The 72,089-nt window shown below is 38.8% G+C and overlaps 2 protein-coding genes, 1 non-coding gene and 1 pseudogene across 7 annotated transcripts; 1 reads left to right on the top strand and 3 right to left on the bottom strand.

The window, feature by feature from the left end:
* The first annotated feature begins 13,679 nt into the window (after positions 1–13,679).
* Positions 13,680–14,441, top strand: LOC142172536 (zinc finger BED domain-containing protein RICESLEEPER 2-like). The gene is made up of 2 exons (XM_075236180.1): positions 13,680–14,304; positions 14,398–14,441. The coding sequence occupies exons 1-2, from the start codon at positions 13,680–13,682 to the stop codon at positions 14,439–14,441; spliced, it is 669 nt and encodes a 222-aa protein (XP_075092281.1).
* An 11,058-nt stretch (positions 14,442–25,499) lies between these two features.
* Positions 25,500–25,571, bottom strand: TRNAH-GUG (transfer RNA histidin (anticodon GUG)). The gene has a single exon. It is a non-coding gene; the product is annotated as a tRNA-His (tRNA).
* Positions 25,572–28,456: 2,885 nt separating this feature from the next.
* LOC107811530 (uncharacterized) lies at positions 28,457–34,530 on the bottom strand. 5 transcript variants are annotated; one of them, XR_001653932.2, is made up of 6 exons: positions 34,186–34,530; positions 31,460–31,624; positions 30,305–30,387; positions 30,101–30,160; positions 28,843–29,160; positions 28,457–28,743 (listed from the first exon to the last, which is right to left on the bottom strand). XR_001653932.2 is itself a non-coding variant. In XM_016636487.2 (6 exons), exons 1-5 carry the CDS (start codon positions 34,409–34,411, stop codon positions 28,858–28,860), a joined length of 615 nt encoding a protein of 204 aa, XP_016491973.1. In that variant the 5' UTR covers positions 34,412–34,529; the 3' UTR covers positions 28,457–28,727; positions 28,843–28,857. The 5 variants fall into 5 exon arrangements, 3 of the variants coding, with proteins under 3 accessions (XP_016491973.1, XP_016491972.1, XP_016491974.1); XR_012702120.1 differs by having other exon boundaries at positions 28,457–28,727; XM_016636487.2 differs by having other exon boundaries at positions 28,457–28,727; positions 28,843–28,938; positions 34,186–34,529.
* LOC142173166 (U6atac minor spliceosomal RNA) lies at positions 33,059–33,164 on the bottom strand (annotated as a pseudogene).
* Positions 34,531–72,089: the final 37,559 nt, after the last annotated feature.

Below are 72,089 nucleotides of genomic sequence, written 5' to 3'. Positions count from 1 at the left end.
GCGGGCTAGAGTTTGGACCGGATAGAGGTAAGTAATGATTGTAAATGTTGTCCTGAGGGTTTGAAACCCCGGACTTCACATCGTTGTACTACTTTGAGGTGACACACACGCTAGATGACGAGCGTGGAGTCGTGCACCGTTGGGGATTGTGACTTGGTCCATCCCGTACGACTGCTAAGTCACGTATTTGATTTGAAATCTTATGATATTCCATGTTTTAGAGATTGATATTATATTTTGGGTTGTATGCCATGTTTGGGACCTTGTGCCGACCTGTGAAGACCCTTAGGGGCATTTTTACTATTTTTCCTCACTATATTTGTTTGAAAGCATATCCTCAGTCATGTTTTACCTGTTTATTGTTTAAATCTGGTTTTATCACTTTACTTCTTAAAATGTGAAAACTGTTTGGGCTGAGTTCCCTGTTTTACTGATGGTTCGAGTGATTGTGAGATTGACGACTGAGATAGACCAAGGGCCTGGTTGTGAGGATTATATATTTATGGATCGGACTGCACATCGCAACAATATATATATATACATATATGGACCGGGTTGCACACTGCTATATATATGGATCAGGCTGCACGTCGCAACAGTTACTATATAGTACCTATTGAGTGTGAATGCTGAGTGTGAGCGCTGATTGGAAAGAGTTGAGTCATGAGTGACTGAGAGGCTTGCCCGAGGGGCTATATATATATACATTTACATGAGTGATGCTTTGCCTGAGGGGCCAGTTTAGGAACTTACTGTTTTTCACTCCTCTTTAAAGTGAGTTTCTATTAAACATGTTGATTTAATTACTGCTTTCGCTCATCTTTAGACCGAGCCTCTATTAAAATGTTGAACAAATATTTTAAATAACTTTCATTTAAACTGAAGTTTTTAAGTTATGAAATGGTTGTGAATTTCTATTATGCCGAGGGGCTGTATACGAACTATGCTTTGCTCGAGGGGCCGATTATGATTTTCATCACTTTCACGATATATATATTTCATTAAACCTCTATGGGAAAGGTTAGAAAGATATTTTCCAAAGGATTTTACTGAAGATGGAAGTTTAACGATGTGATTTGATTTGTATCCTTTTTCTTTTTTTTGGAAACATGTGGTATCCTCTGTGGTGCCATAATGTGATATACGTGATTTCTTATTGCTCAGACTTTATTTACTTTTATTACTTACTGGGTTGGAGTAATCACATTACTCCCTGCACTTTGTGTGCAGATTCAGGTATTTTTGAGCTTGGTGGCAGTTTCATCGAGTTAGCAAGGTAGACGCCTGGCGATCGTGGCTCTGCTTTCTCCCTCTTTATTCTTCCTTATGTATTCTTGTAACTTTTCCCGACCATATTGGTCTTGACGTGGTTAGACAGTTGTAGTAGCTGCTCATAATTAGTGACACCCCGATGTCGGGCTTGTATGTTATTTCCGCATTGTTCATTTAGACTTATATTATGAAATATTTGTTTAATTAAAGGCTTTAAAATGACTCTTAATAATTAAAAGGTTAATATGGGTATTTTGTCGGCTGACCTTGTCTTCACGAGAGGCGCCATCATGACCAGGTCTGAGTTTAGGGTCGTGACAGGGAGGATGTAAGATTATTTCCCATTTGTATGATTTTGGTATTTATTATTCTTAGCTCCCTTCATTATATATGTTCTTATATTCCGTGAATTGGTCTTTGAAGTCTATAGTATAAATAATATACATTGGTTGGAGATTTGTTGCAAATTTTTATGCGTGAGAGTCCTTCAGCGTTAGCAACCTATGATATGGGTAGAAGTATTGGAAGCCTGAATTTAACAGTCCATTTGGACATAAGAATTTTTCATATTTTTTTTTAAATTTTTTCATTTTTTTCGAAATCAGTATTTGGCCATAAAATTTTCAATTTTCATTTGAAGATAATTTTGGAAGTTTTCGAAAATTTTAAAAACTCCAAAAAGCTGATTTTCAAAATTTTCACTCAGATCTCTCACAAACTTCAAAAACAACCTAAAATTATATTCATGTCCAAACACAATTCTAATTTTCAAATATCATTTTCACTTTTAAATTTTTTTTAACTTTTTTTTAGAATTTTACAATTCTTATGTCCAAAAGCCCACTAAGTAAAACACCAAATTTCCTTCACTTTTCACGAACGGACATTGTTATTTTCCCCCCTCATTAAAACAAAAGATCATCTGCTTTTAAACAATCACTTTTTGTTCACCCTTTTAAGGTTTGTTGGAAATGAAGGAAGGGGCGGAGCGAGTGCTCCGTTACGGTTTTGGTTCAATCTAGTAATTTTGATTCAAATCCTGATTGAATATGTATAAATTATTAATTTAAAACTCGATAATTTAATAACTATAACCAGAATATATAAATTTCAAATCCTAAATCCACCTCTAAACTAAGGAGATGAAACTTTTGTCACAGGACTCATGGCCAAGTCCAGACCATATCACAAGATCAAATTAATTAATTACATTAAGTAAACATACAGTCAGTTGATTGTAGACATAACAAAAAATTGGGAATTTGGAATTTAAAGACGAAGTCTTTCAATCAAAAGTACTACTATTGTTTTTACATGGTTAAAGAGGTTGAAAACGAGGTTGAGAACTGATTACCAATTCACAAAGCCTCCAACAGATATAGTACAGAGGCGGAGCCAGAATTTGAAGGTTATGGGTTCGGAGTTCTAATCATATTAGGTTATTGGGTTCTAAATTAATAATTAATATTAATAATTAATATATATTTAATGAATTTCATAAGACAAACATAAAGTTTGATCAAAACTACTGAGTTCGACTGAACCCGTAGCTGATGGCTAGCTCTGCCCCGGATATAGTAGACAATATTACTACCCTCAATGTTCTAAATCATATTACCTTGAAGCTTGTTTATTGTTCCACAACCAAAAAACTCTCAATCTTGTGTGCTAGCTTCTTGATGGTTGACGTCGGCAGAGATTTGGAGAATAAATCTGTGATAACCCGAAATGTCATCACTTGTTTTAGAAATAAATTCTATGTTCCGAGGCCTTAATGCCTCCTTTTTACCTCACCTTGATTTGCGTGCGTGGTCCGGACCTATATCCGGAAAGCCTTTTATGTGAATATGAGAAATAGAAATTTCTAGAGTTAAAATTTGATTTTGGTTGACTTTTGTCAACATTTTGAGCAAATAGACTCAGATCCGTGTTCCGATGATCCCGGGAGGTCCGCAGTAAAATATGGGACTTGGGCGTATGCCCGGAAATGAATTCCGAGGTCCCAAACCATAGAAATCAATTTTTGAAAGAAATTGTTTTGCTGAATTATCTATGAAATAAAGAAAAGAATAAATGTTTGAAACCATTGATATTGAGCCCGTATTTTGGTTCCGGAGCCCGGTACAAACTTATTATAGTATTTAAAGGATAACGGTGAAATTTGGTGAAAAACGGAGTTTATTTGACGAGATTTGGACTTCCGGTTGAAGAGTTATGAACTTTAAGTGTTCTTGATAAAAATGATGAGTTTTGAAGTTTAATTCATGGTTTTACATGTTATTTTCATAATTTGATTGCACGAGCAAGTCCGTATGATATTTTTAGGTGGGCATGCATGTTGGGTTTAGAGCCCAAAGGGCTCGGGTGAGTTTTGGATAGGCCACGGAGTGAAATTTGGACTTAGGAAGTTGCAGGTTTTTTTTAACTGGTATTATGCAGGCCTGCAGGCTTCGCATTTGTGAAGTCTCGCTCGCAAATGCGAGAATTATGCCGCAAATGCGAAAGGTCCAGGGCCTGCATTACCTCGCAAATGCGAGGTACACTTCGCAAATGCGATGTCTTCAGTAGGTGCCAGTTGTCGCAAATGCAACACCTCCTTCGCAAATGCGAAGGTAGCAGGTTCCTTAAGGGTTCGCAATTGCGAACCCTGATCGCAATTGCGACATCTGCGACCTGCAAATTCATAACTTAGCCGAAAATCTTTCATTTTTCAAACCCTTTCAAAACCAAAACACTCTTGGGCGATTTTTCAAAGACAAGTACTCTTCCTAATCGATTGTAAGTCATTTCTAACTTGTTTTTATTAATCTTTAACATCTTTTCTCATGATTTCAACTCAAAATCAAAGGTTTTCACAGGGGAAAATGGGTGTTTTGGGTAGAACCTAGGTTTTTCAAATTTTAGGGATTTGGACCTCGATTTGAGGTCCGATTTCAAAACAAATTACATATTTGGGTTCGTTGGGGAATGGGTAATCGGGTTTTGGTTCAAATCTGGGGTTTTGGTTCGAGTGGGCCCGGGGTCGATTTTTGACTTTTTGGGGAAAATATTGAAAAACTTATTTTCATGCATTAGAATGGATTCATTTAGCATTTATTGATATAATTAAGTAACTTGTGGCTAGATACAAGTGAATTGGTGGTGGAATCAAGAGGTAAAGCAATAGTTGAAGCTTGAATTGTGTTCGTGGCATCGTGGTAAGTGTTTGGTCTAACCTTAGCTTGAGGGATTAGGAGTTGTGTCTTATTTTCTATGTGCTAATTGTGGAGTACGATCTATAGGTATGGTGACGAGTATCTATACGTCGGTGTCAAGCATGCATGTGAGTCTTGTGTAGTAATTGTTGTGACTCCGTTGTGATTTATTGTGCTTCATATGAGGATTATCATTATTGTTCCCTTGCTGGGATGTTGTTGTCATATTATTGTTTCCTTACCGGGATGTTGTTGTTATATTATTATTCCCTTGCCGGGATGTTGTTACATTATTGTTCTCTTGCCGGAATTCTTTTATGATTGGTGGTGATAAATGAAAAGGGAGCGGGTTGCACGCCTGCAACGATAATATATGAAATGGGAGCGGGTTGCATGTCTGCAACGATAATATATGAAATGGGAGCGGGTCGCACGCCTGCAATGGTAATATATGAAATGGGAGCGGGTTGCAGGCCTGCGTGGTAATATATGAAATGGGAGCGAGTTGCATGCCTGCAACGGTAATATATGAAAAGGGAGCAGGTTGCACGCCTGCAACAGTAATATATGAAAAGGGAGCAGGTTGCACGCCTGCAACGGTACTATATGAAATGGGAGCGGGTTGCACGCCTGCAACGATATTATATGAAATGGGATTGGGTTGCACGCCTGCAACGGTATTACATGTGTACTTGTTTCTTATTTCCTTATCATTGCTGGTAATTTATTTATGGCGTTCCTTACATTTCTCTAATGTTATTTTGTTGTTATCAGTTACTCCCCGCAGCATGTTCCCCCGCCCAACTTTAGCTGTAATTATTTGCTTTTATTTTCCGTTGTATATGATTTAACTGCACAGGTTTATTTGGTAGTCTGGTCCTAGCCTCGTCACTATTTCGCCGAGGTTACAGCACATGGGGTCGGTTGTGCTAATACTACACTCTGCACTGTGTGCAGATCCCTGAGCAGCAGCATTCAGACCTTAGCTTGGGTGGCTGCCTTCAGTCCAGTCGGAGATTCCGAGGTAGTTCTGCCGGCGTCCGCAGGCCTTGGCGTCTTCTCCTATCCTCTTAGTCTGTTTCTTTACATATTTTAGAGACAGTATTGTAATAATTCTTTCAGACTTTTATTTGTAGTATTCCTAGATAGTCTGTGGAATTGTGACACTAGTCTTGGGTAGTTTGTTTGTATGGATTGGTATTGGCATCTTTCTTAAATTATTACATTTCAGTCTTCCGCTTGTTAGATTTCCGCTGTTTATCACTTGTTGGTTATTAATTGTAAAAGGACTAAAATGGGAAAAGGGTAAATAATTGAAATGGTTGGCTTGCCTAGCTTTCATTATTAAGCGCCATCACGACTCCCGGGGTGGGAAATCCGGGTCGTGATAAGTTGGTATCAGAGCACTAGGGTATATAGGTATCACAATTCACGGACAAGCTTAATAGAGTCTGTGGGATCGGTACGGAGACGTCGGTATTTATCCCCCAGAGGCTACAGAGTTAGGAAAAACTTCACATCTATTCTTTCCTGTCATGCGGTTTGGTTTCTCAATGCTAATTGAATTTCTACTATATTCTTTCACAGATGGCGAGAACACACGCTTCCTCATCCACTGATCAACAGCCCGAGCCCCCAGCACCAGCTCCCACGAGGGGCAGAGGGCGAGGTCGAGTTCGTTCTAGAGGCCAAGGTAGGGGCAGAGCTCAGCCTAGGACAGAAGCACCAACGGTGGAGCCTCAGGTTGAGATTGATGATGAGGTTCCGGCCCAACTCAGGTCCTAGAGGGGTTCATTGCTACCCCAGTACTCCAGGATGTTTTGGTCCGTCTAGTGGGCCTTATGGGGAGTGTTACCAAGGTAGACTTGCTTCCTGTAGCACCAGCCGTCTCTCAGGCTGGAGGAGGAGCCCAGACTCCTGCTACTCGCACTCCGGAGCAGATGTCTCCCCAGTTTTAGACTTCAGCAGCTCAGCTATTTAGAGCAGTTCAGTCGGGTATGGTAGCTCAGACCGGTGATGGAGTAGCTATGTTTGCAGATGCCTTGTAGAGATTGGACAGGTTTACCAAGCTCATCACTACCACTTTCAGCGGTGCATCTTCTGAGGATCCCCAGGATTATCTGGATAGATGTCATGTGATTCTCAGGAACATGGGGATAGTGGAGATCAATGGGGTCGACTTTGCTACTTTTCGCTTATCTGGATCCGCCAAGACTTGGTGGAGGGATTATTGCTTGGTCAGACCAGTTGGGTCACTAGCTTTGACTTGGGATCAGTTTTCTCACCTGTTTTTGGAGAAGTTTCTTCCTATCACTCAGAGGGAGATCTATCGGAGGCAGTTTGAGTATCTCCAGCAGGGTTCTATGACTGTTACTCAATACGAGACTAGGTTTATTGATTTGACCCGTCATGTTCTACTTATACTCCCAACTGAGAGAGAGAGAGAGAGAGAGAGAGAGAGAGAGGAGGTTCATTGAGGTACTCATTCAACCTATTCGACTTCAGATGGCTAAAGAGATGGGGAGTGAGATTTCTTTACAGTAGGCGGCCAATGTGGCCAGGAGAGTTGAGATGGTTCTATCGCAAGGAGGTGGTCAGGGGTCTGACAAGAGGCCTCGTCATTTAGCCAGAATCAGTGGTGCTTCATCTAGAGGCAGGGATTCGTATGGTAGAGGCCATCCTCCTAGGTTTTTTCAGTCAGCATTTCAGGTTTCTCATGGTGCTTCAGGTGGTCGTTGTCCTCATATGCAGAATTCTGATTAGCAGTCCTACAGTGTACAACCAGCTCCTATCAGTGCACCTCCGCTTTAGAGTTTTCAGGGTCGTCAGTCCTAGCAGTCGAGGGTTTGTTTTACTTATGGCGACATGAGGCATATTGCTAGATATTGCCCTCAAGCACCGAGTAGTTCTCAGCACCAGGGTTCCCGTACCATGGTTCAAGCATCTAGTGTTCCACCGCCCACCCAGCCAGCTAGAGGTGGGGATAAAGGTGCTAAAGGTTAAGGTAGAGGTAGTAGAGGTGGAGCTCAGGCCGCTAGAGGTGGAGGCCAGCCAGCAGCAGGACTTCCCAGAGATTTAGTTCAGAGTGGTGGGGCCCAACCCCGATGTTATGCTCTTCCAGCCATACCTGAGGCTGAGGCTTCCGATGCAGTTATCACAGGTATTGTTTTGGTTTGTAGTAGAGATGCTTCAGTTCTATTTGATCTAGGATCTACGTACTTCTATGTGTCATCTTATTTTGCACCGTATCTGGTCATGCCTATTGATTCTTTGAGTGCTCATGTATATGTGACTACACCGGTGGGTGATTCTATTGTGGTAGATCGAGTCCATCGTTCATGTATAGTTGTGATCGGGGTCATGAGACTCGTGTAGATTTGTTACTTCTAGACATGGTTGATTTTGATGTCATATTGGGAATGGACTGTTATCACATTACTACGCTATCTTGGACAGTCATGCCAAGACTGTGACCTTAGCCTTGCTGGGTGTACCTCGTTTAGAGTGGAGAGGGACTCTTGGTCATTCTACCCGTAGTGTTATCTCATATTTGAAGGCTCGGCGTATGGTCGATAAGGGGCGTTTGGCCTATTTGGCATATGTTCGCGATTCTAGTGCCGAGGTTCCTTCTATTGATTCTGTGCCTCTTGTTCGTGAGTTTCCTGAGGCATTTCCTTCATACCTGCCGGGTATGCCACCCGACAGGGATATCGACTTCTGCATTGATTTGGCTTCGGGCACTCAGCCCATTTCTATTTTGCCATATCGTAGGCCCAGCCTGAGTTGAAAGAGTTGAAGGAGCAGTTGTTAGACTTGCTTGAAAAAGGTTTCATCAGAACCAGTGTTTCGCCTTGGGGTACGCCGGTGTTGTTTGTTAAGAAGAAGCACATATCAATGAGAATGTGTATAGATTACCGGCAGTTGATCAAGGTTACAATCAAGAATAAGTATCCATTGCTGAGGATTGATGGTTTGTTTGATCAGCTTCAGGATGCCAAGGTATTTTCGAAGATTGACTTGAGATCTGGCTACCATTAGTTGAGGATTAGGACATCCGATGTCCCTAAGACAACTTTTCGCACTCAGTACGGGCATTATGAGTTCTTGGTGATGTCATTCAGGTTGACAAATGCCCCAGCAGCTTTTATGGATTTGATAAACCGAGTGTTCAGGACTTACTTGGATTCGTTCGTGATCGTCTTCATTGATGATTTTTTTATCTATTTCCGCAGTCGGGAGGAGCATGAGCAGCATCTGAGAGTGGTCCTCCAGACTTTGAGAGATAGTCAGTTGTATGCTAAGTTTTCGAAGTGTGAGTTTTGGTTGAGTTCAGTTGCATTCTTGGGTCATGTTGTATCAGCCGAGGGTATTCAGGTAGATCTGAAGAAGATTGAGGCAGTCAAGAACTAGCCTAGACCAACATCATCTACAAAGATCCAGAGTTTCTTAGGTTTGGCAGGCTACTATCGTCAGTTTGTGGAGGGGTTTTCATCTATTGCAGCCCCGATGACCAGGTTGACCCAAAATGGTGCCCAGTTTAGGTGGTCGAACGAGTGTGAGGCGAGCTTCAGAAGCTCAAGACAGCTTTAACTACGGCACCAGTGTTGGTTTTTCCCACAGGTTTAGGGCCATATACAGTTTATTGTGATGCATCTCGTATTGGACTTGGTGCAGTGTTGATGCAGAATGGCAAGGTCATTGCTTATGCTTCGCGGCAGTTGAAGATTCATGAAAAGAACTATCCGGTCCATGATTTGGAGTTAGCAGCCATTGTTCACGCGTTGAAGATTTGGAGGCATTATCTATATGGCATGTCATGTGAGGTGTTCACGGATCACAAGAGTCTGCAGTACTTTTTCAAGAAGAAGGAGCTAAATTTGAGGCAGAGAAGGTGGTTGGAGTTGTTGAAAGACTATGATATCACCATCTTATATCATCCGGGAAAGTCCAATATGGTGGTCGATGCTTTGAGTAGGAAGTCAGCTAGTATGGGCAGTCTTGCATATATTCCGGTCGGCGAGAGACCGCTTGCTTTAGATGTTCAGGCTTTGTCCAATCAGTTCGTGAGGTTGGACGTTTCTGAGCCTAGCCGTATATTAGCTTGCACAGTTGCTCTTTCTTTATTATTGGAGCGTATCCGAAATTGGCAGTATGATGATCCTCATTTGTGTGTCCTTAGAGACACGGTGCAACATGGAGGTGTCAAGCAGGTTACATTAGGAGATGATGGAGTTTTGAGGCTGCAGAGTCGAGTTTGTGTGCCTAATGTGAATGGGCTCTGGGAGTTGATTTTAGAGGAGGCCTACAGTTCCTGCTACTCAATTCATCCGGGCGTCGCTAAGATGTATCAGGATTTGCGGTAGCATTATTGGTGGAGGAGGATGAAAAAGGACATTGTTGCATATGTGGCTCGGTGATTGAATTGTCAGCAGGTTAAGTACGAGCAACAGAGGCCTGGTGGTCTATTCCAGAAGATTGAGATTCCTGAGTGGAAGTGGGAGCGTATCACTATGGACTTCGTTGTTGGACTCCCACGGATTCAGAGGAAGTTCGATGCAGTATGGTTTATGGTTGATAGGCTGACCAGATCAGCACATTTCATTCCTGTGGTAGTCTCCTATTCTTCCGGGAGGTTAACTGAGATCTATATTCGGGAGATTGTTCGTCTTCATGTTGTGCCCGTGTCTATCATTTCGGACCGAGGTACGCGGTTTACCTTGCATTTCTGGAGAGCAGTTCAGCGAGAGTTGGGAACACGGGTTGAGTTGAACATAGTGTTTCATCCTCAGACGGATGGGTAGTCCGAGCGGACTATTCAGATTTTTGAGTATATACTCCGAGCTTGTGTCATTGACTTAGGAGGCTCGTGGGATCAATTTTTCCCTTTAGTAGAGATTGCCTACAACAATAGCTACCAGTCGAGTATCCGGATGGCTCCTTATGAGGCTTTATATGGTAGGCGGTGTCGGTCGCCGGTTGGATGGTTCGAGCCGAGAGAGGCTCGGTTGTTGGGTACAGATCTAGTACAGGATGCCTCAGACAAGGTCAGGATAGGCTTCATACAGCTCAGTCCAGGCAAAAGAGTTATGCCGACCGTAAGGTTCGTGATTTGGCTTTCATGGTCGGTGATCGGGTATTGCTTCGGGTATCGCCTATGAAGGGTGTGATGAAATTTTGGAAGAAGGGTCAAGCTTAGCCCTAGATTCATTGGCCCGTTTAAGATTCTTGATCGAGTGGGAGAGGTACAGACTTGCGTTGCCGCCGAGCTTGTCAGCCGTGCATCCAATGTTTCATGTGTCCATGCTTCGGAAGTATCAAGGTGATCCATCCCATGTGTTAGATTTCAGCATTGTCCAGTTGGACAAGGACTTGTCCTATGAGGAGGAGCCGGTAGCTATTCTAGACCGGCAGGTTCGTCAGTTGAGATCGAAGAGTTTCCCTTCTGTTCGTGTTCAGTAGAGAGGTCAGCCTGCTGAGGCATCGACCTGGGAGTCCGAGTCCGATATGCGGAGCCGTTATCCCCATCTTTTTCCTGAGTCAAATACTTCCTTCTTATGTCCGTTCGAGGACGAACGATTGTTTTAGAGGTGGAGGATGTGATGACCCGAAAGGTCATCACTTGTTTTAGAAACAAATCCTGTGTTCCGAGTAGGGGTGTTCAAAACCGATCCGAAACTGAAAACCGAACCGAACTGAAGCTTAATGGCTTACTAGTAACTGTTTAACGGACGGGGAACAAATTGAAATTTTTTATTAACGGCTTATCGGTTTGGGGGCGGATTATTTTATTTTTTAATGAATAATCCGTTAAGAATATGTATATATATATATATATATATATATAAAATTTATTTTTATTTATATATATTAAATATAAAAAAACAAAAACCCTTGAATAAATAATCAAAAACAAACCTGTCTCTGTCTCTATAGTCTATAGTCTATTCTCTAAGACTAAAACTAACGCATTCCTAATTCCTAAATAATCAAAAGACAAAATCATAGAAACCCTAACGCCTAAACCAGCAGCCACCGCCCACGACCACCAGTCCTCGTCGTCGTCGACTTCCACCAGGCACCGGTCTCCCTCTCGCTGTCTCGTCTCTCCCTCTCGCGGTTTCTTATCTTCTTATCCAGGAACTCTTACTTATGATTCCCATCAAAATCAACATTATTAGAAGTTTGCTAGTCATTTTTTTCTTTTAAATTTACATATTTTTCTCACTATTTGTTGTTGAATTTGCCAATTTTGTTAAACGGATATGTTTACAGTAGGAAGAAGACAATAGTAAATTGTGACATTTTCCAATTTTTAATTTTCTGCTTCTGACGAGATTCAGCTAGATTGTCATAAAAATGCCATTTTCTAACATCATGAATAAGTTTTTTGGTTTTTGTTGGGACTTTAAAGAGGAGTATTTCTCACAAATTTTAACTACACCTTGTTAGAGATTCTTATGCTAGTATAAGAGATATCGAGAAGTAGTATTTTTTATTTCTATTTTTATTTTATAAAATGTTTGCTTGATATGGTTTTGAATGGAGAACATGGTTAGTTATCAATCAAACATGACAGTAGAGGTGCAATCTGAGGCAACTCAAGTAGTTGAAGATGTTTGTTGTTGATTTTGTACTGTACCCTTTCTGTCTCAATTTCAATTCAAGAAACTCAGGGCTAGTGAGTTACAAACGAAGCGCTAGTATTGATGTTTATTCTCATTCCTTTTCCTTTCTTATTGCAGTGACTCATACATGGATGAAAATATACAAAGTGAGAAGGTGATGATGGGTGAAAGTGGTGCTTCTAATTCAAATGCAACAAGTCAAGCTCAAATAACGGAGTCAAATATAACCAAAAAAGGAGAAAAAGGTCTTTCATGTGGGATCATTTTACAGAAATTATTATTTCTGAAGGGAGTACAAAAGCAAAATGTGACTATTGCTTTATTGAGTATGTATTTAAAACCAAAGACGGTACGTCGACACTTCTTTCTCATATGCTTAAGTGTCCTAAACGCCCTGATATTGTTGATAAAAAACAATCAAATTTAGGCTTTCAATATGCTCGGGGGGGTAGTCAGGGTGATGTAGTTGTTGTTACTTGAAAATTTGAATAAGAAGAATGTAGGAAGACATTATGTCGTATGGTAATAGTTTATGAGATTCCTTTTAGCTTTGTTGAGAAAGAAGGTTTTAGAGACTTTATGAAAGTGGAGAAACCTTATTTTTGGATCTCTTCCCATAGTACTGTAACTAGGGATTGTTTTGATATTTTTAATGAAGAAAAGCAAAAGTTAAAGAGGGTTTTTTATAGAAACAAAACAAAGAGTATGTATTACTACTGATACCTGGACTTTTATACAAAGAATCAATTACATGTGTAACACTATGCCCATTGCATTGATAGTGAATGGAATATACATAAGAGAATAATTAATTTTTTTCCTATTGTTAGTCACAAAGGCGAAGATATGGCAAATGGTATTGGTAGGTGCTTACGTGAGTGGGGGATAAATAAGATCTTCACTGTCATAGTTGATAATGCAAGCTCAAATGATATGACAGTAAAAGAATTATCTATGCAATTAACAAAAATGGGAACTAATTTGATGAATGGTACTCACCTTCACGTGAGATGTATGGCTCACATCATGAATCTTGTGGTTCAGGATGGTTTAAAAGAATTTTCAGTGTCTATTGAACGTGTTAGGCATGCAGTGAGATATGTTAGGCAGTCTCCTGCGAGGTTGAAGAGGTTTCAAGAATGTTTTGATGCTGAACAACTCAATTCTAAGAAAACTTTATGCTTAGATGTTCCAACTAGATGGAATTCCACCTACTTGATGTTGCGCAGGGCTGTTGAATCTGAAAGTGCATTTTCACATTATGCTTCTAGTGAAATTGGCTTGAGGCATTATCTTGAGCATTCTTATATTGATGTTAGAATTCCTAAAGGTGAACTTTTGAGTAGTGATTGGGAGAATGTAAAAAGAATTACAAAGTTTCTTGAAATCTTCTTACTTTGAAGATATCTCGATCACGTTATGTTACATCGAATATTCATTTTCTTGAAATTTGTGCAGTTGCTATCTATTTGAAGCAATTGATAACAAATGAAGATATAGTTTTAAGTGAAATGACAAAGAATATGAAAGAAAAGTTTGATAAGTATTAGGGTGATCCAGGAAAAATGAAAGAGATAATTTTTATCTCATGTATGTTGATCCACGTTACAAGATCGAATCAGTTGGCTTTGCACCTGTAAAGATGTTTGGTGTAGATCCGGGGGCAACTATACAAGCAAAAGTAACGAAGTACATGACTTCATTATTCAGTGAGTATGTAAAGTCCAGCTCAAAATGTGTTGTGCTTGCTTCATCTTCAGATTGTTCTTCATTGGACACTTCGACTTCTCTTTCTGGCAGTCAAGCAAGCACCCAAAATATAGGACTTCTAGAATCACTCATGCAAGATTTAAAAAATTATAAAAGTGGGAGTGGAAGTGTTGATACTAGAACAGAGTTAGATAAATATTTAGGTGAAGAAATTGAGGATGACACTAAAGAATTTGATGTTCTTCTTTGGTGGAAATTGAACTCAGTTAGATTTCCTATTCTTGCGGAGATGGCTCGTGATGTATTAGTTGTTCCGGTTTCAAGTGTGGCATCTGAATGCGCGTTTAGTACGGGAGGACGTCTTCTTGATTCATTTAGGAGTTCATTAACTCCTAAATTGGTGCAAGCTCTAGTGTGTCTTCAAGATTGGCTTCGAAATGAAAAATTAAAACAACCCATTAGTGTTGAGGAAGATCTTGATAAAATCGAGCAGCTTGAACAAGGTAATAATATTGTTACTATATTTGTTGTATATAAGTGTTGTTGATATGCTTATATTTATCGCACGACTCATTATTTTAATTTTTTTTCTTCAGATTTAGCCAGCAATGGAAAAGACCCTTCCGTAATTGTCGTGTAGTGTTAATATATTTGGTAAGATTATTCATCAGCTACTCTGCCTATTCCCTATTTTATTTGGAATTAGAGGTGCATAGAAACAATGCTGCTCTTTCAAACAATTTGTTTTGTGACTGCCCATTTTAACTGCTGATCATGAACATACATACATACATACATGCATGCATGCATGCATACATACATGCATGCATGCATGCATACACACATGCATACATACATACATACATATACATACATACATACATATATATATATATACATATATATATATATATACATACATATATATATATATACATACATATATATACATACATGCATACATACATGCATGCATACATGCATACATACATGCATGCATACATACATACATACATGCATGCATACATACATACATACATGCATACATACATACATACATATATATACATACATACATACATACATACATATATATATATATATATATATATATATATATATATATATATATATATATATATATATATATATATATATATGTATTTCCTTGACTACCCATTTTAACTGCTTATCTATTGCTAAGTAGGTGAAGTTTTTTTGCATATATTTGCACATTCTATCATAGTCTAGTCATTTAGTTCGCTTGGTTTTAGCTCATAAGCACATTACTGTATTATTTCTCCTTCCACCGATTGGAATATTATTTCTTTTTAAACTAACTACATCCCTTGAAATGAAGAAACACCCAACAGAAGGTATTTAGATGTAGGCATACTATTCATTCTTTCTCTAAGTTGGAGTGAAATTGGAGTACCATAATTGGCTTGAATTGGTGGAGATTGTTGTTATGTTTGATCTGAAGTTGGCATTGTGGGAACTTCTGGGAAAAGGGGTTGGTCCGGGAAGGGTAAAATAGGGTCAATAGGTGGAGATATTTCTAAATTTGGTGGTGGAGATGAAGTAACTGGAAAGAGTGGTTGGTGCAAAATTCTACTGATTTTTTCATTGCCATTGAAATCTTGAATTTGGGTGTCTGCTCCTCTAATGACTAATTGAGCTGTAAAAGATAATAGTATCAAGAAGTTGTTCTAGAAATGAACTTTCATTGTGTTTATTTTGGTTTCTCTCTAATTAATGTTTGATTTTGTAACCAATTATGGTACTCCAATTATATATGAAGTAGAGGTGGAACTGGAGAGCAGCTTTGGTCTTGTTGATCAGCAGCTTTTTGGTCTTGTTGAGCAGCAGCTTTTGGTCTTGTAAAACTTAATTTTCTTTTTCAGATGCTTTAAGATAATGAATTGCTGAAATCATTCTACAGCTTCTCAAGTTAAATGTTTTTCTTGCATTTGTTGTATACAGTTCATGTTTTATAAAATGATGAAACATGAATGTTCTCAGTTTCAACCTTTTAGAAGTAAGTTGCTGTAATGTGAACCAAAAGATGAAAATCACTGGATAAACATTTGAGATTTGAATGACTTCAGTACGGCAGTACCTAGTTGAGGATAATTTCGATTTGTGAATACGTATGCTAGGCCGATAAAACGCCCGATAAGAGCTAAACCGATATCAATCCGCCCGATATCTTATCGGGTGGCTAACAGATTAATACATTTAAAAGCCGATAACCGTTAAGCCAAATCGTTAAGAGTAAATAATTGCCTAATCCGCCCGATAAGCAGTCCTAGTTCTGAGGCCTTAAAACCTCCTTTTTTACCTCACCTCAATTTGCGTGTGTGGTCCAGAACTATATCCGAAAAATCTTTTATGTGAAAATATGAGAAATAGAAATATCTAAAGTTAAAATTTGATTTTGGTTGACTTTAGTCAATATTTTGAGCAAATGAACCCGGATCCGTGTTCCAATGATCCCGGGAGGTTCGCAGTAAAATATGGCACTTGGGTGTATGCCCGGAAATGAATTCCGAGGTCCCAAGCTTTAGAAATTAATTTTTGAAAGAAATTATTTTGCTGAATTATCTATGAAATAAAGAAAAGAATTAATGTTTGAAACCATCGGTATCGGGCCCGTATATTGGTTTCGGAGCTCGGTACAAACTTGTTATAGTATTTAAAGGATAACTGTGAAATTTGGTGAAAAGCGGAGTTTATTTGACGTGATTTGGACTTCTGGTTGAAGAGTTATGAACTTTAAGTGTTCTTGATAAAAATGATGAGTTTTGAGGTTTAATTCATGGTTTTACATGTTATTTTCATGATTTAATTTCACAAGCAAGTCCGTATGATATTTTTAGGTAGGTATGCATGTTGGGTTTGGAGTCCTGAGGGCTCGGGTGAGTTTTGGATAGGACACGGAGTGAAATTTGGACTTAGAAAGTTGCAGGGTTTTTTTAACTGGTATGTTGCAGGCCTGCAGGCTTCGCTTTGTGAAGCCTGGCTCGCAAATGCGTGAATTATGTTGCAAATACGAAAAGTCCAGGGCCAGTATTACCTCGCAAATGCGAGATACACTTCGCAAATGTGACGTCTTCAGTAGGTGCCAGTTGTCGCAAATGCGACACCCCCTTCGCAAATGTGTATTCGCAATTGCGAACATATGATCGCAAATGCGGAGGTAGCAGGTTCCTTAAGGGTTCGCAATTCAATTGCGACGTCTACGACCTGCAAATTCATAACTTAGCCGAAAATCTTTCGTTTTTCAAACCCTTTCAATATCAAAACACTCTTGGGCGAATTTTCAAAGACAAGTACTCTTTCAAATTGATTGTAAGTCATTTCTAACTTGTTTTTATTAATCTTTAACATCTTTTCTCATGATTTCAACTCAAAATCAAAGATTTTCATGGGAAAAATGAGTGTTTTGGGTAGAACCTCGGTTTTTCAAATTTTAGGGATTTGGACCTTGATTTGATGTTCGATTTCAAAACAAATTACATATTTGGGTTCGTAGGGGAGTGTGTAATCAGGTTTGGTTCGAACCTCGGGTTTTGACCAGGGGTCGATTTTTGACTTTTTTGGGAAAACATTGAAAAACTTATTTTCATGCATTATAATGGATTAATTTAGAATTTATTGATATAATTATGTAACTTGTAGCTAGATACGAGCGAATTAGCGGTAGAATCAAGAGGTAAAGCGATAGTTGAGGCTGGAATTGTGTTCGTGGCATCAAGGTAAGTGTTTGGTCTAACCTTAGCTTGAGGGATTAGGAGTTGTGTCTAATTTGCTATGTGCTAATTTTGGAGTACGACATATAGGCATGGTGACGAGTATCTATACGTCGGTATCAAGCATGCCCATGAGTCTTGTGTATTAATTGTTGTGACTACGTTGTGGTTTATTGTGCTTCATATCAGGATTATCATTATTGTTCCCTTGCCGAGATGTTGTTGTCATTATTGTTCCCTTGTCGGAATGTTATTGTGATATTATTGTTCTCTTGCCGGGATGTTGTTGTCATATTATTGTTCCCTTACCGGGATATTGTTGCTATATTATTGTTCCTTTGCCGGGATGTTGTTGTTACGTTATTGTTTCCTTGCCAGAATTATTTTATGATTGGTGTTGATAAATGAAAAGGGAGCGAGTTGTGCGCCTGCAATGGTAATATATGAAATGGGAGCGGGTTGCACGCCTGCAACGGTAATATATGAAATGAGAGCGGGTTGCACGCTTGCAACGGTAATATATGAAATGGGAGCGGGTTGCACGCCTGCAACGGTAATATATGAAATGGGAGCGGGTTGCACGCCTGCAATGGTAATATATGAAATAGGAGCGGGTTGCACACCTGCAACGGTACTATATGAAATGGGAGTGGGTTGCACGCCTGCAACGGTATTATATGAAATGGGATCGGGTTGCACGCCTGCAACGGTATTACATGTGTACTTGTTTCTTATTTCCTTATCTTTGCTGGTAATTTATTTATGGCATTCCTTACATTTCTCTACTATTATTTTGTTGTTATCAGTTATTCCTCGCAGCATGTTCCCTCGCCCAACTTTAGCTGTAATTATCTGCTTTTATTTTCCGCGGTATATGATTTAACTGCACAGGTTTATTTGGTAGTTTGGTCCTAGCATCGTCACTACTTCGCCAAAATTACCAGCACATGGGGTCGGTTGTACTGATATTATACTCTGCGTTGTGTGTAGATCCCGGAGCAGCAGCATTCGGACCTTAGCTTTGGTGGCTACCTTCAGTCCAGTCGGAGATTCTGAGGTGTCCGCAGGCCTTGGCGTCTTCTCCTATCCTCTTAGTCTGTTTCTTTACATATTTCAGAGACAGTATTGTAATAAATCTTTCAGACTTTTATTTGTAGTATTCCTAGACAGTCTGTGGAATTGTGACACCAGTCTTGGGTAATTTGTTTGTATGGATTGGTATTGGCATCTTTCTTAAATTATTACATTTCAGTCTTTCGCTTGTTAGATTTCCGCTGTTTATCACGTGTTGGTTATTAATTGTAAAGGGACTAAAATGGAAAAAGGGTAAATAATTCAAATGGTTGGCTTGCCTAGCTTTCATTAGTAGGCATCATCATGACTCCCGAGGGTGGAAAATCCGGGTCGTGACAAAATCACCCATATTAACTCCAATGAATATGTTGCACCTTAAAAATTCTCGCTATCACATTATCATACTTATAGTTATAGCAAGATACAAATGTGCACAAATTGCACTGAGGAAGTGGTATTTCAAGATCAAGAATTGTATATACTTCAAGTAATTTAAATCATTTAGGAGTTGCCACATAAGTATAGTCAAATAAGTCATATAAATGGACTTTAATTAGATGCATATCAAGTTTTCATGTCATGCTAGACAAATAAAATATTTAAAACTGATATCGAAAACTGATTGCACATATCATTGAATTTATACTTTCAAGTGTTTGTATTACATGTCCAAAACTGCATCTCTTTCATATGAAACCAATTCTATTTGAATTGTATCTCTTCTATTTGGCCAATATTTTTGTGTCTGTATTCGACAGACTTGAGGTCCTCATCTATACTTAGCGCTATGATAGATGTCATCGACGAATATTTTATATTGGTTCCAACCTCCTTATTTTTCACAAAGACATAACATAGAGATCTCTTCATTTATATTTTCAGGTACCTGAACCTCTCTTGAGATTTTATGAAGTGTTATGTCGTGTGATCTTCTAGATCACTTGCCTCCTTATTATGATATATCATTTTGATCATTTGCTCATCTTCTTTATCAAGAAGTTTATTTGAAACTGATTTGTCTATACGCTTAAATGTATCATAAACTTTGTCCTTCTGGGACTTATTCTAATAGGAGTGTTTGTAGTGAGAATATAGTTACTTTCTTTGGGTCAGCAAATGCGTCTGACATGCTTTGCAATATATTGCAGATGAATTATCTTTTTATGAACTTCAAGTTCATATTATCTTATTCGAGGATATAGATGTAGAAATAATAATTCATTCCACGTAACTTTTTCTCAACTTTTATCATGTCTCCCCCTCATGTTAGAAAAACTAACTTACTTTCTCAACTTTGAGAATCTATCTTTTTGTATTATGGTGTTAATCAAAATATACACTGCACATAATAATAATAATAAGATGGAATTATTTGGTTCCTGAACCTGAACTACTTGTGAGGGGAGAATTAAACATACTTTGGTATATCACGTATATCAAACTGATATAGATAACTTTGTTCTTATAAGAAATATTTTAGCTATTAAGTGGAGGCACTCAATAAATTCTTTTGCTAAACCAGTTGTAATGTAAACCAACTTATCAAGATAAACTATCTTGAATAGAAAATCTGAAAATATTGAGCAAGTTACCTCGCAAACACCATGTTGTGGGTTAATAATAGTCGCACATGTAACCATCTCATAGATGCATCTTATGAGGTATACATGGCAGGTGAATGAGCCCATATTCACCTTTGATATTTCCAGAATTCATGGGATTCAATCCCAATTTTAATTGGTTTATTAATTAATGAGAACAACATAAGAGAATTCGTACAGAATTCTCTAGTTCTTTAATATTTACCCATTTGGATTCTCTTTTATTTTTGCACATCATACTTAAATTAATATGGCTAAACCAATTATGCCAACTGAATAAATTATCAGTATTGATAAACTCTAGGTTTAAACCATGACGTGTGCAATTATGAATAAACTCCAAGTTTATTATGATATGCGTTTTTATATCAATAAACTTTTACTTTATTGTGGCATTATTTTATTTGTGCAGTACAAATTGGAGAATAAAGCGGGTAACTTTTCACATATATATTACCCCGCTACAAGTTGTAATAATAGAATATATGGATTTTTTTCTTTATTTATAGTCTCAATATAACCAATCGCTTTCGTGAATACTTTAGAAACTAAATAAGTTTCTTTGAGACTTACTACAACATAATAAATTGATATTGATAATCAATTTTATTCCTCCAAAATGGTAATAATTCGCTCTTTTAGAGCTCTCGATTAATTTGGTACTACCACATATTCATCAACATCCATATGGTGAATATCTTTTTAAAGAGAAAGTTATACCATTATGGTCATGGTCAAATTATATGCAAGATCTGTTTCTTGCATTACCGTTGTCTTTTAATAATCACATTGCCAAAATATGATTTCCCCTAAGGTTATGATTTCCCCTATTCTCAGCCTCAAAGTAAGAGAAGGATCTAAGGTTATGATTTCCCCTATTGTCAGACACCACCTCAACTACCGATTCGTGGGCTGTCTCAGCTTCTTTCTCAGCCCCAATCTGTGTGTTGGTTTCTTCCTGGGCAGTTTGTATTGTCACTTTTGTCAGTTTCGTTGCATCATCTAGCTCAATGGGCACTAGTACAAGTGTCTCAGCTTGTCTGCTTTCTCGAGTTCTGTCTTGCTCCAAGTCTAAGTCTCTACCATTACGTAGACTCACTGCCATCAGCTGCTTCGGGCCTTGATCTTTTGGATTTATTTGAGTGTCTGCAGGCAATGTCCCATGAGGACGATTATTAAAAGACATCAAAATCTGGCCCATCTGCACTTCAATATTCTTTATAGCTGACTCATGTGCATCTACCCTTTCACTCATTTTTGCATTTGACCTAATAACCTACTGCATAATTGCCTCGAGTCTAGCAAACCCATCTTCTTGTCTTCCACCATGTTGCTACTGAGGAGGATGATAACCCTGCTGCTGATTTTGATTGTTATATCATTGTGGCATTTGGTAAGGCACCATATTATTGTGAGGTCGCATACCTCCCATATTTCCATTGTTGAGTTGTGGCTAGACTGGACTGTATGGCTGATTCTGTTGGCCTCAATTTTGACCAACCTATCTCTGGCCCCCATAATTAGATACATAATTCATGTCCTCAGGGTAATGATGATGATCACTTTCTTCATTCCATTGGTTACCAACTGGATGGCTAATGCAAGATGTGCATAAGCCTCCATTGGTAGTATCAACAATGTGTACCTACTGCTTCTGCCCTGACTCTTCCACCTTTTTGGTGTGTATACTCATCTGTGTCATTAATGTGACCATATTTTCAGCAAGAGTGTTGGATAGATCTAAGGGCACTGAGTGAACTACTGGAGTGATAGGTGCATTCCTAGTTGTCCACCCCGAATTTTGTATCATCTTGTCAAGCAGGCTCTAGATTTCTCTCCATGTTTTGCTCAGGAATGCTCCACCAGCTGAAGCATCAACATTAGCCTTCACGCTATCTGTCAACCCATGTAAAACCGCTACCCCAACATCTGATCTGGAATACCGTGGTGTGGATATATAACAACCATCCCTTTGAATCGTTCCCACGTTTCTTGTAGTGTCTCTATTGATTTCTGTTTGAAAAGCTCAAAATTTCATTATTTTGTTGAGCAGTCTTGTTGGGTGGATGGAACTTATTCACAAATTGATTGACTAACTCCTCCCAAGTCGTTATGGAATTAATGGGGAGCGAGTTTAGCTAAGTCTGGGCAGCTCCCGTGACAGAGAATGGAAACAACAACAACTTTATTGCTTCCTGAGTTATGTTGGGCTGCATTTGAGTTTTGCAGATTGACAGAAAATTCTTCAAGTGTTGTTGAGGATCTTCAATGTATGACCCCGAGAATAGTCCCTTGTTTTGCAACAAGTGCAGCATGTTGTTCGTGATTTGAAACGACTCGGCCTGTATCTGCAGGAATAATATCATTGTGGCCAAATTCTCTGTTGTGGGTTGTGCCCAATTATATAGAGCAGCCTCTGGCACAAAAGGTGCCACTGGCACCAATGTCACAACTGGGTCTAACAAATTATCCCCTATGTCTATTTCGAGTAGTGCAGTTGATTGTTGTTGTTTGTTTTTCCGGTTGGCCTGATTCAAGGCCTTGAAAACTTTCTCGGGATCTGATAATGCTTCAAATACTTCACTAGTTCTCGATGAGTTTCTAGGCATGCACCTGTACAACCAAGTCAACAAACGTTAAAATTTCAATGTATAGATTGAAAATAAAGAAAACTGACTACACTAAGAAATTTTGTATTTCTTTCAACTGTAATTGATAACATCGTTAAGTCCCCGGCAACGACGCCAAAATTTGATCATGCCCAATTATGCCTTATAAAAAGGACACGCGGTCATTATAAATATAATCCGAGTATTTATCCCAGAGTCGAATCCATAGGGAATTAACCTACCAATTACTCTTGTTAGACTCACTAAATTCTTCGTAATCAACTTTTCAGATATTTTGAATAATAATTGGAGATGTTTTTACTAACTATAACTGAATGAAAGCAAGTAAACTAAGAGCTAACTATGACTGGGTTGTATGCAAGTAAGTGAAGGATCTTTACGATTTCCCCTATTGATGGAATTCCTTCCTATTATGTTTTGCATAGATTTGCCTAATCGTCTCTATTGATCATGAGCACTCTTATTACCGTAATTCTCTCCCGAGTAATAATGACAATTTACTAGATGCACTCTCTCGAGTTATGCTAGCTGGCTTTTATTACAACTCACTTTAGATAGCACCCAAGGCTCCGTTATCCCTAATCCCGCTTTTAAACCCTCGGTTATTGATCCCTCATATACTTTGAGAGTGGTGTTGTTCAATAATTACCTAAATATGCACTCTCTCCCGAGTAATACGTACTAAATAGGCACAACTAATTGAGGATCCTATCAATTAACTACAACAAGAACGTAATTGAACAAATAGAGATTAAATCGGGCAAATTATATTAACATAACACGAAGTTCATCCTTCAATAGGTTCCATCAAAACCCTAGACTAAATATTTAGCTACTCATAATCGTGTTCATCATAACAATAGCAAAATTCATCATAAATGGTAAAATACAAAAGGAAGAAAGGAAGAACTCGATGTTGAATTATCCTCCTTGCCTCTTGCCTCTCTTTGCCTAAACCTTGATAGTCTCCCTTTGGGCGAGCTGGACCTCTTATAGGTTAAGTGAAATTACCCCCGAACTTCCAAGTTTACCCCTGAATTATATTTTCCGAACTGGACTAGCGCGGTCGCGCTAGTGGGCGCGCTCATTATCGCGCATATGACATAGTATTCTGCCTCAAATTCCTAGGCTAGCGCGGTCGCGCTAGTGGGCGCGCTATCTGCACTAAGCTAGATCAACATTTCAGCTCTTCTTTTCTCTCGTCTTTCAACGTACTCAGTTCTGAGGGGCTTCCCTTACTTCAGTTTAGCTCCAAACACAGCTCTAAGTCCTCATAAGCGCAACTCGCTCCTGCAAAACATGAAATTCATAATTAGAGCCAATTTATCGTCGTTTAATTATCCTAGAACAGTAAAATATAGTCAAGCTGGGGCATAAGCAGTCATCACATTACATGAATCTAGCCTATTATCAGTGAATATCTTTTTTAAAGAGAAATTTATACCATTATGGTCATGGTCAAATTATATGAAAGATTTGTTTCTTGCATTACCGTTGTCTTTTAATAATCACATTGCCAAAATATTTTAGCGTACAATAGGTACAAGACAAATGACCATTCATACTATAATAATGACATTATTTTCTTATATTATTTCAAACCTCCTTCTAGAGGTGAGTGTGGTAGATTCACTACCACCGGCACATTCATATTCTTCCAAGAATAAATATGTATTCATAAATCACATGTTGTCACATTCACATCATGAATGGACCATAATCATCTATATGTGCTTTACAAAATACCATGTCAAATCGATGACAAACATTACTTTCACAGAGTGAAAGATTACTTTGAGAATCCTTATTATTCTCATTACCACGATGATGACGATTATAATTTCGTCTATTGCCACGTCAACATCTATTATTATCTTCACGGTAATAATTTTGTTTTCTTTCAAACTTATCACATATTGCTATCACATTCTCTTAAGGGCATGAGAATGGAGCAAATTCAATAGGACGGGTTTTCATTTCTTGTGCCCATAATCATACATGAATCTGATCATGGCAAGACATAGAAATTTTACAACTTTGGGTGGTTATAATTTCTTTCAAACTCCATTAGAGTTACAATCAAAATTTATCGTCTTTGCTTGTATTTAAAATCAAATTATAGAATGTCAAGAATTTAAAATAGAAAAATAAAGTAAAATACTTACCTTAAATCCAGAATTTAATCATAAAGGAAGTTCCTGGAACAATTGACAATCATTATGCCCAATCCTAAAGCTTCTACTCAATTGGTTAAAGTCTCGTGCTGATAATGTATTATGAAACAATAAAAGAAGAATAGCATTGCAAAGAAAAGTAGGGAGAGAGAATTCTTTATTGATTTGGGATCAATTACAATGGAATAGGACACCTCTATTTTATAGGGGAAAAATGACTTAGCCACCAAATAACAACCCTAAAATCTCTCTAAATATAGACATTCACCTTAAATACAATTCTATTTATAACATTCCTTTCCTTTTCTTTTGTTTTTTTGTTTATTAATCCAAATTTTTTATGTATAAGGGCATGATAAAGCCGAAAAGAAGTGTTTGATAAGTAGTTAAGCACCTACAGAACAGACTAGGAGGAGAACCAGATACAAACCAAGATTTTAACATGTAAGAAGTAAAACATGTGTAATTGTGGCTGCTGGGATTCGAGCCCAGGTCTCCACGGCCACAACGTGGAATTCTCACCACTAAACTACAGCCACTTTGTTTGGGAAAGCATTGGCCCTGTTACATATTTAACCGTTAATATTTGTTAATTTCACTTATTTTTTCCTCTAAGCTATGCGATTTAAATTGTTCAATCGTTGGATGCTACCGTTTTCTCTTCTAGTCCTTCAGACAATTCTATGCGTTGGCGAGTTCTTCAGTTTCAACATTTTTGGAAGAAGAAAATGTTTTAGTTCGTCTGAGCTAGATCGAATCAACGATTTAAATTAGCATCTTTCACCATTACTAAACTGTCCCCTTGTAAATTTTTTGTTGATTCACCACTTAGATTATTAGAAAGAGAGCTGACGAATGTGGAGAATGATTAGAAGTAATAACAATAAAAGTATCATCATAATATATAGAGAGAGATATAAGCAAACACACGTAGTTGTAAAATTACATAATGGAAATATTGTACAACGTGACACCCCACCATATATAGTACCCCATCTGCCTTCTCCCTAGAGGAAATAGAACTTACAGTCGAATACAAATTCAAATAGCCTGAAAGCTAATAACATAACGACTGGACGACTCAAAGCAAATGCAAATCAACAAAGAAAAGTACAAAAAAAAGTATGAAAATCAGCTTCTAATGAGAATGTGGTTAAGTAGACAAGTCCACTTAGTTCTTAGGGGGTGGTGGAGTGAAAAATGGGATAGAAGTAGGAAATTTTGGGAATGAAGGAAATGATGGAATTGGTGGCATTGCAACTCTTGGAATTGATGGCATTGGTGGCATTGATCCAACCCTAGGAATTGAAGGCATATTTGGAATACTTGGTATATTTGGAATAATATTAGGCATATTAGGGATACTTGGCATGCCTGGAATTGTAGGGAAACTTGGATTATTGGCCTGTAATAACTGACGACCAGCTTCAGATTTCCCACTCAATATTGCAAAGGAGAGAACAACCACCATGAAAATGCTAGTGTATATGCTTCTAGCCATAGTTTCTTCTTTCAAAAATAGTTGGAGCTGAAGTTGAGAAGACTCTGAGATTTTGTTTGCTGTTGATGAGAAACTATGTAGTGGATTGAGGTATTTATAGTGGAAATTTGGTTAAGCTAATGATTTGATTATAGAGTATTAATTAATTTGTTGGTTTTGGTTATGACTTTTGATTGATTGGTTTAGAAAAGCCTGAAGGCTGGGGGCAAATTGTTGTTGATGTTAGTTTACCATCACTTGGTGTTTTATTATATTGACCCAGTGCCCAGTTGTCAAGTTTATAAATCAAGACCAAAATTGAAGCAAACATGTGGCATTTTAAGATTCATGTTAGTCTAGCTTCTTGTTGGACATCTATGCGTGTATATTCAACTTTCTTGGTTTTAAGTTGAACTAAAATGGTTGTTAAACCACCTCATAACAGTACTTTGGCGAAGGGATCTTATCATTACTAAACAAAAGCAAAAAAAAATGTACAAATAAAAAGAATGCTGTAAACTATGTTATTTTTTTTCCTTTTATAAAAATAAAATAAAAAAAGAAACACATTGCATTCATAAAATCATCAGCTAATTGCTCTTAAGAATATAATTAGGAATAGGAGACGAGATGCCATCATTTTAATTATAGATAAGCACTTAAGACGAAAATACAACTTAAGATATTAGATAATCTGTTACATAAAGAAGAGAATGCTAATTTGAGGGCAAAACAGCTACAATATTGCTTAAGGTAGGAGGAGTTGGGGGTGGGCATAGTTTGGGCAATCCGAAATCCAAACCAAAATCCGAATTTTTTGGATTTTTGGTTTGGATTTCGGGTTACGGATTGGATTTTGGATTTAATTTTTAAAATTTTTGGGTTTCCGATTGGATAATGAACTTGGTACTTCAAATTTTTGGATATCCGAAAATTCAAAATTTTTATACTTTATATTTAGTCCATTATCCTTATGTCAGTAGTAATAAGTTCAACACCTTACCCATTAGATAATATCTCATATATTCAATATTAATTACTAAGTTACTATCATAATACTTTCTATTTGAATATGGTTTTACAATAGCTACTTCTTATCAGCCGTATAAATGTCTCTGTTGCATTTTCTTGATAATATTTTCATTACTTGAATACTTTGTTTGGATGATTGCGGTGAGAATGTGGAACTTTTCAGGCAATTTAACATGAATAATTCATTTAGATATTCATTATTGTAAAAAAAAAAAAAAAAAAAGAAGAAGAAACAAATCAACTTATAAACTCAAACCGAAAATCCATAATATCCAAACCGATTAATCCGAAATTGAACTTAAAAAATCCGAGCTTATTTGAATTGGATTTGAATTGTCATTTCTTCAATCCGAAAATCGAAAATCCAACTGAGGAGAATAAATGACAATACAATCCAAACGCCCACCCTTGAGGAGAAAACGTCTAAAGTTTGAAATTAGAGGAGAGAAATTGATTTTTAACACAAAGTTGCAGGAGGAAAAATGATTGTATTGGAAATCTGCTTTAAAAAGACAATTGGCCTTGATAAGCATTGGTTCTGTTTCCGACATCAGATAGCAGATTCATAACGTAAAGAAAGCAAGAAGTAGTCGCGATGTTACGCATTCTTACACAAGAACGGAGAATTTAACGAGATAGAATGTAGATCTATTATTATTAGTTGGTACACATTCAAATTCATTAGCAAAATAGAGATCCAAGCGCAATAAAAAGGATTACTCTCTCATAAATATAAGACTAAAAAAAGAAAGAATATTGAGTTGCCATAAGAAGCCATTGGATCAGCTTGCAAAATAGCTAGGATACAACTTGTATTGTGGTGAATAAGATGTAGAGATTTACTTAGATCTTATTAATGACCGTTGAATACTGCTAGGCCATCTGTAACATTCAACAATCTATCACGATCAATTTTATGGTAACTCATTAAATAAATTAAGATATCCAAACTCTTCTAGATACACATTATACACTTAACTTTGGTGTTGTAAAACAAAGTACACATCCAATGCAATGCAAAACAGTTAACAATACCTTTAAGAGCAGAATATATGAATAAGTTTCAGAAAGATACACCCTTCAAATTGCACCTACAGGCCTACACTAGCTGAGCTGCTAACCAGTTGCCACACATTTTCCATGTTTCCCTTTCCTGGGCAACTCGGACATGCTCTGGCGCAAGCTGAAAATGCACATTTCTGACAGGTAAAAGAACCATTCTCAAATCAGGGATAGCACTTATATCCAAAATTTCTCCAAAAGCCAGAATGTCATAATCTCAGACCATATTTTCATACCGTACGCTGAATCAGTTACAAATGCTTGCAATCAAAAGGAGATTTTACTGGCACTGAGAAAGCAATTTGAATCTTCTCCAGGATCTTGATCATAAACTGCCCCAAAATAACCACATAGCAAATTAACTGATTTAGAAGTTCATCAATGACATAAAACCAACAACCTTCTTTTTGGACATCATGAAAGCACTACTGAGAAAATTCAGCTCATCCAAAGGTTATCACATTTTGCGTCTTCTAATAATATTGCGTACTTTAATAATGCAATGCACCAACTTGCAAATGATTTGCACACCAAAGAATTGCAGCACCAAAACACTGAAACACAAGACAGAATGCATATATCATTTTACTTTTCCAAATGACGCATACTGGGAAAGGCTGGTGATAGAAGGTAAGAAAATTCCGCTGACTATATAAGGCACGAAAAAGTTTAAGCTAGAGGGCTCTACCTGCAGCCTGTTACTAGGTTTGGGTAATCACTTACCACGCAAGATATGCCCCTTTCTCAATATGCTTTTGGTTATTCCTATTTTGGTCCCTCATTGCCTTATTTTACATGCTAAACTTTTCACTAGGCAGAAATTATTGAGGTGTTTACTTAGAATTAGAAATTACTGCTGAGTAGATAAGAACTACGAAGAGAATGATTGTTCTTTTTCCCTTTCGATTAAGACAGGCATCAAAGAATGCAAAGCCAAGAATTTCCACTAACATTCTCCATAAAATACATGTTCTTCCATAAATGAAAAAAATAAGGGGAGATTGTGCGGATCACTTGCTTATCAACACTCATCCATGTTTATCTTGCTAGTTTCTGATGTTCTCCTGAGGAGGAAAAATGTTGTAACTAAAGAAATCATATAATGCACTAGGATTGCGCGTTCTAGATCCGATACAGAAATGAATCTTCGGCCTAACTCAACCCCAAAAGCTAGCTCAAAGGGTAAGGATTGTCCAAGACCATTTAAAGAGACCAAGGCCCCCATCCCACACTACCGATGGTCTCAACAGTCAACAAGATCAAATGTTCCCTTACCATGTTTATTTATTTTCTTATCAAACAAATAAACGTGGTAAGGAAACATTTAATATGACCCAATAAACCTCAACAACCTTTTTGCATGAAAGACTAGGAAATAGTTCGCAAATTGACCTCCTATGCGAATTGTCTCCTTGATGTTAGCCCTCATGCATATACAAAGGAAAGAACGTAGCATGTTCATCGAACACCAGAAACGGCAATTATTGGCATTACCTCGTCAATGAAGACTGTTATGGTTCTCATGGTCTCGCCCACCATCCCCTGTTGACTTCTCTGCAAGAAAGATATAAAAAGGTTTTAGTGAATGAGAATCTCCAGCCGACTCACCTAAAATGCACAAATGAAAAGCAGATACTCTAATTTATATTGTAATTAAGGTATTAAGCATTTTGACTCAAACTACTTTACTCCTAATACCTTGAAACATTTAGTCCACCACAATATATTTCCCCTGCTGCCATATATATATATAGAGAGAGAGAGAGAACTGGACGCATTTCCTAATATAAAAAAATGCACGAAAGAAAAGCCAATTTGATCAGTTTCTCCGTCATAAACAGAATCAGGACAAGATTTTGGGACATGTGGAGTAATTTCTACATCACAAGCAAAAGTTCCACTGTCTTTGCTGGTTATTAGCCAAAAATAAATTAGAATAGAGTTACCTATATATAATATACAACACTACAACAGATGTCTCAAACCGCACAAGAGACGACTACTACCCATAGGATGCACTTCTTGAACATCAGAAAACCACATCAATATACAATGTCATACATCCATGCCTACCAGAGATAGAAAAAGACCCACAGTATCACAGAGCGAATGTTAAAACCATTGTCAACCTAAACCACATCAATAACGCAACATCATGCATCCATGCGTAGCAGAAACAAGATGCTAATGAAGAAGAAGAAAAACCGTTAGGATTTCCCCCCAAGATCATCATAGTGAAATCCCCCAAGTTACGAACCCTCCAGACACACCACTTCTTCTATTTCACAATGCCCTCTGTTTATACGACACTCATTCCATTTTGCGATGTTTCAAAATGGTTTAATACCACTCCATTAATAATATTCTATATAACATCCAAGAATTCAAATTTAGTTCAATATTCGAATTTTTAACTCTCATTTAATTTTTTTTGTCAAAATAAGTTTTCAACCATTATTTTAGGTATTTTCTTCTTTTTACCATTGTATAAAATGCAAAGGAGGAAATATTTTTCCCACAGTTAGAGTGGGTAAGCTTCCTTTAAACCTTAACTATGTGTATGAGAAAAATTAACTCTCCCATGGAAAATTAAATTTCCACGACGAGTTCTAGAATTGTTGTTTCATAGAACTTTCATATACAATGACTTGGAAATAATAAAAAGTTCATGTACTTTACCAGTTTACAAAGATAAATCGTGTACATAGAACTATTTTTGAAAAATTACACAAGTAAAGCATTCATATAGGAGGGCAAAGTATCAATCAAGATAAAGAATAAAACCTGCGTACATCCTATTTGAGTTGTCATGAAAAAGCTTGACACAATATGTATATTGAAAAATAATTGTACCATGTATCAAGCCAGCAGATAATGTGTGATCGATATTATCAAGACGCCTTTGTATAGACTTCAAAAGTGAATTCAATGATGTAATTCTTTTCCTAACACCAGAAATTCTAGCAGCATGCTGCATAATAAAAGGCAATGGGGCATCTTCCAGCAGTTTGTCAAGCTCTGCAGATATAGATGATTGGTTACACATACATTAACAGAAGTTACAAGCAGGACCATGAAATAACAAGAAAAGCAATTCAAAGAAACAGAATCTTCGATTAAAACGCCACATTTACCAACCTGAATCCCTATTCTTAATAGACCTTTTATGTTTCAAATATTATATTGTACGATGATTTCCTACATCTATAAGCTTGTGATAGTTAGTGAATCCACGTTCCATTAAATTAGTATGGATGAAATTTCCATGGTATGGGATTGAACTTCTATTCTGTCTGATTACTGTTTCCCTTTACTTTTCTCAGAACTTCTCTATTGTATGGCTCTTAGCGACATCACCCTCCTATAGAGAGATCATTTCGTATCTAACGGTTCAAAAAGGAGATCATTTAGGATTGAAATTCATTTTAATATCTTCACTAGATCTATATTCATTTTAATATTTCCCGTGGTGTCAAACCTTTCATCAGCAAAAAATGGTTAACAGCACTGGATCTGTCCAAGAAATAGTAACACTGGAAGTGAACTATCAGATAGACATAAGTCCTCTCAAGTAAAACTCCTAAGTTACAATGACGAGGTGGCTGAAAGTGCAAGAAGAACTGTCACAGGAAATATATCAACTGTGTCAAGCGATCATGTCCTTGCAACTGGATTTACGCGTTGGTTAAGTAAACATCCTGTAGTAAGAGAAGTAGTTATGGACTATCCCTATGGGGGTGGGTGAGGAGAGACCCATTTGGGAGAAAAATAAACTTTTTGATTGACTTAAACTACCCTTCTTAGAATTAGAACCCATTGAGTGGGTTTCAGCACTCAGCCCAGCAAGGGAAAGTGGTCAAATGGTCAAAAGCAGCCGACTGTAAATTCTTGTAGCACTTATCTTATGCTACAGCCTTTTAGTTAACATAACAAAAAGCTAGGAACATTAAACTCTGTACCACCCTCTAAACCTTGTCACCTCAGATTTTGTTGCAAGCGGAACTGCAGTGCAGTTATCCTCATATAGAAGATGACCTAGCACATTCAAACAAACAAGACTAGCCAGCACACAGAGAAAGGTTTTCCAAGAAACTGTCTCAGATATCTACTCGAACAAAAGTTGATGCTATTTTCTTCTTCTGGAATGATAAGTAACAATCCATGAAATAGTAGAATCATCCAAGACCTAGACATTATCAATGCAGTTGATGTGGACAAACGGAAAGAAGAGTCTATCATCATATCACTGGCAATTGACATGTAGAAGGAAAACTTGAAGAAATACAGTTTTCTATTATTGCAATTGCATGAGGCTACCAATAATCACAGGTGCAAAGGAGAAAAACAGCATGTCTTCTTTTCCTAGAGAACATGAAAGTCTCATTGTACATAGTAAATGAAGAGGAGATAGACGAAAGAGCTAAAAGAAATTTGAGAAAATTTTCATGTATACAAAAATTGGGGTAAGATCCACCGAAGTGGGTAGCCTTAACCGGATGTGTGCAATAACAGGTAAAACCGAAGGCTGTTCCCGACCATCTCTAATTTCTACGAACACGGAAAGAGCTAAAGAAATTTCAAGCTTTCTCAAACTCTTTTTTTGGGGCACACACGGAAATATAGTCCACTAAGTTATTGATTGTTCACAATGTATGGAATAAAGAGGAACCTTTTTCTTAAGCAACTATCTGATGAAATTTCAGGAAATCTGAATCTACGGAAAGTCGAAAACAATGTGTGTTTTCCTATTGCTCTTTTTTTATGTGTCTTTTCCTATTGCTCTTTTTAAATTTTTTTGAACCTTTAAGGTTTAATGAGAACTTACAATATCATAATGCAATAGCGAAAGAGTTCACTTAACTGATGAAAGCAATTTGGATCTACATGTCACAATAAAGAAGTGCATGTTTTTATTCTCATGGAAAAAATGCTAAGCTCCAATGGGACTAGAAGGTGCGGAAGAAATTACACATACAACTAATGTGGTAATGCCCTCTTCCCCCCCCCCCTCCCCCCTCCCCCCAAAAAAACAGTGATTCACTTTTTTTCTTGATAACCGTGGTGTCCGGGCCAACTTGCGCACATCTCGAATAGTTTCATGGGATACCTGCTACCTCCCATTAGCAATAAAAAGTGATTCATTTCTTTTAATTTTTATTTTATACATGAGGGGGTGTTGTTTGGGTAGCTTGTGTTCATCTTGACTAATCCTTTTAACAACATGCTACTTCGCACAAGCAGAGGTTTTTGGGTGAGCCTGCATGTCATGTTGCAGTTGGATTTGTCACTCTTTATTCCACGATCACTAAGCGACCTAGTTCGGACACCCACCTTAGTGAAAATAATTTGGAGTCTTTCAAAGATGTACCATAATAAGAGTGCAGTTTTTGACTGCAAAGCTTCCTACTTTATATTCAATAACAAGTGCGAACAAGAAGGAGTTCGCTCAGCCTAATAAACAGTAAATGGATCCCCAACTCCAGTTCTTACCACACAAAAAGGCACACTAATACCCCATAAAGAATAAATGTCAAAATTAAGTCCAGCGGTTATATTTAGAAGAAGGTGAAGAATGGTACCTCCAGTGAGACGATCGAGAGTGGAAGAGAGCTGATCTTGACTACGAGAAGTGGCGGCAGCGCTGTCATCAAATTCCCGGATTATAGAAGAAATTATAGTAGAAAGCCCCTTCGCTAAGGCAGAATTTGATGCGTCGCTGTTGTCGTCATCGCCATCGACGGCGACACTGGTCGGGTCATGCTCCGCCGTGTCGCACGGTTGTTTCTCAGGGACTTCGTTCGACATTGATTGAATTGTTAAGCGAGGGTCTTTTCTGGTAGTCGTCAGCAGGAATGGTCATCTTTTATAAATATTCTTACTCCCCGTATTGGATATACTACTACTTTTCCCCTTTCTTTTATTTTGCTTGACATTTCCGATTTTTGTTTTAAGTTTTGTACCTTTTGTTCCCAAGTCTTAACCAGTGCTACTAGTGTATGGGCTAAAATTACCATAATTAATGACTTGGCTTCCAAAGATCGATGTCATGAGAAAACAACATATCATCGACAAGGTCGAGGTGGCTACGAGGACGAGCATTCCATTTATTAAAAGCACTAATGCCTAGTTTTGTGATTATGGTTCTCCAAAGAATATTTTAGTGAATATTCCACCCAGCTGTACTGTTTAGGATTTTGTGGTCCATGTGCTCTTATAAATAGAAATATATGCAGTTATAGAGAGGATTTTTGGGACATTCATTGTAAAGAAAGAAGGCATTGACATTCTCTAAAGATTCTTCATTTATCATATAGATACAAAGCTCACATTTTTCTCACATCTTTATCTGCCCTTTCTCTCACGATCCAAGGAGGATCCGAATATTCAAAGGCTTATTATTATCTATCTTTGTCAGAAGAATTATTGGGGAATCTCACCCTTTTTGGATGACCTCCCCCATTTATTTACTTAAATGTCATTTATTGCTATTTATTGTTATCTTCCATATTCTTGAATCATTGATCATATCATTGTTGTTGTCGTTTATTACTACTCAATAGCACGCGTGGGATCTTAGTACGAAAATATTTGGACTATCTTTTGGATATTAATATTGGCTAAGATTAACCCTAATTTATTATAAAATCTGATTGTATAAACCTAGATCTAAATTTTAGGTCATACAGTTTGCGATGTATGTGGGGATCTTCTCAGCCAATCTTTTAGTTTATATCTAGACCTGTAACTTGCATGACTTGCTAATCTAACAATCCACAAAGTTTATCTTTTTTTCTATACGTACAAAAATCTCCATGACAGGTGACCAAGGAAAAGGAATGAAGTCAACAGATAATGTTCCCCTCAACCTCATGGGTATCATCAATGAAGGCTATGACACCTAGGATGAGGAGGTGATGCCCACATCTTCTCCCAAACAGGAAAGGTCGCTCGCAACCTTTTGCAGCACAATAATACCAAACGGGAAAGGGGCCTCCACATCTACATGAGAGGGGACGTCACCCGCTATGAAAAAGCTCCATGAAGTATAGCTAACTGATACTCTGGTCAGTGTGCTTAGTAAACAAGCCTCATGCATGACCACATAAACCACAAGAGTCTATGCAGCATGAGGCATGAACGAACAAGACGACTAATCAGACCCTCCAACTTCAGGTAAAACTCACACTATTACTAACAGTGCAGACGACAGCATCCTCGCCATCGTGCTAAAAAGAATGGAAGAGATGGAAAATGAGAACGGGGCATTCAGGGATCAAATGAAAGAGCACCAAGAACAGGTAGATAAAATACCAGGCGCTCCCAAATTATTACCAAAAAGAGATGCCTGATAGGTTTGTGGAACAGCCGTACAGAGAAGAAGCGGCTCCACACGCCATACCAAAGACCTTCAAGATGCCCCCATATCTCAGAATCTACGATGGGACGATCAATCCTGAAGATCATGTAACCTACTACATCACCGCCATGAAAGGCAACAACCTTACCAAAGAGCAAGTATCCTCTATCTTGCTGAAAAAGTTCGGTGAGACTCTCACTTGAGGGGCATTGATATGGTACTCACAACTACCACATTATTCAATAGAAATGTTCGAATATATGACCGATAAGTTCGTAACGATGCATATCGAGGCCAAGAAGCTAAGACAGGGGTGAAAGATATCTTTACCGTCAAACAATCCCAGTAGAGGGATTGATGGACTTCCTTACCTGATTCAACAAGGTGAGGATGACCTTGTAAATGTCTCCAAAGGAATGGTCATGGCAGCCTTTCAGAATAGGTTGAGTAGAGAGGGTTCGAGGGCAACCAGAAATCTACTGAGTCGCTTAATGAAGCACCCACTGGCCACTTGAGACGAAATCGATAATTCTTACTGTGTTGAGGTCAGAGCAGACGACAACGAACTCAATGGACCAACTCAGCGACTCACCTCGGCATAATCCGAACACAGGAAAGAATGCAGGGATAATACAAGGAGAGACCATCCAGTATCTCGGTCAGTCAGGGAGTGACACCAGCTTCCCTCTTTTTAATATGAAGACGTCGTCTAGGCCGAGTTTAATATGAGGTCGAAGCCAAAGAAGTCATCACGGACCCGGAGATAGTCGAAGCCGCAGACTCAACTATAGAAAACCCTGACCTCGTCCAGCTAGATCATAGCGACCTCAGCAAAAAGACCTATATCGACTGCAAACTCCGAGACCCAGGTAAATTTAGTCAATTCTTAGTAACAAATGCATATCTATTTGCCTTTAGTCATATAGATATGTCAGGAATCCCCAAGAAAATCGCCACACACATGTTGAATGTCGATCCCTTCTACCCCACAGTAAGACAAGTCCGATGAAAATTCTACCCCACAATCAATGAGGCCGTCCACGAAGAGGTAGAAAAGCTATTGGCCAACAGCTCTATCAAGGAGTCAAATTACCCCAAATAGATTGCCAGCATGGTGATGGTTAAAAAGAAAAACGAGATATAGAGGATGTGTGTGGACTTCACAAACATGAACAAAGCATGCCGAGAGGATTCATTCCACACATCGACCAACCCATTGATGCAACAGCAGGACATGAGTTGTTAAGTTTTATGGACCTACTGATCTCGTCCAAGTCACACCTCTATTCGAGGTTGTGAAACGGTCGATGCAATAGTAATACCCAATAGAGTCGGGGTCGAATTTCACAGGGAGCTATGAGATTGGGATTTAGGAGTATATATTACGGTATATGAATTTGAACTATCTTTGAGTACACTTCCACATATTTGATTGGTGCTATAGCTAAATTAAACTAAGATTGAAAATAATTAATTGAAACTAAGAAATTGTATTTTTGTTGTTGTTTTCAAATATTGTAAAAGGCCTGGGGCTATGACCTTCACCTAGGTGTTTGCCTAACGAGTTGTAAATCTTAAAGCTTGTTTTGTTGGTTGAGGTGTATTATAGCTATCAACACTCAATTACCCACTCAATACCTCTCGGTAAGAGAGTAATTTTGCCCAATTTGGCTTTCTCAAGTCCAAATAGGTATTGAACAAAATAGTTGATAAAATGCGCAAGTCAGGTTTTACTATCTCTAGGTTTAACCCTTTAATTGGGACTATCAATCTCTTGATTTCTTCCCAAATTCTTGTTAGCCAAGTTTTCCTAGACTAAGTCTCTCTTTCTCAAGTATAGACCAAGTTAAATAGGCATGAACTAATATTTGAAACCATTAATTCTACAATAAAAAGCAAGAACAAGGCTAAATAATCAACATCCAACCATAAACAAGCTATAAATTAAAAGTCCATTAGATTGATACACTAGGGTTGGGTCACAACCCTAGCAAGAAATTTAGCTACTCATGCTTAGAATAAAAGAAACAGAAGAAGAAAAGATAATTAAACTCATATTGAAAGATTAAAAGACAAAAATCCAATGCTAAATCACTAAAGTAAGCTAAAATTGCCTAAAGCAGTAAAGAAAAATGGCTACAGGAGTTTAGATATTCAAAATTTGACCTAATTTTTTGAAAGAAGTCTATTTATACACAGCTAAAATTTTCGGACAAAATTGCCCTTTCGAAGTTTCTACGGCCGCACAATTCCATGTGCGGTCCGCAGTTCGCTTGAATCTTGATAGGAGTTGGAGTATGTGGCTGCATGTATCTTGTTCTGTGGTCTGCAAAAAACTAAGTGCGGCCACATAGGGTCCTTCTGCGAACTGCACAACTCTGAGTGTCGCCGCATGACTGACTTTTACGGCCGCACAATAATTGTGTGGTCCGCATCTTGAGATGATACTTCTCTAAACTTGAACTCTTGGGTAGCTTCTGTGGCCACACATTTCATGTGCGATCCACACTTTACATTGATCCTCTTACAGACTTCCTTCACATTCTGCAGCCGCAGAAGGAATTTTGTGGTCTGCACATTATGTTTTTGCCTGCTTTTTGTCCTTGAGTTCACATTACTCCTTCTTGAGTCGGATTTCATCTATGTGGCTCATTTTCCAATGCTCCTACAATTAAGCATATTTTATCAGTTTTTGGGAATACAATTAAACACTTTTGGACTAAGACGAAAGTAAAAAGGCGCTAATAAGTAGTCAAAATCCCCACTTATCACCTGCTCAGGTTGCAAATAAATACTCATAGAGGAAGAAGACCAATAAAAGACTACGTTTATCACCCATAAGGGAATGTATTATTATAAGGTCATGTCATTCGGGTTGAAGAACGTAGGGGCTACCTATCAAAGGTTGGTCACAAAAATGTTCAAAGATCAACTCAGCAAAATTATGCAGGTATATATCGACGACATGTTGGACAAGTCCGTGAAGGCAGAGGATCACATCGACTACCTAAATGAAGCCTTCGATATACTAAGAAAATGCAGAATGAAACTAAACCCTAAGAAATGACATAGTCTCAAGGAAACTTTTAGGCTTCTTGGTATCACAGCGAGGGATTGAGGTCAACCCAAATCAAATTAAGGCTATCGATGAGATACCAGAACAACTAACCACTAAGAAGCAAGTCCAGAGACTGACCAGTCGAATTGTCTCCCTGTCTAGATTCATCGCGCGATCGTCCAACATGTGTCACAGGCTTTTTAGCATACTCAAAAAGGATAACGGCCTCGAATGGACGCCCAAGTGTGTGTAAGTGTTGCAAAAACTAAAGGAATACATGTCGTCACCACCTTTGCTCTCAAAACCCGAACCTGGGGAGTGCCTCCTTATTTATCTCGTCGTTTCAGAAGTAGCGGTAAGTGCGGTCCTGATTTGGGAAGAGAAAAGTATGTAATCTCCAATTTATTGTATCAGTAAGACACTTGTCGACGCCGAGACGAGGTGCCCTCACCTTGAGAAACTAGCCATATCCCTAGTCATAGCTTCGAGAAAGTTCAGGCCATACTTTCAGTGCCACCTGATCTCGGTCATTACCACATATTCTTTAAGAAGCATATTACACAAACTAGAGTTGTCGGGTAGGTTGGCCAGGTGGGCCAATGAACTAAGTGAGCATGACATCACTTATCAGCCTCGCATAGCAATAACATTCAAGTGATGTTAGAATTTAGCACAAAGTATTGCCTGAGGCTGAAAAAGAAGCCACTCAATCTTCTCTTCAAACACAGGACCTTTGGGTCCTACACACCGATGGCACATCCAATGCATGTGAATTCGTGCTGGGACTCGTGCTCAAGGTCCCCACGGGCGATATAATTTTCCAATCCATAAGGTGCCCAAATATAACTAACAACGAGGCTAAGTAAGAGGCTATAATTGTAGGATTGAGACTAGCACTCAAGTACAGGGTGAAGTGATTGAAGATCTGTTGTGATTCTCAGATCGTAGTCAACCAAGTTACTAGGACTTTCCAAATCAAAGAGCAGAGGTTACAGAAGTACCAACCCGAGATCTGCAGATTACTGCCCAATTTTGATGAATGTTAGCTCGACCAAATTCCACGAACTCAAAACATCAAAGCAGATGGCCTTACCAAATTGGCCACCACCACCAAAAGCATAACTCCCGGGGATAAGAGTGTAGTTCATCTCCTCAGCTTAGCATTAAACCACATAGGTAAAATCTATAAATTTAACTTGGGACTGGCACAATTATATTATAAACTATTTGCAGGATGACACCCTCCCAAACGACAAAAATGAAGCCAAAAAGCTAAGAATGCAGGTCGTCAGGTACAACCACCTTCACAATGACTCGTATAAGAGAGTGTATGGCGGCCCCTTGGCAAAATGCTTGGGAAGGTCATTGTGGCTGTCACTCTAGTGATCGAGCACTTGTTAGGTGCCTCATACGGGCCAGGCATTATTGGCCCACCATGAAAAAAGTCGCCCTAAAATTTGTGAAGAGATGCGAGTAGTGTAAAAGATACGCCCCAATAATCCACCAAGCAGGCGAACACCTTCACTCTATCACCTCTCTGTGGGCTTTCATTAAATAGGGAATAGACATCGTGTGATAGCTTCCGCAAGGACGAGGTAATGTAAACTTCTTTTTACTTTTAACTGACTATTTCTCTAAGTGGGTGGAATCAGAAGGATTCACTCAAGTTCGTGAGTAAGAGGTAATCGCCTTCATATGGAAAAACATCAACTACCGATTCGGCCTACATAAAGAGATAAGTTGTGACAATGGTCCCTAGTTCACGGGAAGAAAAACCATTGAGTTCTTCGAGAAGTGGCACATTCAAAGGATACTTTCAACTCCTTACCACCCCACCGGCAACGGATAGGCAGAATCCTCCAACAAATATATCTTAAACATCACGAAGAAGAAACTCTATGATGCCAAGGGACTATGGCCGGAAATACTCCCAGAAGTATTATGTGTGCACAGAACGACCCCAAAGACGAGCACAAGAGAGACACCATATTCTCTAGTCTATGGAACGGAAGCAATAATACTAGTCGAAGAACCCAGCCTGAAGTACTCCCATGAAAGCGACACAGACAATGATGAGAATAGGAGATTAGATCTCGACGAGGTCGAGAAGCGACGAGATATGGCATACATAAGGATGGTCGCATAGAAACATCAAGAAGAACACTACTATAACAAAAATGAAAAAGGTTCGATTGTTGAAGATCGGGAACTACATGCTCAAAAACAAGACCCAAGCAAACAGGGACCTACGAGAAGGCAAGTTAGGAACCTACAACAAAATCATAGGCAAAGTAGACAAGGGTTCGTTCCAATTAGAAACTATGGAAGAGAAGCTCCTGCCAAACAATTGGAATATCAGCCATCTCAAGTACTTCAACTTCTAAAAAATAAGAAATGTCATGTAAGTCGTATTCTTTTTTCTCTCACTTGAGTTTTTGTAAAGCCCCGAAAAATTTTGCTAAGTAATTTAAGATTTTGTGGTGCCAAGGTAGGCTAATTATTTTATTTTGTGTGCAAATGAGGATTCATGATATAATGGATATCAATTGGATATGTTAATAAGCGTATAAGTCTAAGCCAAGTTGGAAAATTACATGATAGACTAAAATTCCAAATGAGTACACACAATACCAAACTTTGGACGAGAATATCTACAGATATATAAGGTTTTAGATGATGCACAGCCTATCAAATGAAATTACTTTGAGTTTAGTTTCTAACGCTTCAAGCCGTTTGTCATTTGGACTTTCCTACAAGAAGTTATCAACAAATTACCAAAGGCTGACGGAGGACTGCGCGGATGCGAAGCATCCGAGGCAACATCCAAAAAGATGAGCTGGCAGTGAAGTGCTGCCATAGCATCCGGGTCAGAATCCGAGCTCTTTAGAGGAGTGAAGTAGGGATGCGAAGCATCCGAGGCAGCATCCGAAATCTGGGCTTATAAATACAATTTCGGGATTTTCTCCCATTTCTTTTGGACGACTCTTAAGGTCTTCCTCCACTCTCTCAAGACCTCCAACCCCTCCCATCTTCAAGGTAAGTAATATCCATTAACTTGGTGTAAATTTCCATCATTCATACACTAGTATTGATGAAATCTACTCATGAAACACATAAAATTCCTTCAAGAACTCAAATGAGGGTTTTGCAAGATTTCTTCCAAAAGGTAAATCTTACACCCTTAGACTTATATATATGGATATATTATGGGAATATGAGTATGAATTAAGTATTGGAACTCTTGGTGTGGTGATTAGAAGCCATAAGTTCCCAATATAAATACATAATTATTGTAGAGATTGAAAGGTGATTATTTGATAAGATTTGTTGGTTAGGGGTGAATGGATGGTCATACATATGTTGTTGGAAGTCATAAATTGGTTAGGAACAATGGTGGAATAAATTGTTAGTTAATGGTGATAGTTGGATGAACCAATACTATGGTTATGTGATGTAAAGATCTATACCTACAAGGTGTTTGATAATATGCCTAAATGGCATAAGTTATGGAATTTATTACTAATATTGGTCCTATTGAATGTTGTATTGTAGATTGAAGTTGCTTAAGTGTATTGGATCATTGTAGTATCATTAAGGGGCAAATTTCAGGTATGTATGGCTAAAAACCCCTCTTCTTAGAAATTGAGCTCTCATGGTGTCCCCGCATATGTTGTAAGTGCGGAATTTGATTTATGAAGTATTTGTTATTTCAAGGGATTTGGTGTTGCAAGAATATATGTGAAAGATATGTCTCAATGTGTTCAATGTGCTATTCTTGGTAATTGGGGATATGTGAAGAATGTGAACTATATGTTAAATTACCTAGATTTCAAGTCAAGTTAAATTGTGATTATTATGCCGAATCATGAGAATTCCCCTCTATGCTTATAACTTGAATTGCTCTTGTATGTGCCCATTATCTTAAATTGCAAGTTTGATGTTGAAAGTGAAAGTGATGTGGAATGAGAGTTATGAAATAGAGCCTAGTGCCAAGTATGATGTGATAATTGTGGCCCTAAGTGCCAATGAACTAATACATGTGAAATCAAAGATTGAAGTGAGATGGTAAACGGAAAAGGGTAACGTCTTGTAAGACGGCTTCGCCAATCGGGTCGTGATCGGATGCCATGTTATACACGCATGGTGGTAATACAATGATAATTGAAACTGAAAAGTGAGACTGAAATAAGGGTAACGTCTTGAAAGTCGACTTAGCCGATCGGGTCGTGATCGGACTCCGCTCAAGAAAGCGGTGGTATTATGAATGATGATGAACAGTATTAAAAGCCCCAAACTAAAGCTATGAAAATTGTGTGAAAGCTATGTGATTCCTTTTATTTGATAATGTAGTGATTGTTTAAAGCTTTCGTTGAATCCTTATGATGTTTGTCCTTGTATGGTTGTTCTTTCTAATGAGACAGTGTATAGTTATACATACTAGTGTTATTCGATGGCACTAACGTCCCTTTTTCCTGGGGCGCTATGTCTTTAAATGGATGTAGGTGTTTCTATAGCAGGCAGTGTTGGTCGCAGCTAGTGCTGTATCATCCTTTCAGCTGACTTGGTGAGCCCCACTTCGTTTCGGGGTCCTGTTTCATCTGTTTATCATGTACATTGTATTTGAGGTATAGCCGGAGCCTTGTTGCCGGCATTTCCATATTACTCTTCAGTTGTATTTAGAGGCTCTGTAGACAGGTTGTGGGTAGTGTCGGGTATTGGAATTAAAGTGGAAATATTAATGTTTGGCAATGATGTATAAAACTTGTAATATCTTCAAAATTGTGGATGAAGTTGTTAATGGAAATGAAATGGAATTGTTAATGACATGTTTATAGAATTTGATTAATGGTGTACATTTTCCTCTTTATTCAAAGACGAATTTGGGTAGTATGAAACCTAACAAGCTTGCTCAGTCGGGTTTATTTGGTTGAGCGCCGGTCGCACTCCTTGGATTTTGGGGCGTGATAGTTTCGTCCCAATAAGGTTTTCTTAATGAGGTTTTTAACGAGGCCACGTGTGGGACACTTCGAGTTGGAGTACACGAGAGCAGACATATTTTTCATTGCCGACTCCTCAAGAATCTCCAATTCGGACAATGAAGGGACAAGATATACTAGTTAGATATACTGGGACTGGGACTGGAATGCCAGCCAACACCCAAAACTTGTAATTTTCTCCAAACGTTGCCTAAGGGCGAAATGATGTAATCGAAGCAACAATGTCGAAATAATAAAAATGCACATTTATTGAAACTGCTCTCCAAACAGTATGTTCGATCAACTCAAACAACACCTATCAGCCCACAGCCACAACTCAGTCAAATAAATTCAACCAGTTCGAACAACTCATATCGGCCCACGGCCACACCTCAGTCAAAGGCAAGATCGAACAGTTCGAACAACTCATATCAGCCCATGGCCGCAACTAAACAAAATAGTACGTTTGACCAGCTCGAATAATACCTATCGGCCCCTGGCCACAACTAAACTAAACGGTACGTTCAACTTGAACAACACCTATCGACCCTCGGCCACGACATAATGAAAGGTAAGTTTGACCAGCTCAAACAACACCTATCGGCCCTCGGTACGTTCGACCAGCTCGAACAACACCTATCAGCCATCGGCCACAACTAACGAAAGGTAAGTTTGACTAGCTCGAACAACTCTTATCGGCCCTCGTTCATGACTGAATGAAAGGAAAGTTCGATTAGCTCAAATAACTTCTATTGGACCACGACCACAACTTAATCAAAGGTATGTTCGAATAGCTCAAACGACTTTTATTAGCCCTCAGCTACGACTTAAATGAAAAGGTATGATCGGTCAACTCGAATTGCACTTATCAGCCCTCGTCTTCAACATAACTCAACAACATGTTCCACCCATTCGAATAACACTTATCATCCCTCGTCCTAAACTCGAGTGGAAGATAACAATGAAGAAATCACAGAAGCAAAACACAAGTACAAAAACAAGAACACACAAAGACAAAAGGTACATATGAAACCAAAACGAACCTTTGTATTCATAGAAAAAGTTTTTACAAAGGCATTCGAAGATGCCAACAAAAGGTACAATACAAAAGTTGAACAAAAACAAAAAGGATAAACATTAAATGGCCGTCACTGCCTTGGCCTCCACCGTCCTCTCCTTCCTCGCCTCGGCCATAAGTAGAGTCATACCAAGCGTTATTAGCAAGCTAATACACAACTTCTTCATCGCCTTCCTCGGAATCAGGTAGAGGAATGGTGGGATCATAGTCACAAATGAGTCGAGCCTCACGAGCTTTAACTTGAGCCTCCTCAATAGTCGTCTTGAAGATAAAGCATGTCTTGGTCAACTCATGAATCACTTCCAAGCGGGCTTCAGCAAGGATCCAATTCTCGTACCTCTCTCGGAGAATGTTAGGAAACTTAAAGGCATGAGACATAAAGGGTTGCTAGAGTAATTGGGCTCTCTCGACCTTAATATCAACAACTCGCTCAAGTAATTGGGCGTTGTCGGCCTCAACACTAGCCACCCGCTCCAATATCTCATAGTTCTCCTTATCCAACTCTCCAATTTTCCCCTCGAGCTTGACCTTGTTAACTTCGGCCGCTGATAGAATGTTATCTCATTCAGAACGAAGAGCCTTGTTTGCCAACTCCAAAATAGCAACCCCATTCCAGTCTCTGTTCGGGAGGACTCCGCCTCCTCAAGCATCTGCTACTTCTAAGCGACTTCCCCATAAGAGCATTGATCTCAATCTAGAATCCTTCCAATTGACTTTGTAGTTGAACCAACTGAATCTGGAGGTCTCTACATTGGGCCTTCATGCCCTTGCTCAGTTCGAGCTCCTCTTCCTCCCTCTTCAACGCTCCCTCGAGATTGTTGAACCTCTCTACAGCTGCCATCAGCTCCTCATCCTTATTCTTCAGCTCCTCCCTCAAGGTCGGCAAGTCGCCCTCCTTGCGAAGCCACCTCTGCCTTCCCCATACTTCCCACAAAACTCCAGGTACTTACCATACAGTTTCACATAAATCTTTTTCTATCTCTTCTACCTCTGTGTGCTTTTAATTACCAGAATTACAGTCTGCAAATCAAAGAAAAGTAAAAGTTAAAACTTAGAAGCAAGTTAAAGCAAAGGAAAAAGGGAAGAAGAACGAAGGACAATCACACTTACCCTGAGGGCGAGGCCAGTAATATTCATTGACAAGGTCTCATCAGTTAGTTCTTTGAGGGCCACATGCTCGGCTTGGGAGCTGAGAGGACCGAGAGCAGGCACCACGTCCTCGGTATTTCTTGGCAGATCATGATCCATTGGAATTGTGATGGTCCTTGAAACCCCTCCATCATCACCTTAATCTGAGTGAGCCCCTCATCGATCATCTTGAGATCCTCGGGGTCCATGTCGGAGCGAGACTCATTGCCCTCGTCGATGGGACCCTTACCTTTTTCTCTATCAATAGGAGAGGAATCCCTAGCCAGCCTAGAAGAAGAATGCTCCTTGCGTTCAAGAGGCGCATAACTATCATCAAATGCCCCCTTCGCAGTCGTATCCACCTCGTAGTGCGAAGGCACAGCTGCATCAATCTCTACTAACTGAGGCACCTTAGAGGTCGCCACAACACCCTTCCTAATAAAACCTGACATAGTCTCCTGCACCACAATCTCATCCTCTGATATGTCAACAGTCATCGGTACGCCTTGATAAGTAGGGATTTTGACTACTTATTTGCACTCTTTTACTTTTGTTTTAGCTCAAAAATTCTTAAAGGTATTCCTGAAATCTAATGAAATATGCTTTCTTGCAGGGGTGTTGGAATATGAGCTAAAGAGATGAAAATCAACTCAAGAACTTTGGACAAGGACCAAAACAAGGCTACAAGGGCAAAATACGGACCGCACAATGTTGAGTGCGGTCGCAGAACATGAGGCAGCCTCTGATAGAATTCCCATGCAAAATGTGGACCGCACAATTATTGTGTAGCCACAAAGATGAGGTTCAGAGAGATGGATTTTAGGGCTATGAAGAACTACAGACTGCACCATTATTGTGCGGTTGCAGAATCAAGAGCGCGAATCTGCGGTCTGCAGAAGCTCCCTATACCAAAGCCCAAGGTCAAGAAGTGCAGACCGCACCGTTATTGTGTATCCGTAGAAGCATGAGTGCGTCCGCACTCAGAAATGTGCGGTCCGCATAAGCTGAAGAAGTGCGACCGCAACCCAGAATTGTGCGACCGCAGAAGTTTAACCTGTCAAGCCAAGTCTCAATGTGTGGACCGCACACATAATTATGCAGTTGCACAACCTCCACAAGGGCAATTTTATTTGACAATTTTAGCTGGGTATAAATAGATCTTTTTATCATTTTTAGGTTAAATTTGGTGCACCTAAGAATAGATAGTCGTTTTTCATTACTGTATTGGGTAGCTTTGTAGTAGTTTAACATTTTAACATTAGATTTTCTTCCCTAATCATCTATTATGAGTTTTATCTTAGTTTCTTTTTTAATTTCTTCATTTTCCATGAGTAACTAAATTTTTAGCTAGGGGTGTGACCCAACCCTAATGTGGGTACCTAATGGGTGTTTAATTTAGGGTCTGTTTGTGATTGAGTTAGTGATATTTAGCCTAGTTCTTGCTTCAATTTAAGAATTAATGGTTGCAAACATTGATTCATGCCTAAATGACTTAGTCTCTACTTGATAAAGAGAGACTAAGTCTAGGAAAACTTGGCTAACAAGGAGTTGAGGTGAACTCAAGAAATTGATAGGTCAATTAAAGGGTTGAATTAAGAGATAGTAAGACCCGACTCGAGCATTTATCACGTGTTTTGTGCAATACCCATTTGGACTAGAGAAAGCCAAATTGAGCAAAATCATTCTAACTATCGAGAGGTATTGAATGGGTAATTGTGTGTGATTGCTACATTACAACCCTGACCAATCAAACTTGTCCTAGAGTTTACAATCCGTTAGGTAACCACCTAGGTGGAAGTCACGACCCTAGATCTTTTATCAACTTGAAAAATAACAACACCAAAAAATATCGTTCTTTAGCTTTTCATTTGTAAACATTAGCATAATCATTAAAAGTAGAAAGAAATAACCAAATATGTGGAAGTGCAATCTTGGGCACGTTGTGAGCACGTGATTTTTGCCTTACAAGAACTACTCCAAAAGAAATCACAAATAAATTTTTTTTTCTTTGTATGCAATTTTTGAATTTTCGTGGCATTTCGTCTGTGCATGTTTATTTTATTCTAATTAAGGAAAAATACAAAAAAATGGTAATGCAGATGCATATGCATTTAGGAATTAATATCACATTTTTAGAATTAATTAATCATGGGTTTATATAAAATGAAAAATACAAACAAAAAATATATACATTTAGGATTTGATTATATAATTTATTCGGCATAAATGGAAAATCATAAAAATATGCTTGTTGGGTATTTTTAAGTTTGACCGTGTGATTTTGTACTTAATCTAATTTTGTTTAATCTAATTTTGGAGTTCAATTTAGGATTTTTAGGTTTTTAATTTTGAAAAAATTAGTTAAAAAAAAAGAGTAAAAGAAAATGAGTCATAAATGTGAAGGAAAATCGGACCTGGACCGAAATCCAGGCCCAAACCAAATTAACCCCCCCACAGCCCAATCCAAACACAAACACCCTTTTTGCCCGGTCCAAATCTATTAAGACATCCGAACGACGTCGTTTCAGTAGGCGATCAATCACGGCCATTGATCCTGCATGATCCAACGGCTCAAAGGCCGTCTCCTTTACCCATTCCCTGGCCCGACCCGTTGCCCGGTTCAAACCGACCCCCAATTAAAACCAAACGACACCGTTCCCCTCAAAGGAATTGATCCAGGCCGTTGATCTCGCATGATCGAATGGCCAGGATTCATTTTTCCCCTAGTATATATGATTAAACTCCTCACCCACCCCCAAGCCAATACCCCCCCCCCCATCTCTTTATCGTCTCTATGCTTTAGAGACCAGACGACCCTCCGCCCCTTCACCACCATGCACCGCCCACCGAAGATTGCCTCACGACGGTTTCGGTGGTCCAAACGACCTCGTCTTAACACCCTCGAGTCCTCTTAACCTCCCCGTTCCAAATCCATAACCCATATCCCTCGAATCAGGCCCCAACGTCTCGAATCTTCGATCGAAGGTTGGCCTGAAAACCCAACCGTCTCCGATGGTCACCCCTTTAACACCATAGCACCTCCTTCACACCCTGAACCCAAATCCCTTACCCTCTTGGTTCGAATCTAGCTAGAAACACTCGAACCTCAAATCGAAACAAACAGAACCCTAGAAAACCCAAAATCTGGTTTCTGTCCAAATTTTAAGAGATTTTGGGTGTTTAACTAACATTAGTCGAAGTGTTTTCAATTGAGAACACTTCGATTAAAGTTTGGTCGACCTCAAAGTGCTTAGGTCTGAGTTCGAACCTGGATCCGAAGGCATTTGATATTCTAATGTAATTTTGTTTTTTCCTTTGATATATATACATGTTTTTTGATCTATGTCTATGTTTAGTTTAATTTTATTAATTTCCCCTGCTTTTCAATTCATCTGCTCATCTCCAGTGAACCTATTTGTTTGATCCAATTCCGGCATTGTTTCTGTTTGCTTGTTATTATTATGAGTTACAATGTGTGTAATCGATTCAAATAAGTTTAGTTGATTAGTTAAGTTTTATTACAAACCTTTGTTTTTGTCAATGCTGTTTGAATTGCCTAATTGTCCATTTCTGATTAATTGTTGTATGTGTTGATCTTTAGACAATTAGCTTCAAAGCTTGTCAATATGCTGACAATGATCCTGCCTGATGTTGATTTTGATTTCAATTTCCAGTTTCAGTTTTTAACGGTTGGTTCTGTTAAGTCCCGTGTGGTGTTAATACGGTTTAGATTCAAGTTGAGTCTGTTGTTTCCAGTTAGAATTCAGCCTTAGTCATTTAGTTATTAAAATTTGGTAGGATGGATTGATTATAGCTGTTATAGTTTGCTGTTTGGTCTAATATATGAAGTTTGAATTGCTGTTTTGTTTTGACTAAGGAAATTGGTTATAGCTGATAAAGTACAAAATATTGGGCTAGGACAGTAAATCACAGTGGTTTTCAGGGGCAATTTGTAGGAATAATATGTTTGTATTAGTGTGTTATTAGTGGAGTGTTAATGTCTTTAATTTAATGTGATAATGGGGAACAAAAGGAGTGGGGAGATGAAAATCAAGGAAAAGGCTTCCTTAGTGGGATTTAAAGTAAAAAGAGCAGACTTTTAGTGGGAATTCTGATTTTGTTGAAAAGAAGGGGGTCGGGCAGCACTTAGGGAGGGGACAGACTTGTATAAAGAGACAGAGAGGGAGATATAGAGAGGGAGAAGACACAAAGAGAGAAAAAAAGAGAAGGAGATATACTGGAAAAAAAACAGAAAGAGAGGACAGAAAGAAAAAATAGAAAAAGGAAAATAGGAAAAAAAAAGCACACACACACACACAGAAAAGAGAAAACAGAACAGAAAAAATAGAGAAGAAAGAAAGAAAAAATCAGAAATATTGCTTCCTCATATCTGTCCGGATTTGTTTAGTGATACTGTTTGATTGAATCTGAAATTTTCTTAAAATTTCTGCTACTGTTCGTCTGGTTTTCACGGTTTCTGTTGGTTTTGCCCAAATCTGCTGAATTGTTTGGCATTTTATTTTTGCTGTTGGGCTTCTTGTGCTGCTACTGCTGAATACTACCTCTTTTACCCTCATTTCCAGGTATGTAAAGACATTTGAACCTTGAAGTAAATCTAGATCAAAGCTTGAAATCAAGCTGAAATTGTGGTTTGATTCTTTCAAATAGAAGCTATTGATTTTTTATTTTTCTGTACATTTATCTCGTCAAGTATCAAATTTTTGTTAAATCTAGTTATGTAAGGGTTTCTTGTTTGTCTATAGCATGTTAATGGTTATGTGATTAACCATAAGTGAGAGGAAAATTGACATAATCTGTCACGTTTAAGATATTGGGATATTCCTAAAGGTTTAGATATGTATTTGCGGTATATAATGTCAATTTATTTAATGAAATTTGTAAATTAGTTTTCTTTCTTAACAACCAATGGCCATTTATTTTAGGAATACGATTAACCCATTTCCTTATAAAATAGTATAGAAAAAATAATGTCAATGATTTTTTTTAAAAGTATAGATTTAGTATTTGTAAATAACTTGCATAAGCCGAGAATAAAAATAGGTTTGATTCTATCTATCCCAAACTCAATCATCGCAAGCAAATTAACCAAATAATTAGAAATTTGGACTAAACGAGTTGTGTAGAATGTTGGATTTATAAATACTAAAATGTAACATGTTAAGTCAAAGATACAAAGTAGAGTTCGCTTCGAATAGAATAATGAAAATTCTTCGAAAACTATTAGTTTGCTTATCAATTAATTCTTTCCTAGTTTTGCACGTAATTCGTTTTTTTGGTAAATTTTCAAACACATACACTTAGACTTAAGCCTAGGAAAATAACAAATAACTTGTGCATATAATTATCAAGTACTAAAAATACATAAACAAAATACGGATACTGTATTCACAATAAAAATGGTAATTTTAGTTGCACGTTATTTATTTTTCATATCATTAATTGTTTTAATTTAAATAGTTTTGAGGTATATAATTCACACGTTTAAAATATAACCTGTGGTCAACACCTAATAAATTTTGATTTTTTTTTCAAGAAATCTCGAGACATTCCATTCGGTGATTTCCCATGGCTTTCATATTTAAAAGTAGATGGACATAATAAACATCTGTAGAAAATTTATATTACCATCAAAAGTATTTTGTAATTGGGGACACGTTTGCGTGACATGATTACATTTCTAAAGACAATTCGGAGTATGCGTTCGCGCAACTTCGAACAAACTTTCTTAATAAAAAGGGTTTGTTTTCGGAGGATATTAAATTAATTTATTTCATATAACCCGAGATGTGCAGTTCACTATTTAATCATACAAGAGTGACGAATGTTCGTAATTTTATTTTAAACACGCGCAATTTCGGTCATAAATTCTTTTATAATAAAAATATAAATAATATTATCAATCTCATTGTGTACACGTAGGCGTGACACGATTCTTTACATTTAAAAAAAATATAATGCGAATATACGTACGCGTGATTCGTTTCAAGGAAGGTCTATAATTGTAAACAATCTAACCAAAAGCGGTAACAAAATCATGCAACAAGAAGTAATGTATTTAGTAAATCAAGATAATTAGGCCAAGTATAAAAATGGTTAAGCGACCGTGCTAGAACCACGGAATTCGGGAATGCCTAACACCTTCTCCCGGATTAACAGAATTCCTTACTCAGATTTCTGGTTTGTAGAATGATAAACAGAGTCATATTTTCCTCGATTCGGGATTAAAACCGGTGACTTGGGACGCCATAAAATTCCCAAGTGGCGACTCTGAAATTAATAAAGAATCCCGTTTCGATTGTCCTTTAATTGGAAAAACTCCCTTTACACTACGCCCTCCTCCGGAATGTTGAGTAAAGAAAGAGGTGTGACAGCTCTAGCGACTCTGCTGGGGAATTAAACCCAGAATCACTGGTTCAGGGTTCAAGAATTCAAGCTTAAAATAACTGTTATAGTTGGCTTTGTTTGTTATCTGATTTTTTTCACATATTTGTGCTTAATGTACTAAATGTTGCTTTTTACCGCTTTAATATTATCTGAATTATGTATATAAAACTGCTACGAAACCCTCCTTCTTTCTGAGTCTTCTGAATTTATGGTGCACACGTGCGCGTGGCCCACCTTTCTGTTAGAAGTCATACCAAATAAGACGAAGTTGGGACAAGTAACTAGGACGAGTAGACTTTCGTGCTCCCGGTACGTTGCCCCCATTTCGGCTCAAGCTGTCTGTTTGGGTAAGCCAGGTCTAGAACAATCTGCCTCAAATCTTTCACTTAGAATAACTCAGCCTCGTACCGGATCCCTAGTAGGAACGTTTATTTGCATCATGTACATTTGACCTTGGAGACTCAACATAGGGGTTGGGTCTGTCTAGGACAGGTGAACCCGAAATGAAAAGACCATCCTGATGCATCCTACTTGCTACTTGTGCATTCATTTGCCTCGGATTTGCTTGTTGACCGGCTTAATTGAAAAAAAAATCATTGTGAGAGCCGAGAAATAAAATGGGCTGTTTTAGAAAATTCCCAAAAATAGTTTTACATTTTGAAAAAAAAGGGAGGAAGAATTGTTAAATAAATAAAAAAATGATTTTCTTTTTATGAGTGTCTGTTTTCAAAAGGAGTCTTGATTTTGTTAAAATTAATCGCAGATGCAAAATGAGCACCACCCAAAACCTACCATTTACAAATGTAGATGAGTTTCTATTTCGGCTTCAGAAATGGTGGCATGAGTTAGGAGAAGATGGTCAGAAATGGGTCGTTAAGCATTTGGGAACTCTCACAGATATTATGAAAGTTAAACCGCGTGAGGAATTGATTGCGGCGTTAGTAACTTTTTGGGACCTTGTTCACAATGTCTTTCGTTTCTCTGATTTCGAGCTTACTCCTACATTAGAAGAGATAGCTGGATATGCTGGTTTTGACGGAGATTTAAGAAATCAAAATCTAATATTCCCAAAGGCTCCCTCAGTGCATCGATTCTTTGGTCTTCTGAACATCACTAATCAAATCAGAAAAAGCAATGTTATCAACGGGTATTGTTCTTTCAACTTCCTATATTCAAGGTTCGGAAAGCCGGACGGATTTGAAATTCATGAAAAGGGCCTTACTAACAAACAGAACAAAGACACCTGGCAGATTCACCGTCGCTTCGCTTTCATGGTGGCTTTTCTGGGAATCATGGTCTTCCCAAACAAAGAACGAACAATTGATATTCACACAGCGAAAGTCGTACAGGTCCTCACTACCAAGTAAAATCACACCCTTGCCCCGATCATTCTCTCAGACATTTATCGGGCGTTGACTTTATGTAAATCAGGGGCAAAAGTCTTCGAAGGGTGCAAAATTTTGTTGCAAATGTGGATGATTGAACATCTCCAACATCAGCCCAAGTTCATGCAGTATGGTCCAAGCAATGATAATTTTATCGAGAGTTATGAAGAAAGAATAAAAGATTATAAGTCTCCAGAAGGGATGGAAGCCTGGGTATCTCATCTAAGATCTTTAACGGCAAGTCAAATTGAGTGGACTTTGGGATGGCTCCCGACAAGAGAAGTGATACACATGTCAACCTTGAATAGTTATTTGCTGCTATTGGGATTGAGAAGCGTCCAGCCATATGCGCCACAGAGAGTTCTAAGACAACTAGGGAGATACCAAGTGGTGCCTGATGATGAGGATTTGAGTATGCAAGTAATCGAGTTACACCCCGAAGCCACTCTTCCCGAGGCTTTAATTCAGCAGATGTGGAATGGATGTCGATACTTGAAAGATGATACTCAAGTTCCAGACACTACAAAGGGCGAGATAAATTTAGGATATGCAAGGTGGTTTGAGAAACGATCCTGCATGGATGATGCACCAGAACCCGATCTAAGAAGGCCTATAAAAAGACCCCATGTTCAAACCTTTAACGATAAAATCCAAGAACGATTGATTTGGGGAGAAAAGGAAAAGGGATACAAAGCAACTATTCATGCCTTAAAGGAAAGTCTGAGGAACCTCAATTTGGAGAAAGACTTGCAAGCACAAGAAGCAGAAGGTGAAAGGAAGAGTCTGGTTTGTGAAAATAAAAATCTTCACGCTCAATTTCAAAAAATGAAGAAAGCTTCTGAAACACCAATGAGAAGTTGGAAAGATCAAAATATTATCGCCAGTCTTTTGGAAAAAATGCAAAATTATGATTCCATTTTGGCAAAAACCGAAAGGGCGTTAGGCAAAGCTAAAGAAAGAATCATACAATTAAACGAGGAGGCCAGATCTAATAAGGAACGCCAAGTAATGAAATCTGAAGAAGACAGGGCATAATTCAAGAAAGAGAAAGACCATAGGATACATTCAGAAGCTCAACTCCATGCACAATTGGAAGAAGCGAGAGGGTATAATAGAGAACATCAGCACGCAGACACCGACAGAGAAAGAGCACAGGCAAGACTCGAACAGGCTAGACTCCGAGCTCAATTAGAGTCAGCTTTAGATCGCTAAGACCGTATAAGAGATATAGCCACCACTCGCCAACAACAACTGCAAAACCAAGACCAACGTCTCCAAGATTTCAGGGCACAAATCCATGATTTGGCGGTTTACACCTCTCAAAGTTATGTGAACTGCCAAGGGATGGATTATGAAAGGTTTATAGAACATGCACCTATTTTTGACCGTCATCTGTCAATGGAGTTAGAAAGAATGTATCGTACGCTAGGAGGTCAGCCGGGTCAAGCCCCACCGTGAGCAGATGATCCAAGGATTGAAAACAAAAGTGGGGAGTGGAGCATGTTCAGAGCTGTTAAGAGTTATGTCTTTTGTTTTGGGTTTGTGTCGAGTTTTTAAACCATTTTCTTATAATGTTTTTCAAATGTAATGTCTGTTCCATCTTTGTATTATTTCAAGAATAAATAAAAGTGTTGACAATTGCTTTACGTCCGAACTACGCAAGGTCTGATTCATGCGGGGACATGATACGTAGGCAATCTCTATAAGATTCGACCACAATCAAAAGAAGGAATAAAATAAAGAGTGAGTGACAATAAAAAGAAATATCAAGAAAAGCTGGGATGACACAAGCAGCCGAGCAAATGCATGATAGAAAAGGGTTATTTGTCTAGGAACATTGCATCTCAACGTGTAATTATATATGTGTTAAACTCTCAAAACTAACAAGTTTGCTCATTTCCAGAATTCAAGCAGTTAGTTTTTCTAAGAGTATACTGGCATATTATCATTATCACACCAGATCAAAAGGACCGATACCTGAAAGCATGTCTATCCCGGATGTCGACACAGTTATTGAGATAGAGGAGATGGACGTCGGTAAAATGAAAGAAGAGATGCTTAAACTTAAGCAACAAATGGCTGAGATGTATCGGGCCTGGTCCACAGGGCAATCACCCCCATCTTACCCAGCTAACTCTGCCTCCACCCCATCACTAGCCCAAACTCAGGATAGTCCTGCCACTGAACTATCCCCGAGTTTCCCCATCTACCAGCACTACCGAGGCACCACCTCTCATACACCGCAGTCTCCACCTCCTAAACCAGCTCCATACCCTCCTCCACCAGTAACTCATGTCTTCGTGGCACCTCCCCCAGCTACATTCCACAAATCTCCTAGTGAGCCTATATTCCAGGCCCAGGACAACCAATACTACCCCCCGGAGCCCACTTTCAAAGCTTCCGAAATCCATTCATTCACTCCCCGTTTTGACCTCCCAACAGAAATTGACAAACCAGTCAAAAATACTGAACAAGAAGAGATGTTCAGGAAGGTCAAAAGCTTAGAACAATTGTTCCGAGACATGCGAGGGTTAGGAGGGCAGGTCAGTGTGGCCTACAAGGACTTATGTTTGTTCCCAAATGTGCAATAACCAGTTGGTTTCAAGATGCCTAAATTTGACCTATACAACGGGCACGGCGATCCAGTAGCACACTTGAGGGGTTTCTGCAGCAAGATGCGAGGAGCTGGGGGAAGAGACGAATTATTAATGGCTTACTTTAGTCAAAGTCTAAGCGGATTAGCTTTGGAGTGGTATACCCGCCAGGACCATGGGAGATGGTACACCTGGGATGACTTGGCATAGGAATTTGCTTGTCACTTCCAATACAATCTGGAAATCATCCCAAATCGACTATCCTTGACAAAATTTGAGAAAAAGCATAATGAAAGCTTTAGAGAGTATAGTTTCCGGTGGAGGGAACAGGCAGCAAGGGTGGATCCTCCAATGAAGGAAAGTGAGATGGTAGATTACTTCCTACAAGCCTTGGAGCCAACTTACTATGCCCATTTGGTTTCAGCGATAGGAAAATCATTCAAAGAAGTAGTGAATATGGGAGGTATGGTGGAAGAAGGCCTCAAGACGAATAAAATCATGAGTTATTCGGCTATTAAGGCAACTACTCAAGCTATTCAAGGCGGAGTAGGAGGGATTGGAAAGAAGAAAAGAGAGGAAGCGGCAATGGTTGATTCAGGAACTTGGTCGGGATCCAGAGGATCACCTCATTACTACAATCAACATCGATCCCACCAACCAACTTATCACCACAATTCACCCCAACACTACTATCACCCGTCGGAACCTTATTTTTTCGTCAACCATGCGCAAGCATACAACCAGCCACCTGCCTACGTTCATTGGCGTGCTTCTGTCATACCAAGTACCTACCCTTATCCGCGAACCTATCCCGGACCAGGTTTCAGGCCTAATCAAGCACTCAGGGGTGAAAGGGTGCAGAAAAAGAAAACCTTCACTCCACTGGGAGAATCCTACACTAGTCTGTTCCACAGGCTAAGACAGCTAGATATGCTAAGGCCGATACAATCCAAGCTGCCCAATCCTCCTCCAAAGAATCTGGACTACACCGTTAGCTGTGAGTATTGTTCTAGTACACCAGGCCATGATACAGAAAAGTGCTGGCATTTAAAAAATGCAATACAAGAGCTGATTGATACTAATAAAATTGAAGTTCAAACCCCCGAAGCTCCCAATATCAACAGAAATCCAATGCCAGCCCATCAGGAGGCCAATATGATAGAAATAGTACGGGCTGATGGGGAAACAAAGAAGCCGTCATAAACCGTCATGATGATTCGGTCTCATGAAGCCAAGCCAGATGAACAGTTAGCGGAGGAGAAGTCGGTACCTAAGCAGAACAAAAATGGTGATGAGCCATCTGTGGTAGTTGAGAAGGGATCTTCAAGCAAAGTTGCTACGAAGCAGGAAGGATCAAAAGTGATTGTACCAGGGGTCGCCAGCAAACCCATCATAGTCGTGGAAGGAGCCCATGTAGATCGGGTTATTATCAAGCCAGTAACCCAGTTACCAGTGATCAACAACAAAGCTATCCCATGGAACTACGAACGGGTGATAGTAATGTACAAAGGAAAAGAAGTCAAGGAAGAAGTCTGTGAGGTGCAAGGCTTGACTCGCTCGGGAAGATGTTTTACTCCCGAAGAGTTAAGAAAAACTAAAAATAATCCAACACCAATGAAGAAAGTTGTGACTGAAGAAGAAGCGAAAGAATTCTTGAGAAAGATGAAGCTCCACGACTATTCTATCGTGGAACAATTGAAAAAGACGCCCGCTCAAATTTTATTATTGTCATTGTTGATCCATTCGGACGAGCACCGTCAAGCTTTAATGAAGATCTTGAAGGAGGCACACGTTCCTGATAAAATCTCCGTGAATCACTTGGAAAAAATAGCCAACAAAATCTTTGAGGCAAACAGAATCACATTTTCTGATGACGAATTGCCTGTGGAAGGTACTGAGCACAACAGAGCTCTTTACCTCACCTTGAAATGTGAAAACTCCGTAGTGACCCAGGTGTTGGTTGACAACGGGTCAAGCGCAAACATCTGCCCTCTCTCCACTCTGAGCAAGTTGAAAATAAAAGAGGAGAGAATCCACAAGAATAGTATTTGTGTATGGGGATTTGACGGTGGAAGCAGAGATTCATTTGGCGACATAGTGCTGGAGCTGACAATAGGGCCAGTTGAATTCACAATGGAGTTTCAGGTGTTGGATATAGCTGTTTCTTATAATTTACTATTGGGTCGACCATGGATCCATGCTGCTAAAGCAGTCCCATCAACACTACACCAGGTGGTCAAGTTTGAATGGGATAAACAAGAAATAGTTGTGCATGGGGAAGACAGTTTAAATGCTCACAGCAGTGCCATTGTACCGGTCGAGGGAATAGAAGATGACCAGGGACCATGGGTTTACCAGGTTTCCGACACAATGTTGGTAGAGAAAATTCCAGAGGGGAAATACATTCCGAATCCAAAGATAACCGCTGCATCAGTCATGGTAGCCTATGAAATGTTGAAAAATGGTTTTGTACCCGGCAAAGGTTTGGGCTCATCTTTGCAAGGCATTATACAACCAGTATCTCTTCCCGAGAACTGGGGAACATTTGGATTGGGATTCATACCTGTGAGCACGTGATTTTTGTTTCATGGGACAATCGCTCCAAAAGAAATAAAAAATAACGACAATTGATCCTGTTGTACAATTTTCGGATTTTTTATGGCACTTCATTAATTATTTATGACTTTGGCCCATTTTTACTTTATTAAAACAAAATACAAAAAAAGGTACGTGTCATGCATAATCTGAACCGTAACATGGTTGTTAAATAGAAAGGCATAAAACAGGCATCTTTGTCCGTGATTTTGTTTTGTTTGATTTTACCTGTTTTGAAATATTTTTAGTGTGTGTGCAAATAATTGTATTGAGTGTGTATTTAATTTTAATTTGATTTTTGCTTAGTTTTGTTTTTAAAATAAATAAGGAAAAGAAATAAAAAATAAAAAAAATAAGAAAAGGTCCTTTCTTCTTCCGGATTGGGCCAATTTATTAAAATTGGCCCAAACAAACAATACCCAAACCAGGCCTGCCCGGTCCAGTCCAGCTGATGCCCAGAGAGTCCAAACGACGTCGTATTGATACAGGTTGATCTGGGCTGTTGATCTCAGATTGATCAACGGCCAAGATCACATTTCCCATAACCCACTAATGGCCCCGACCCGTTTTCACCCGGACCAACCCAAACCCTTTACCCTCAAAACGACACCGTTCCACTTAAGCCCTCAGATCCAGACCGTAGATCTAGATTGATCTAACGGTTGAGATCCGCCCACCCACTAACTATATAAACCCTTTACCATACCCTGCCCCCTAGCCAACACCTTCACCAAACCCGTCCCCTTCAAACCCTAGCCGCCCCTGTACCCTTCACCATGAAAGCCAGCGGCACGGACGCCGGTGACCTCGCCCTTAACACCATAGAACCCCCGTGCCATCCTGAACCCAAATCTACCAACCACACACCTCGAATCTTATCCCACCTTCTCGAATCTTCATTTGAAGATTCGAGTCGGAACCTAATCTACACTGATCTGCCTTAAATTGATACCAGACACTCCCCAGACCCCCCTCGTGACCAAACCATACTTGGTTTGGTCCGAATCTGACCAGGGAAGCATGAATCCCGGATCTGGTTTTTGAACCTTAGGGTTCCTCGTCACTGGTCCGTTGTTTTGTTCAAACCGAAGGATTAAGGTCTAATGGACCTTAATCGAAGTGTTTCTCATCTGAGAAACAATTCGATTAAAGTCCGTTCAGCTTTAAGAAAAGTCTGTCCAAATCCGAGTTCAAACTTTTGATTTTTCGAGTTTTAAGGTGAGTTTGCTTTCTTTCCTTTACTTGTTTTAGTCCGTGGGATTTGTTTTAAAAGTCGGTTCATGTTTGTTTTAATTTTATCAACATTTGTTTGTCCACTTTACCTGAACCTCTGTGTTTGTCTGAATCCCCCTCCTATTCTGATAGTGTGTATGTAAGTGTTGGGCAAGTAGCTGATTTTCAAATTTGGACTGACTAGTTGACTCCTCGAGTACATTTCTGCTTAGTCAGTATAATTCGAATCATGTATCGATACTGTTTAAATGTCTGATTTTTGGCTACGATTGTGTATGTTAATGCTAATATAGTCGAGTCGACATGTGTCGTCAATTAGTTTCAACTGCCTGAACAAAATAAATCGATTTGCTTCTATTGAACATTTGCCTGAATCAATTAGGAACCAAGTTCAGTTACTTATAGTTGTTAATATGATTTCAGAAACCTAAGGCTTGATCTGTAATTGAAATCTGAGTTGATGGCATGTGCACTTGTGCACAGCATGTGCATTGTGCACAGCCTGTTTCCTGCATAAAAGGGTTTTTGAGTTAAAAAATTTTTGACAGCATATGCTGTCAGATATATTCTACTGCCCATACCTTGCTTTAGTTTAAAAGTATTAAACCTTTTAAAAGTTAAGTCTGCCAGGGAATGTTGATGGGGGTTAATACTTAAATAACTAATTGGAATCTGAAAATGTGAAGGCACATGGGAGGGTACTGTGATATTCTAAAACAGGCTGTTAAAAGGGATAGTGTTAAGGCTTATAAAGGAGGGGACATCTGATAAAAGAAAAGGACAAAAAAAAATTAGAGGAGGGGAATACACACACTGTGAGGAAAAGGAGGAAGAAAAAGAAAAGGGAGATCTGATAATAGGGACATACAGACATAGAGGGATACCTAGACTGAGAGGATTGAAAAAGGATAGAACTGATTTTAGGAAAACACAGATAGAGAGAGGTTAAGAGATAGAAAGTATACAATCAACAATCAGAAACTGTTTCTTCCTATTATTATTTGGGTTTCAGTTGTTCAACTTGTTCAATCAATTCTGATTCTTTGAAGTTCCAGTTGTGTCTACTAGTCGAGTGTTTTCATTGGTTTACTACTGGTTTGGTCTGCCTGGAGTTCTGATTCTACTCCACTGGGTGTTGCTGTCATTTGGCTACTTCTTTCTATCGGCCATAGTTGCATTTCTGCACTCGAGCCTGTTCTTGCTGTGTTGCTTTGTTTGCTGCTATCCTGTCCTGCTGCTACTGTTAATTCTGTTTCTTGCTGCTGCTGATTCCCCCATCTTCTTCCTCTTCTCCTTTGCATTTTTCAGTATTTCCAGGTACACATCTCAAGTCTCACATTGGTGTAGCTGATTGTAACATTGAAAAGCATGAATAGAAAGATTTGAAGGAGTTACAATCGCCTGTTATTTACTGACTGCCTTTTCATAAATGTTGTAAAGTTGTGTAAATTTCAGTTTATAGCTAATAGAGAATACATTAGTAAGTCTGTACTTAAGTAAAGTTTATGTTAATCTGAAACTGCAATATTTGATTCGTCTAGTAGCATACAGGATGTAAATACAGTCCATGGAATGTGATACTACTTATACAATTGTTAAACTTAGATTCATTTTTTTTAGCATGCTTGAATAGGTAGGGGCAAATGGCTGTTAAATCTAGCCAAATATAATACAGTTTTGAATCATCCAGTTTCGACTAGTTTTGAACATCATCAGCTACATCTTTTAATAAGAAACTCCCTTAATCCTGTTAAGCGATTTGGTTTGAATTCGGCTTAAGGATGTTGTTCGGATTTAAGTATTGCATTTCATCAACCTCATATGTAATCTCTTTGTTCGACCAAAGCATTTTCGTAAGGCATGACGTCTTTTCACTTTATAAGTAATTAATCAGAAATTGATAGGAGTCTGGTTTAGGCCAAAGCATATACTTCAATTAGCATACATTTTTCTTTCTTCTATCTCTGGAAACAAAATAATAGAAATGTAGTCACTGTAGGATACCCTTTTAAAATAATGAGACGAGCCTCGCCAAATAAAAATGCAAATTGCGGGGCCTCAATAATTGATCATAATAAATATTTTAGAATTCAGGCTAGGCCGTTTAGTGAATCTCACGGCCTTCCACCAAATAATAACGCGCTAGACTCTTCAGGCATGATTTAAGTAAATTATATTCTTAAATTCGGGTGCACATTGATGTGACCCAAATCCAAATCTCAACAAAGTCAAAATGTGTTGACGATCACGGGCGCATTGATTGTGACGTGGTTCGAGATGCATTTTCACGACGTTGCAATTCTATAAAAATAAGTGATAATAATAAAAGCGGTTTTAAGTTTAATAAAAGCACGTAAGTCATAACATGTATTTAAATCAGATATTTAGCCTTTATAACAATTTAAGCGACCGTGCTAGAACCACGGGATTCGAGGGTGCCTAACACCTTCCCTCGGGTCAACAGAATTCCTTACTTAGAATTTCTGGTTCGCAGACTTCATTTGGAAAAGTCGAATATTTTCCTCGATTTGGGATTCAAGATAAACCGGTGACTTGGGACACCAAAAGCCAAATCTTTCCCAAGTGGCGACTCTGAATTAAATAAATAATCTCATTTCGAATATTGTCACTTAAATTGGAAAAACTCCCCTCGCGCATTTAACCCTTCGGGGGCGGGCGCACAAAAAGGAGGTGTGACAATACCCACTGTCACAGACGTGAGAAAGGCCAGAAAGCCAAAACAGAAGGCATGGGTCCTTCCAAAGCCAGTCCCACATCTATCAAAGTCTTTTGTCAAGTCCGGTACCAGAAATCACCCGATAACAACAATTCCTAAATCCATGATTAATCCTGAGGAGGAATTAATTGAAAGATTTGAAAAGCTGTTTGACGATGTGAACATGGTGGAAAACGGTGAAGGTTCTAGCAACGCGGAAGTTTAATTCGTTTGGCCAGAGACAAAACTTAATAACTGGAAAGCCACTCCTCTCCCCATTCGAAAGGAGTCTTGGTAGTTTATTTTGATTTCCTTCAGTTTGTTTGGGTTACTTCAGGGTTGTAATCCAAATTTTTATTTTACAGTTTGTTTGAAGTGTGCAAACCTTGTTATCTTTCATCATCCAATGAAATACAGTTTCCTTTTCATTATCATTACTGATAGTTTTCTTTTCTTTTTCTTTTTTTCTGTACAGTTCTTTTTACGTTGGCTCTAGTGATATGGCATGCATAAGGAATCCTCATCCCAGTCTTAAAAATCAATTTGATTCCGAAATAATAATTCAAGAAGTATATTGTGATTATGAATCAGAATATGATGAGGATGAGGCTTTCGAAGAGATTAGTAAAGAGTTAATTCATTTTGAAGAAAAAACCAAACCTAACCTGAGTGATACCGAAGATATCAATCTAGGAGATACAAATAATATCCGAGAAACTAAAATAAATGTCCACCTCGAACCAAAGATCCGGGAAGAGTTAATTAAAATACTCATCGAATTCAAAGATGTTTTTGCATGGTCATATGACGACATGCCAGGCTTGAGCACTGATTTGGTGGTTCACAAACTGCCCACTGATCCAATGGTGCCTCCTGTCAAGCAAAAGCTGAGGAAGTTCAAGACTGATATGAGTGTGAAAATTAAAGAAGAAATCACCAAACAGTTGGATGCAAAGGTCATTCGAGTCACTCGATATCCTGTTTGGTTGGCTAATGTCGTTCCTGTGCAAAAGAAAGACGGCAAGATTAGAGTATGCGTCATTTACCGCAATCTCAACAAAGCAAGTCCGAAGGATAACTTCCCATTACCCAATATCCATATTTTGATCGATAATTGTGCCAAGCATGAGATAGGATCTTTTGTGGATTGTTATGCCGGGTATCATCAAATTCTAATGGATGAAGAAGATGCAGAAAAGACGGCATTCATCACACCATGGGGAACTTATTGCTACCGGGTAATGCCATTTGGTTTGAAGAACGCCGGGGCAACTTACATGAGAGTAATGACCACGGTGTTTCATGATATGATACATAAGGAGATTGAGGTATACGTGGATGATGTGATCATAAAATCAAAGCATCAGGCCAACCACGTTGGGGATTTGAGGAAATTCTTCCTAAGACTTCGCAGGTACAACCTCAAGCTTAACCCTGCCAAGTGCGCATTTGGTGTTCCATCTGGAAAGCTGTTGGGATTTATAGTCAGTCGGCGAGGCATAGAGTTGGACCCATCAAAGATCAAAGCCATCCAAGAATTGCCACCTCCAAGGAACAAGACTGAAGTAATGAGTTTGTTAGGGAGGTTAAATTACATCAGCAGGTTTATTGCTCAGCTCACGACAACCTGTGAGCCTATTTCAAATTGTTGAAGAAGGATGTTGCGGTCAAGTGGACTGATGAGTGTCAAGAAGCGTTTGATAAGATAAAAGGATACTTGTCAAACCCAAACGTGCTGGTTCCGCCAGAGCAAGGAAGACCTTTGATTCTTTACTTGACAGTCTTGGAAAATTCATTTGGTTGTGTACTGGGGCAACATGACATCACCGGCAGAAAGGAACATGCCATCTACTACCTTAGCAAGAAGTTCACAGCTTATGAGGTTAAGTACACTCATCTGGAAAGGACATGTTGCGCCCTAACTTGGGTAGCTCAGAAATTGAAACACTATTTGTCATCCTACATTACTTACCTCATTTCGCGTCTGGATCCATTGAAATATATTTTTCAAAAGCCTATGCCAACAGGGAGACTTGCAAAGTGGCAGATATTGCTCACAGAATTTGACATCATCTATGTGACTCGGACTACAATAAAAGCTCAAGCATTGGCCGATCATTTAGCCGAAAACCCGGTCGACGAAGAGTACGAGCCATTGAGAACTTATTTTCCCGATGAAGAAGTAATGCATATCGGTGAGATGGAGCAAATTGAAAAACCTGGCTGGAAACTTTTCTTTGATGGGGCTGCTAACATGAAAGGAGTCGGGATAGGAGCTGTGATTATTTCTGAAACCGGGCATCGCTATCCTATTACGGCTCAACTTCAGTTTTATTGCACCAATAATATGGTTGAGTATGAAGCTTGTATTTTGGGGTTAAGGCTAGCTGCAGACATGGGTATCCAGGAAATCTTGGTCTTGGGAGATTCGGATCTTCTGGTACATCAAATTCAAGGAGAATGGAAAACACGAGACTTGAAGCTCATACCATACCGGCAATGTTTACATGATCTTTGTCAGCGGTTTCGATCAGTGGAGTTCAGGCATATTCCAAGGATCCATAATGAAGTCGCCGATGCATTGGCCACCTTGGCATCAATGTTGCACCATCCGGACAAAGCTTATGTGGATCCACTGCATATTCAAGTCCACGATCAGCACGCTTACTGCAACATGGTTGAAGAAGAATTTGATGGTAAACCATGGTTCCACGACATCAAGGAGTATATCATAATGGGGATATATCCAGCACAAGCCACAGGGGATCAAAAGAGAACCATTAGACGATTGGCAAGTGGATTCTTCTTAAGTGGAGGAGTTTTGTATAAAATAACACCAGACCTTGGATTATTAAGATGCATAGATGCTAGACAAGTACGGCTGTTATGTCTGAAGTACATTCGGGAGTTTGCGGACCCCACATGAGCGGATATGTGTTGGCAAAGAAAATTCTCCGAGCTGGTTACTATTGGCTTACCATGGAGTGAGATTGTATCAGTTTTGTGCGCAAATGTCATCAATGCCAGATACACGGAGATTTGATTCATTCTCCACCATCCGAGTTGCACACAATGTCAGCACCATGGCCCTTCGTCGCTTGGGGCATGGATATTATTGGACCAATTGAGCCGGTAGCATCCAATGGGCACAGGTTCATTCTGGTAGCCATTGATTATTTCACCAAATGGGTTGAGGCCAAAACATTCAAATCGGTGACCAAGAAAGCTGTGGTAGATTTTGTTCACTCAAATATCATATGTCGATTCGGAATCCCAAAGGTGATCATCACAGATAACGGTGCTAATCTTAACAGTAACTTAATGAGAGAAGTATGTCAACAGTTTAAGATTATACATCGCAATTCTACCCCATATCGGCCCAAGGCGAATGGAGCAGTCGAGGCAGCCAACAAAAACATAAAGAAGATACTTCGGAAAATGGTAGAAGGTTCGAGACAATGGCACGAAAAATTACCATTTGCATTGTTGGGATACCGCACTACTGTTCGCACTTCGGTAGGAGCAACTCCTTATTTGATGGTATATGGCACTGAGGCAGTAATTCCTGCAGAAGTTGAGATTCCTTCCCTTCGGATCGTCGCCGAAGCTAAGATTGATGATGATGAATGGGTCAAAACCCGTTTGGAATAGTTAAACTTGATTGATGAAAAACGATTGGCAGCAGTATGTCATGGCCAATTGTATCAAAGAAGAATAGCAAGAGCATACAACAAAAAGGTGCGTCCCCGAAAGTTCGAAGTGGGTCAACAGGTGTTGAAACGTATTCTTCCACATCAGGTTGAAGCAAAGGGCAAGTTTGCCCCGAACTGGCAAGGACCGTTCATTGTGACCAGAGTATTGTCCAATGGTGCATTATGTTTAACAGATATTGAAGGAAAATGCATAGACATGGCTATCAATTCTGATGCAGTAAAGAGATATTATGCATGATTTTTCTTTGGTATAGTTATTGAATGTTTGTATTTGGCATTATTTCGAAGATTGGAATGACGAAGGCAATTTATTCTGCTATCCAAACACTGTACCCTTTGTTCCCCCCTTTTGAGCCATATTTGTTTCTTTCCTACCCTCTTTTGGAATCAATAAAAAAAAATTATAGAAGTGAACTACGTTTGACCTGATTCCTCAAAAAGGATACGTAGGCGCCTCACAGCTCGGTCATAGGGTGCATAATATGCATAATATGCATAAAATTAAACATCAAGAGACCCCCAATCAAGAAACTGGGACAGGAATTGTATTGGCAATAAAAAAAATGATTCCAAGAGTTGTAATTTTAAACCCATATCAAAATTGTTTTGACTTTTGATACCCTTTCATTCCAACCACATACCAAAAGACCTTTCGATCAATCTTAGAAAAATGCCGAGTCGAGCAAATGGAGGTGATTCATAACACTCTGGTCCAAACAAGAAAAAGCGATGAAAATGAGAGAGTCTTATAGGTGAAAACCCGCACGGGCACCATGAGACGACGGAAGCTGAGAGAAAGTAAAATGAGAAAGTCTTATTGGTGAAAACCTTCGCAGGCACCATAAGGCGAAAAGGAATTAAGAAATAAACAAATGAGGGAGGTTTGTCGGTAAAAACTCTTTAAGGCACTGCAAGTCAAACAAGGTCCGTAAGTTGGCAAAAAGTAAAATTGGGTTGTGGAAATTTTGGAAAGATTGAAAAGGAGATTGGTTAAATAGACTGGGCTGATTAATCCAAAATGCATACCCTGATCATTGGTGCCAGTAACTCCAATCAGATAAGTTCCTTATTCCTATCTCCAACAGTCATCCAAATTTGGATTTTTCTTTTCATTCTTAATTGTCGAAATCGTCATGTTTCGCCACTAATAATCTTACTCTTCTAAAGCTTTTGAGGTAAGTTTCGTTCCAAGCAAATAAAAAAGAATGTCAAGGTATACTACCAAGATTCAAGATTGCACAATGCAAAATACGGCCATGATAGGCGGGAAGTAATAGGATGAAAATAAGATATGGGTGTGAGAAAAGTTGAATCAGAAAAGAGGTTCAATAATGTCAGGAGAGACATATGATTACGATTGAAAGGGTTTGAAGTGAAAACAACAGTTGGGGATCCTACGGTTAAGGATCAATTATGAGGACAAAACAGTCTTTTTAACCGCTTCAAGGCAGTAAAACAGGACAAAGAGAAACCCCACCCCCAGCAAGAATGCCACAACTAACCACCATGCCTTAAACTAACAAGATTTTCCTTGATTTGAAATTGGGGCAAAAACAATATTTGTTTCAGGAAAACACCCGGTGTTGAAATAGCAAGCAGGCGTCCACCTGGAGAACAAGGAAGAACAACTGAAATAGCAAGCAGGCGTCCACCTGGAGAACAAGGAAGAACAATTGAAATACCAACAAGTAGGCGTCCACTTGGAGAACAAGGAAGAACAATTGAAATATCAGCAAGAAGGCGTCCACCTGGAGAACGAGGAAGAACAATTGAAATATCAGCAAGCAGGCGTCTACCTGGAGAACAAGGAAGAACAATTGAAATACCAGTAAGCAGGCGTCTACCTGGAGAACAAGGAAGAACAGTTGAAATAGCAACCAGGCGTCCACCTGGAGAACAAGGAAGAACAATTGAAGTAGCAAGCAGGCATCCACCTGAAGAAAAAGGAAGAACAATTGAAGTATTAGCAAGCAGGCGTCCACCTGGAGAACAAGGAAGAACAGTTGAAGTATCAGCAATCAGACGTACACCTGGAGAACAAGGAAGAACAATTGAAGTATCAGCAATGAGACGTACACCTGGAGGACAAGGGAATGTAATTCAAAAGAGGTCAGGAGCCCCCCTGAAGAACAGAATGGCGATTTATTTTTGACATTGTTGGTTGAAGTCAGGAGTCCGCCTGCAGAACAGAGGAATACATGCCAAGATCAAGCGGAAAGCAGTAATGAGGAGGGTTACAACAAAAATCCTCAGCATAACAAGCTTTAACATAGGAAGCAGTTGTTCCCAACAGACAAAACGGAATAAAGTTTACGCTCGAAAGGCAAAAGGCCAGTGTCATCCCCAGCAGTTTTCGAAAGAAAGGCACCAGGGAAAACACAAGACGACAAGAGTGAGGCAACCAGAGCAAAGAGAAAACAGATAAGATTTTGTAATTCCTAGCTTAGTCTAGCTTCTTATTTTCTTTTAGCACGGTGTAATAAGGAGATCAGTAAGCAGTAGCAACAGCACGCAGCAGCAGTAATAACCAAGTTATAGTTCCATGGTAGTCCCAGCTACCAAAACTTCCCGAACTACATTAACCTGATTCCCTTCTAGCCATGGATATGTAGGAAACCTTTGAAGCAAAGGTTCGGTTAAAACTTTTTCAAAAAATGCTTCACACGGAGTATTCCAAAGGGCAAAAATCGCTCGTATCCGCTCACTTTATCTTTGTACGAAAACTCTTCATGTTTTCGGACAAAGAGGGGCAGCTGTGAGCACGTGATTTTTGCCTCACAAGAACTACTCCAAAAGAAATCACAAATAATTTTTTTTTCTTTGTATGCAATTTTTGAATTTTCGTGGCATTTCGTCTGTGTATGTTTATTTTATTCTACTTAAGGAAAAATACAAAAAAAAATGGTAATGCAGATACATATGCATTTAGGAATTAATATCGCATTTTTAGAATTAATTAATCATGGGTTTATATAAAATGAAAAATACAAACAAAAAATATATACATTTAGGATTTGATTATATAATTTATTCGGCATAAATGGAAAATCATAAAAATATGCTTGTTGGGTATTTTTAAGTTTGACCATGTGATTTTGTACTTAATCTAATTTTGTTTAATCTAATTTTGGAGTTCAATTTAGGATTTTTAGATTTTTAATTTTGAAAAAATTAGTTAAAAAAAAGAGTAAAAGAAAATGAGTCATAAATGTGAAGGAAAATCGGACCTGGACTGAAATCCAGGCCCAAACCAAATTAACCACCCCACAGCCCAATCCAAACACCCTTTTTGCCCGGTCCAATCTCATAAGACATCCGAACGACGTCGTTTCAACAGGCGATCAATCACGGCCATTGATCCTGCATGATCCAACGGCTCAAAGGCCGTCTCCTTTACCCATTCCCTGGCCCGACCCATTGCCCGTATCAAACCGACCCCCAATTAAAACCAAACGACACCGTTCCCATCAAAGGAATTGATCCAGGCCGTTGATCTCGCATGATCGAACGGCCAGGATTCATTTTCCCCCTAGTATATATGATTAAACTCCTCACCCACCCCCAAGCCAACCCCCCCCCCCCATCTCTTTATCGTCTCTATGCTTTAGAGACCAGACGACCCTCCGCCCCTTCACCATCGTGCACCGCCCACCGGAAATCACCTCACGGCGGTTCCGGTGTTCCAAACGACCCCATCTTAACACCCTCGACTCCTCTTAACCTCCCCGTTCCAAATCCATAACCCATATCCCTCAAATCAGGCCCCAACGTCTCGAATCTTTGATCGAAGGTTGGCCTGAAAACCCAACCGTCTCCGATGGTCACCCCTTTAACACCATAGCACCTCCTTCACACCCTGAACCCAAATCCCTTACCCCCTTGGTTCGAATCTAGCTAGAAACACTCGAACCCCAAATCGAAACAAACAGAACCCTAGAAAACCCAAAAACTGGTTTCTGTCCAAATTTTAAGAGATTTTGGGTGTTTAACTGACATTAGTCGAAGTGTTTTCAATTGAGAACACTTCGATTAAAGTTTATTCGACCTCAAAGTGCTTAGGTCTGAGTTCGAACCTGGGTCCGAAGGCATTTGATATTCTGAGGTAATTTTGTTTTTTCCTTTGATCTATATTCATGTTTTTTTTTATCTATGTATATGTTTAGTTTAATTTTATTAATTTCCCCTGCTTTTCAATTCATCTGCTCATCTCCAGTGGACCTATTTGTTTGATCCAATTCCGGCATTGTTTCTGTTTGCTTATTGTTATTATGAGTTACAATGTGTGTAATCGATTCAAATAAGTTTAGTCGATTAGTTAAGTTTTATTACAAACCTTTGTTTTTGTCAATGCTGTTTGAATTGCCTAATTGTCCATTTCTGATTGATTGTTGTATGTATTGATCTTTAGACAATTAGCTTCAAAGCTTGTCAATATGCTGACAATGATCCTGCTTGATGTTGATTTTGATTTCAATTTCCAGTTTCAGTTTTTAACGGTTGGTTCTGTTAAGTCCCGTGTGGTGTTAATACGGTTTGGATTCAAGTTGAGTCTGTTGTTTCCAGTTAGAATTCAGCCTTAGTCATTTAGTTATTAAAATTTGGTAGGATGGATTGATTATAGCTGTTATAGTTTGCTGTTTGGTCTAATCTATGAGGTTTGAATTGCTGTTTTGTTTTGACTAAGGAAATTGGTTATAGCTGATAAAGTACAAAGTATTGGGCTAGGACAGTAAATCACAGTGGTTTTCAGGGGCAATTTGGGAATAAAATAGTAGGAATAAAATGTTTGTATTAGTGTGTTATTAGTGGAGTGTTAATGTCTTTAATTTAATGTGATAATGGGGAACAAATGAGTGGGGAGATGAAAATCAGGGAAAAGGCTTCCTTAGTGGGATTTAAAGTAAAAAGAGCAAATTTTTAGTGGGAATTCTGATTTTGTTGAAAAGAAGGGGGGTCGGGCAGCACTTAGGGAGAGGGGACAGACTTGTATAAAGAGGCAGAGGGGGAGATATAGAGAGGGAGAAGACACAAAGAGAGAAAAAAAGAGAAGGAGATATACTGGGAAAAAAAACAGAAAGAGAGGACAGAAAGAAAAAAAAAATAGGAAAAAAAAAAAGCACACACACACACACACACACAGAAAAGAGAAAACAGAACAGAAAAAATAGAGAAGAAAGAAAGAAAAAATCAGAAATATTGCTTCCTCATATCTGTCCGTATTTGTTTGCTGATACTGTTTGATTGA

Source organism: Nicotiana tabacum, chromosome 18 (genome assembly GCF_000715075.1).
Source record: "Nicotiana tabacum cultivar K326 chromosome 18, ASM71507v2, whole genome shotgun sequence".
NCBI classification, from domain to species: Eukaryota; Viridiplantae; Streptophyta; class Magnoliopsida; order Solanales; family Solanaceae; genus Nicotiana; species Nicotiana tabacum.
This window is presented reverse-complemented; position numbering and strand designations above follow the sequence as displayed.

Coding starts and splice junctions, on each gene's coding strand:
- LOC142172536 (XM_075236180.1), top strand. CDS start 13,680: ATGTATGTTGATCCACGTTACAAGATCGAATCAGTTGGCTTTGCACCT. Junction 14,305..14,397: donor AATCGAGCAGCTTGAACAAG/GTAATAATATTG, acceptor TTTTTTCTTCAG/ATTTAGCCAGCAATGGAAAA.
- LOC107811530 (XM_016636487.2), bottom strand. CDS start 34,411: ATGTCGAACGAAGTCCCTGAGAAACAACCGTGCGACACGGCGGAGCAT. Junction 31,625..34,185: donor TCTCGATCGTCTCACTGGAG/GTACCATTCTTC, acceptor CTATATCTGCAG/AGCTTGACAAACTGCTGGAA. Junction 30,388..31,459: donor ATCTGCTGGCTTGATACATG/GTACAATTATTT, acceptor TTTTTATATTAG/GAAATGCGTCCAGTTCTCTC.